This window comes from Arachis hypogaea, chromosome 6, assembly GCF_003086295.3.
Source record: "Arachis hypogaea cultivar Tifrunner chromosome 6, arahy.Tifrunner.gnm2.J5K5, whole genome shotgun sequence".
Classification (NCBI taxonomy): Eukaryota; Viridiplantae; Streptophyta; class Magnoliopsida; order Fabales; family Fabaceae; genus Arachis; species Arachis hypogaea.
This window is the reverse complement of record NC_092041.1, coordinates 13,449,568-13,521,656: the sequence shown is the minus strand read 5'-3', so window position 1 is coordinate 13,521,656 and position 72,089 is coordinate 13,449,568. Positions and strand designations below refer to the sequence as shown.

Sequence of the window (72,089 nt, the reverse complement as noted above, 5' to 3'; positions counted from 1 at the left end):
ACAAAACTCCTATTATAGAAAATGACTAAAATATTCTTATTATATATATTAATTTTAAAAATTCTAAATTTTAGCCGTTTTCTTCTTTGTTGTCGTAGGGTTAGGATTTAGAGTTTTTAAAATTATATATATAATAAGAGTATTTTAGTTATTTTTTTATAATAGGAATATTGTAGTTATTTTTTATAAAAAAATATTACTTTAGACTTATTCAAAATTTAATTTATTAATTTTTTTGTTAAACTGATTTGTCTAGTCTAATTTTAATAAAAATAACACAGTTTAATTGATTATATATGTTAAATTTTAATTTTTAAAAAACATCTTTAAAAAAACAGACATTTTTGACATCTTTATCTAAGTGGCACCCAAAGAAAATATGAGAAAAAAATTATTCAATGGTGAAAGATCATATTTTATCCTCTCAAGTGAAAATTCAAAATTTAGAGGATTCAAATTCTTCTAAATTATTCATGATTTTCTTTTTACAAAAATACTTATAGATTTTTTACCAAAAAAGTTTCTTAGGTAAAAATAATTAACTTAAGTTCAGGACCTTTTAAAACATGTTTCGAATTTTCCCTACCTGTATCTACTTATATCAACTTTCATAGGGAAGTATTAGTATTACTGATACCCAATTATATTTAATTTGACTTAGTAGAAGTGTGTGTTGAGTTATAGATGAGCGTTATTGGCAATACAGAGATTTTGCATATTTATATTTTAGAATAAATTATTATTTGTCCTCATGAATGATCTAAAAGTAGTTAATAAATTTATAGAAAAAAAAAACAAATAATTTACATTATAATGATGAAAAATAGACTCCCATCGATATATTATCCAAACATTAACAAAAATATTCAAAATTTTCAAACTATTTCTTCTAATTTAATTTAACTCAAAATTTTCAACCACAATTCTAATTTCCATCCAACCTATTTTAAATCTCTAATCTTTGATCACTATCCCGCCCCACCTATAGTGACTACAAAAAAAATATTTGTTTGTGGGAGATTTTTAGTTTTATTTGTGACAATCTATAAAGTCTCATTAAATATCTAACAAAAATTCAACTATTAAAAAATCCAAACAAAAAGAGCTAATGAGAAAACTATCTTTTGGCTCAAATTAATGAGATGAGAGAGATAGTCATGGTAATAAAAAAAAAGAAAACAAGAGAAGTTCGAAACCCTAAAGTTTTTTGTCATTATTGTTGCTATTGCTGTTATCACTGTTGTCGTCGAGGTTCATTTCTTTTTCACCACAACTATAAAGCTTCTGTGATAAAGTGAACATATCTTTTCTATTAACGTATCTCCAGTTCTGCTCGACACTCAGGTTACTGAGATCGAATAAAAAATTTACTCTCTCAATAATACATCTTTTGTTGATTCTTTTGTCAATATTTTTTGCATTTTTTTTTTCTTCATTCCACTCATTCTCAAATTCTCTTTACCTTGTGTTTTTATACACTTTTTATTTGTTTTCCATTCTCAAATTCTTAATACTTTGCTATATAATTTAACATTCAATGTATAAATTTTATTTTCTCAAATCTGTAGAGCTTGAAAATCATGTTGCACAATGCAATTTAGGAATTTTGTACTTACAAGGTATTTTTTTTCTAAAGTAATTTTAAGGTTGAATTTCTAATTGTGGATACTGGATGAAGCATGTGTATGTTGTTCATAGTTTGTTGACTTCACTTGGCATACATACATTATGTATAAAAATTTATTTATTTACTAGTTCTAAAAACTTGTTAATTGTCAGCGAGTTGTTTCTTTATATTAAATCGACTAATTCATCACCTTTATTTTCTCTCGAAATCGAATGCACTATTTTGTTTTATTGATCTCTCTCCTTATCTCTATACGTTTCGATTTTGAAGTTTATTAGCTTTGAATTTTGTTTTATATATTGTGTTTAATTATATATTGTGGAAATTGACTGGATTGAATACAAGAGGCAAGTGAAGAAAGTCAAGCAATGGAATGATGAAGTATATTGATCAAGTTTAGTTGAAGATATATATCAACTCATGCTTTATGCTGAAGCAAAACTGTCATTACCCTTTCTCTGTATTCCGTAAATAAATTACCACCACCCTGTAGTTTTTCTTTCATGATTTGTTTTACCATGTTATGTAACAATTTCATTAGGAAAAGAAGCCTTAATTTTTTAGGGATGATGCAGTATAGACAAAATCCACACCTTCATATTTGTACCAATTTTATTTATTTAATAATTTAATTTGTTTTAATCCATATCATATAATTTCTTATGTATTTTTTTTAATGTTGGAATCTAGAGCAGTGAAATCTGAAGTTTTGAACCATACTTTTCTAAAAAAAATTGAAAATGTTATTGGCGAGGATTTAAAACCATCATAAAAATCGATAAAAAAAATTGTCACACAAAGGCAACACAAAATTTTTTAGAAAATTATTTAAAAACTGCCATTAAATGATATTTTGGAGGTTTTATAAAACCGTCACAAATAAACTTATAAAACTTTTAATCTTCAAAGTTTCTAAAATTATTACAATCTTTTTTGTAGAATTTTAAACTGCTACAATCTAAAAAAAACTCACAAAATAACATGAATTTTGTAGTGATTTACAATCCAAGAGAGATAATAAATGAGTCACTAGTGACTCACCAAAGGAAAAAAAATAGAGAACGATGCAAAGAGAAATAGAAATGAAAATTGCAGAGGAAGAGAAAGGTGGCACGAGGGAGAAAGATAGCTCGCTAATGATGCAAATTCATCGAAGGCTGATGATAATAAAGCTAGTTTGTTGAGTAAATTGTCAAATTGGTCTGTGAAAGATCACATCTTTTATAAATTGATCTCCAAAAGATTAAATTATCAAAATCCTCATCAAAAGATTTAAAATTAATCACATTAGTCTCTCCGTTCATTCTATCACTAACGACGCTAATGTTTGCTGAGATGTCACGTTAGCTTGACATGTGAGCATTACACATGGCTAAACAATGGTTGCTCACAATATGTAAAGAAAACTATGTCAAATTAGTCCCAATAAACATAAACCCTAAATCCTTCTCCTCCATAAATGTCATTCTTGTTACAGCAACAAATTAGTTTCACTTCAAGAAATTCATCGAATACTGTTGAATTTACGAAAAAAAATCTATCGGTAATATGTTTATCGTCGAAATAAATCTGTTGGTATAATTTTGCTGATAATCGTTTACCGGCGAATTTTTTTTCTGTCACTAATTACCGGCCGATATTAATTTTTATCCCAATAAATCCGATGGTAATCTTAAATTTTATTTTTTTAAAATCTGTTTGAAAATTTAATATATAATTTTAAATATTCAATTTCAATAATTTTTCATAATAATTTGTCTATAATTTTTTCTTAAAAGTTCACAAATCAAAGTTTAAGAATAAAGAAGAAAAATAATAATTACTCGTGTATGGAAAAAAATAGTATTATAAACTTATACTCTAAATTCAAAAAGATGAACTTACATAAAGTTCGATATGAAAAATAAGATATCTCATAGTAGCTAAGTAAATTACATAGTTGAAACTCTTTAGACAATAAAATATTAAAAAAAAATTATACAAATGGTATATTTATTTAATATTTCAAGTAATCTACTAACATGCATATGTACGTCTCTCAAATGGTATATCTATTTAAACTTATACAATTTTAGCAACTTACAAATTTAGTTGGAGATTTTGCATCATAAACCTACTGTCAATAGGCACATTTTCTGGACCTTCAATTACAATCTATAAACATAATCAACACACAAATTATAATTAAACAAACAAATTAAAGTTTATATATTCAAATGAGTAAATTGCAATAAATTTAGTAAAATTAACAACAATCAACTTAGCAAAATTAATTCAGATAATAATAAACTAAAAAAAATTAACAATAATCAACAATAAGTCAACAATTAACTTAAAAAATTAACAAGCTAAAATTAACTTAGAGAATTAACAACAATCAATATTAATTAACTCAAAAAATAATTAATTTAGACAACAATAAACTCAGAAAATTACCAATCATCCAAAACACCATCGACTCAAAACAAACCCTAAATTGCACCATACATAACCTAACATTATTTAATTTCTAATTACACTAAATTAATATAACAAATCTTGATCACACACTTCATTAAAAAATTTAATCAATAATTTAATAAAAAACCTAACAAAATCCCAAATAGACAAACAAAAAATCTGAAAAAATACAAAAATTATAGAAAAATTACCTCTAATGGTGGCTGTAGAATGGTGGAAGTATGGTGGTGATAGGCATGCAACAATGAAACCTACAATGGTGGAGTTAGGGTATAGTAACATAACAAACAACCAAAAGGAAAAATGGACAACAACCTTACATTGGCACACGTGCGGTGGACCTCAGCCGCAGTGATAGCGACAAGACGATGACCTCCAATCATAGAATGTGTTTTTTTGTTTGTGGTAAGTTCCTCCTCTCTCTCTCTCTCTCTCTCCCTCCCTCATTATGAATGTGTGAATCTGTCCTTTACTGAATGTTTGAATCTGAATCTGCAATTTGTGAATTTTCGAATTTGTGCTTCAATTTTGTTTATATATGCACAATTTATGTCTCAATCTTACATCTGAATCTGCATTTTACTTATGTGCATGTCCTTATTGCATAATGTTTTGAATCTCCACTTTATTTATATGCATGTCCTTATTGCAAAATATTCATTTTTTATGTTTTATTTTAAATCGTTATCGGCTTTGGATTCTAATTGATGATGTTGGCATGTTGCAAAAGTTTATATATGTTGATTGAAAATTAGGGCCTTTGTGATTTTACTTGGTTTATATATGTGTAATGGGTTTGTAACAGTACAAACCATCCGCTAGCACGATATTGTCCACTTTGGCACATAAGGCCTCACGGTTTTGCCTTTGACGATAGGGGTGATAGCCGAAGTCCCCCCACACTCACTCGTCAAAATGCGTCATGCTAGGGAGATGTATCCACACCCTTATAAGGCATGCTTCGTTCCTCTCTCCAATCGATGTGGGACCTTACAATCCACCCTCCTAAGGGAGGCCAGCGCCCTCACTGGCACATCAATCCGGACTCCGACTCTGATACCATCTGTAACAGTCCAGACCACCTGCTAGCACAATATTGTCCGCTTTGGCACACAAGGCATCACGGTTTTGCCTTTGACGATAGGGATGATAGCCGAAGCCCCCCACACTCACTCGTCAAAACACGTCATGTTAAGGAGAGGTATCCACACCCTTATAAGGCATGCTTTGTTCCCCTCCCTAATTGATGTGAGACCTTACAGGGTCTAATTGCTATATTGTAATAGTTCATTCAGATTTTTCAATAGGTACTTTATGGTGTGCTTAGTTTTTTCAATTTTTCAATGTATTATTTTATGGCTAGTAATGTTAGAAAAGAACACAAAATAACTATGTTGCTTCTAATTAATTTATTAATTATTATTTCTTTTGATTTTCAGGTTTAAATCTTGACTTTCAGACTATTAATGATGATGAAGAGTTCGAAAGTGATCAAGAATTAGATTGAAGACTTATTTATATTTAATGTTGTAATTTTTTATTATAGTACTAAATTAATAGTGATCAAACATTAGTTTTTATTTTAATTTTATGTTATTAGACATTATATGTATGTTTGGATTTTAATTTATGTATGAATTTAAGTTTTTATTTTAATTTATGTATGAATATGTAAATTTAAAATTGTTATTTAATTGTTACAAAAACAGGTACCACAAAACGCGTTAGGGTATAGGATTTTATTACTCGCGGGTAGTATAGGAATTGAAGGAGAGTGGGACTAAGGATGACAAAAAAATCCAAATTTACAGAAACCTACAGAAAAAATTTACGACGGAAAATAAAATAGGGACTTGCGAAATTTTCACGGGGACGGAACCCGTTCCCACGAATAAATGAGAAAAGAGACAGGATATTGAGGTACCCACTACATAGAGACCAACTAAATCCCCGCTAGTATGAAATTATTAATATATATATATATATATATATATATATATATATATATAGAAATAAATCAATGATGTGCATAACATCTAAATTTGCACCAATTAATTATTAAAATTTGTATTATTATAGAAAGTATGATCGTTGATTAAGATTTTTTATATTACTGTATTAAAAACTTTTTTATCTTGTTTTATTTTAATTTGTATATAAAAAATTCTGAGTTCATATTATTATATTGAATATGTTTAAATTACCTTTAATTTGATACATTTTAGTTGAATTATATAAAATTTTATTGTAATTTTATTTTTTTATTTTTAAAATTTAATATCTATAGATATCTGTAAATATTTGTCTTTTTTATAAAGTAAAATAAATAGAGACTTGTGATAGAAATAAAACAGAGATGGAGGACAATTTTTTAACGAGAATGAATAATAAAAAAAGTCTCCATCTACAAGAATATTCATTATTATTTTTAAATAAGACGAGATCGAATAAGACAAAAATCAACCCTATCGACTTTTCTGCCAACCCTAATTCTTGTTACTCTTATTCTTTCTACCTTGCTCCATCCACTGTTTAGTTCTGTTTTGGAGTTATGTCCTACTCCGCCCTTTGTATTCCAATTCTAGTTTCACTACTAATCTTGTTCAATTAATTAATAGTGATCAGATAAATGTTAGCTATGATAGTGGCTGCAGGGGAGGTGGTAAGGTGCGATGGTGATGGCACCTATAGAAGAGGTAAGGGGACGGTGAAAGTAACGTAAAAAATTAATAACTTACAATTATTTTATTTAATTAATTTAATATCTATAATATTATATAGAGGCTTGTTATATATACAAATTTTTTTTGATTTACAAGTCTTACAAGTCTAATAAAATACACACATTACACACTTCCATATTCAAGAGTAAATAAAACGCACGTTATTCAACAACTTTTTATTTCCAGAGCGCGCTAATCACCATGCATTATGAACGACTCTTCTTCTTCCTCCATGAAAACAATTTTCTTGCCAAATTTGAAAATAATGGAACTTTAGAAATACACTCAAACGATTACAGAAATACACCCTAACGATTACAGAAATACACCTAAAGGATTACAGAAATATACCCAAACGGTTACAGGAATTCATCCAAACGATTATAGAAATACACCCAAAGGATTACAAAAATACACCCAAAGGATTACAAAAATACACCCAAAGAATTTAAGAAATACACCCAAAATTCGTTGAAGTACACCTTATGCATATTTCAGAATTCTTTCTCTTTCTCCTCCTCATCTTCGGCTGCTTCTTCTTCTTCAAAAACGATTTCAGAGCTTGATGTAAAAAAAAATGGAAATCGAGAATAACGAAGAAAGAAAACAGAGAAAAAAGCACGTAAATGAAGAAGAAGAACAGAAAGAGGAAGAAAAAGAAGAACATGCAGCAAGAAGAAGAAGAAGGAGAAAGAGAAGGCAAGAAACGAAAGAAAAGAAGAAGAAGAGGAAGAGGAAGAAGAACGTACAAGAAGAAGAAGAACGAGAAAGAGAAAGCAAGAAACGAAAGAAAAGAAGAAGAAGAACGTGCAACAAGAAAAAGAAGAAAGAGAAAGAGAAGGCAAGAAACGAAAGAAAAGAAGAAGAAGAGGAAGAGGAAGAAGAAGAAGAAGAACGTAGACCTTGTATCGCGTTTTTGGGGTTTATTCGTTAATTAACTTGTAAAGCATACAAGCCCTAATGACTTGTATGCAGAGCTTTTCTCTATTATATATAATATTTATAATTATATATTTATTATATCTACAATTATTTAAATAATATGAAATATAAAATAAAATAATTTTAGAATAATTTTTATATTATCTCCTAAATATTTTCTTTGTAAAAACGGCATCTTAGAATACTATTTTTAATCATTGACATCAATAAGAAATATTAAGAATAAAATCGAAATTTTAAAAAATAATAGAGATTGACATGAACTTAATTTAAAGCCATACACTAAATTTGGATTTATCAAGAATAAATGGATTGATAGCAGCAATTCAATTTCTAAAGAACGATAAGTACAGTGACCCCTAACTCCACTATCTCTATATACAGTACATATATGCATTGAATTGAATAGCCAACCGCAAAACTTGATTAATTAAAGATGCAAGACCAGGCTTAGCTGGAAAATATTTTGTTCCGTTCTTTTCACTTCCTATCATCTGATACATAAAATACAGGAGAGACTGAGAGAGTAATTTAATAAAATTGTTTAATCAATGACGACACAGTAATCGTCAATTTCGTCGTATTTATTAATATTTATTATACGTGTTTAGATATTATATTACACACGTACCATAATATGTATCTAAAATGATCATTTTACCATATGAATAGTAACAACATTATCAAGAGTAATAACAAATCATAGTGCTTCCTTGGCGATTCCAAATAATTTATAATTTTGAAATCTAATAAAAAAATTTATTTAAGATATAATTATTTATATAAATTTAAAATAGTATCATGACAAAAATATGTTTTTTGGTTTAAATTTTGTAAATATCTTTTATTTTTTTAGCTGGTTTAATTATTTTGTACGATTTTATAATTTTATTAAATTTTTAATTAAGTTTCTAAAATTTAAAAATTTACATTTAGATTCATATAATAATTTACAAGAAAATAGTGTTATTTTGACACTTTATTTTTTAACACCATAATTAAATGTCAAAATTAATATATATTTTTGACAAATATCACAAATGTCAAATTTTCTATATTTTCTTGACGAAAAATTTGACCGTAGAAAATTACTCCTCAATTTTGATACTCATTTGTTTTCAATTTACTCTACTATTTTTTTCTTCTTTGGGCTCTGTTAATTTTGACATCACACTGCTCTCAATTTAGGATTATACTACTCATTCTTTATCTTCAAAATCTCAATTTATTCTTTAGTTTCAAGATCACATCTCATTCTTTGTTAAAATTTTTTGTTGAAAATATTTTATAGTCAATAAGTGTCAAAATAAATAGTATTTTTGACAATTAATGAGTATCACAGAAAATATGTTCTCTAAATTTTTTAACAAATTATTTTTGACAGCCAATATTTATCAAAATAAGATTTAAATTTTTTTCACAATCGCTTATATGTTAAAAATACTATTTTTGACAAAACTTTTATTAACATATTTTCATAGTTAAAATAGTGTCAAAATTTATTTTTTTGGCAAATTTTAATTTTCTTTTACACATTATAACCCTAAAAAATAATCTATATTGTTGTAGTGTAAATAAAAATTTTCAATTAATTTGTTATTAATAATTACAATTAAAAGGCTGAATTATTTTTAGAATATTTCATTCTAAATCCAAACAACCGAATATTTTATTTTGTTTTTAACTGTTATTGAGAATTTAATTAATTTTTAAAAATTATAAAGATATAATTGAAATTTTCAAAAATTATTACAAATTACAGAGTAACTAATTTTTTTTAATATTTTATTAAAGAACAAAAGAGTAAGAATAATAGAATTATATTTACATTATTATTGATAAAATTTCTTTCACAAAATTATAAAGATATAAATAAAATAAATACTGAAAAATAAAAAATATATTATGAACTAAATAGACTCCAAATTGAGAGAGAGAAAATGTGTGAAATTCACAGTACAATTGTTTTTAACTTTTTTAAATACCTTTATGTTGTACAAATCATATCACGATTTACCGATCCTAGCTACAATCACTTGTCAAATTAAATAAATAACCACCCACCTCTGAGACTCTGATAACTTGTACTTGATCCATTTTACAACTTGGCTAGATTCCTCCGATCCATGTTTAGAATAAGGATGAAGTTTTTCAAATCTTTTCAATTTTAAATATGGATGTAAATATTTTGGATAGGCTTTTTCTATTCTCTTTTTATTGGTTTTATATTAATTTTTTTAATTAAAAAGGACTGAATTTGAGGTTTTAAAATTATAAAAGTTTTGTTCATATTCTGGCCAACACTAAGGTCTAGATCCAAATAAATAAAAAAAGTCCAATTCAAATATTGGGTTTCACCACTCACCCGATCTCATCTTAAGAGGTCGGGCTAGACATAGGCTACTCTCTAAAGAGGTCGGGCTCGACATGAGTTGGCAGATAACACTTATTCTAATAAATAACTTAAGTAACTGCTCCTGAAATATCTCAACTCCAGGAGTGTCCATGAATCGGATCGTATCCGTGGTAAATATCCGCATCCGATCCAAAAATTATGGATACGATCCGATCCGCAAATTGATCGAATCGGATATGATCCGATCCGCACCCTTGGAAGATCGGATCGCGAATATCTGCTCTACATCCATGTATCCGATCCGCAGATCCGCAGATCCGCATAATAATAATTAAAAATAAATAAATATATATGTTTGGTATTATATTTACTTGTTTGTATGTTTTAGTTAGTAATTATTATTCATATATTGTATTATTTTATTTTTTTTATTTAGAAAGAGTTTGATTAAAAATATTTTAGGAATAAATAAATTTAAAACTATAAAAGAAATGTTTTTATTGAATTTTTTTACATAAAAATATGATTAAAAAGAGAAGGTTTAATTATGCGGATATATCCGATATCCGATCCGATCCGATCCACACATTTGCGGATCGGATCGGATCTGGCACTAAAAAGCGCGGATATCATATCCGATCCGATCCGATGAAAATTGTGCGGATCAGATCGAATTTTCGGCCATATCCGATCTGCGGATACCCCTACTCAACCCACTTCCAGAAGCAATATCCCAACAACCTAAGATAAAGGGACGATTATCCATCTTCAGAAGTGTAACTACTCCAACGGTGGTTATTAGATCACAACTACAAATACACTGACATATTCCGGTAACACTAAGTTCTAATACTCTTAAACCTATTTACCCCTTGCTAACTTAGGTATCGAAATGTCTTTGCAAATATCACTTCCCATTCTTTCACATATATAATTCGGACAGACAGTGGCGGAGCCACGTTATAAGAAAAGGGGGCAATAGCCTCCCTCAAAATTAATAATTTGTACGTATAAATTTTTAATTTTTCAGTTTGGCTCTTTTTAATTTTTTAATTTTTCTCTCTTATTAATTTATATTTTTTATGTTAGTCCCTCCTAAAAAAATTTTTAGCTCCGCCTCTGCGGACAGAGACACTCAGACGCACACTAAGTCGAAGATCCCATTCGATTGACGCTTGGCTCTTTCTTTCAAATCCAATCCAACTGTTTAAGGTTACCACGTAACAGTTTTGATATTAAATCATGTTATGAAATTATTTTTTTTATTTTAAATTAATAAAAAAATTGTTATATTTTCAATAATACGTGATCAATGAAAAAATGTTCATCCACTTAAATTATTTAATTTGTTATATTATTGAGATCATTTGTTGTTTTTCTTCATTCATGTGCTAATATTGATTTAAAAATTATTTATGGAAGAAAAAAATTAAAATTTACACCAATCATAAAAAAATTGGGGTTTCTGTATTTCGATAACTGCTTTTTATTCCTTTTCAGTTTAAATTTTTGCATAACAACACATATATATGTTAGCTGAAAATATTTTTGAAAAATTAAGAATATTATTCGTAGACAAAATTAGTTACTAAAATTAGTCGTTATATATTTATGTCTAAATAATATATAATTTAATTTATTTTTAGTATATATTTTATATTTTAATGTGTATTTTATACTGATAGTTAATTTTAGTGACTGATTTTAATATATACTTAACATGATTATTTAAAAATATCCACATTATTTTTAAAAATATTTAGGATTTAAAGTTATTATTATTATTATTATTATTATTATTATTATTATTATTATTATTATTATTTATGTTTCACAATTTTTAAGAACAAATGGTATCATTTTAAACACATGATCCAACAAAAGTGTTTCCGTGAATGTACATGCGAGGAAATAATCTAGTATAGGTGTCTTAAATGGAAGTATACTCCACCTTGTTACGTTGGTTTTAATTATATTTCTTTTTAATACTACCATTTAGAGGTACCATCAAAAAGAGCGCTATGAACAATGCTACAATATTTTTTTGTTAGTTTTTAAAATTATTTTATTTAACTTAAATTATAAATCCAAAATCATAAATTATTAATCCCAAATCTTAAATTTTAACATCATTTAATATTAGCTAATTAGAAATTAGTCTTATAACCATATATAACTACCTCGTACAATATTTTCAAGCTTCTCCAATTTCTACTTTGGAACCAATCGTCAGCACTACTATGCAAATCTACAATGTTGCCAAACCTTGTATCAAACTTCACATTATTGTTTTCCTTTTGGTAAACCATTATATTCATTTTTACCAAGATATATATTTGCCTTTCAATTTTTCTTTTAAAAAAGAATATTATTTTAAAAAGGTGGCCCCGAAGAGATTTCATTATAATACCAAACCCTCTTTATTTCTACCGTACCCCATTGGGTTCTCTTCCTTCCCAAAAAATAAAAAATAATAATAAGAAAAAAGATGTGTAGTAGACTAATTAGACTAGTAGTAGATGTTAGAAAGGAGTGGGAAAACTGGAAGAGAGTTAAAAGATTATTTGGTCACGTGCAAATAATTTTTTGTAAGTAAGACGAAAATTAGGCTCTTGCAAATTTCGACTTCGAATCGATTAGCTTTTGAAAAAAAAAAATATTAATATCATCTTCTAAAATAATAAACAATAAATAAATATATTATGTTCTTTTATTAATTTATTACGTAAAATTTAAAAATAGTGCTTATATATATTATTAACTACTGTGATATATCTATTTATAAAATATCATCACGTAAATAATAATTTTTAGAGTAAAATTTTTATTTATTTTAGTAGAATTCATGGTAAATAAATAACCGTTGATAAATATTATATGAAAATTCAAAAGATAATGAACGTTTTATTATCCGAAATTATATCATCGTTTTATATTCATGTAATAATAATGGGATATGCACTACTGTGGATAAACAAAATATATAGACAACTCTATTTTGTTTTGTACTATCTATTGACAGAATGATCTAATTTAAAAACATACCCACAATTTACTATCGTAGATGATCTAATTAATATTTTTTTATTGACTAATTAGTCTGAAATCAAAATCCTTAAAATATAATTATCATTTTATTCTATTTTTTTTTGTTCTCCTTTAAAATTTTATTTTATTTTTATAAATAAATATTTACTTAATAAATCAATATACTATTATAATTATATCTTCTAAATATCATTCTAATCAATTTTGTAATAAATAACGAGGGAAAATAAATGTATACAATACTTAAAGATAGATATTGTGCTAGTGTAAAGATGATAATTTTGTAAAATTTAACACAGTCTAATAATTTTCTTAATCCAAAAGAAATTTGAAAATGAATATTTACTTATATTAAGAACGAAAAGAGTAATGCTTTTAATTTTTTTAGTTTAACTAACTTTGATAAATTAACAGTAGTATAATTTTTTTATACAATTATACAATTACATCTATTTTTTAAAATGACTATTTATAATGTTACGTAATTTGATGTATGTGTAAAATTATTTTATATTAATATTGTATTAAAATTAAATTCTTTAATTTTATATAGACATTGATGTTGATGATTTGAAATTTGAACCATTGAGATAGAGTAAGATCTAAGGATGAAAATTAGAAGATTAAATGAAGTATGGCATGATCCAGAGTGGGTGAGAGAGCACCTTATCCGGCACCCTAATTATATCCATACGTGTACTACTGCCTATAAAAATTACTAGTAAGTTGCTTTATTAAATGTTGTGTACCATTAACTGCTGCTAACTTATTTGTTGCAAGTTATGTTTTCGTGCGTGACAAGAGTTCAGGACGCATAATTAATTAGCGTAGGGCAAGAACATGAGGTAGGGTTGCACGATCATGTTTTGTCTCCATTATCTTCAACTTAATCGAATTGAAGTAGTGGAATATCATCCCCCAAAATTATTTTAATTTATGTATTCTCTCAAATATTAAATAAAAAAAAAAGTAATAAGAACTTTTAACATCTAAATTAAAGAACTTAATAGTTATTTACTTATTAACTTAGAAAACATTTAAGAAGATCTATTATGAGAATAAGTCATTTTTCTTTGCTGGCAATTTCTTTCTCTTTCTCAATTTTCAACATTTTATAGTGAGTTATAAATTATTTTATCATTCTTTTAATTTGTTGCTGTTTTTTCAACAAGATCAATTCTAAATTTGTACATTTATGTGTATGGACAATATTTTTTGTGGCAATTATTCTAGTAATAATAACAATTCTAAATAAGAGAGTAAATTATCATATGTTATTGTATAATATGTCTATTTTGTACACTTTTAATACAAAAAATAATCATACATTTAACCAATTCAATAAATAATAGTTAAAATTTGGATAAAAATAAGTTTTTGAAACACGCATTAAATTTATTCTAGAATTATTTAAGTATTTTCCAAGCCTTATAGCCTTATAGGAAAAAATGATACAATAAATTAATTATTTAAAATTTAATTCAAGTAAAAAATATATAAATTTTATTTTATATATTAAATGCATATAAAATTGAACTCATTATGTAATAACATGTAAAAAGGGACTATTTGTCCTCTAATATTTGAATACCAAAGTAATTTTTTTTCCATTATAAGAAAGTTTATGGAATCAACTTTTAGTTATATTAATTAATTTTTTAATTTTAATTTTTTTTAATTTATATTTTATAATTTAGAATCTAAAATTTAAGATAAATAAAATAATTTAAAAAATTAATTAATTATATCTGAAAAAAATTTACTCCTAAAATATTATATATTATTTTGTTATATATATATATATAACTAGGGCTGGCAATGGGTAGGGTAGGATAGACTACAAGAGAAGCGTAGAATACTGGTGGTTTTCTTCTTGATTAGCGGCTGTTTTAAATCGCCGCAAAATCAAAGGCCGGTGTCTAACTGGACCGCGTGGCGTTGGGATTGGGTTTGGCAGCGATTTCTAGCAACTGCTGGTATAACTGCCGCTAAATCAAAATTTCGCGGCACACGTTTAGAAAACCGCAGCCAAATGAGACTGACACGATTTGCTTCATGTTTACCGGTGGTTTTCAAACTGCCGCGATGTATCTTGATATGTCCAAGTTGGCGCATGTTTAGCGTCGGTAGTACTATAGTTTCGGGCACAGTTACCGACAGATATGAATCGCCGCTAGATGTAACAGATTTTTTTATCTTTGAACCACGTTTCGGCGGTTTAAAACTGTCGCTAATTTAAGGGAAAAAAAGCAAATTTGGATTTTTCAAAGAAACACATAAATTTTTTAAGATATTATAGAGTTATTTTTTTCTTTTTAGATTTTATTATTTTAAGAGTGAATATTTTCAACCTTAGAATTTATATTTGTGACAAAAACAAAAAATTATCTGCAAAACAAAATAACATATTCATTAAAATACAAAGAAAACAAACCTCTTGCAAAGAGTTGCATAGTTTAATTCAACAAAATGTTTACTTCAATCCAAAATATCTCCAATCCTAATATACTATTTATCACTCTATCATTCTACGAAACTCATCCCTACAGCAATGTCTGGAGGCACCTCCTCACCTTGCCGTTGAAATAGATAAATCAGAGCACTCTCCATCGCCTTCATCCTTTTCTTCTCTGCTGCTGCCTCATCCTCCATCGCCTTCCTCTTTAACTTTTCACCTTTCAGCTCTGCCTGCAGTTCAATCAGCTTCTTCTGGGTCTTCTCTAGTTGGACTCCATTGCCAGGCGCATGTGAATTCGGACCGAAGAGTTGAGTAGGAGTCGGTCCGAAACCCACACCACGTACTCTACCCGGTTTCTCTTTTCCGAAAACCTAAGCAATGGAATTACTTTGAGACAACACCCTAGAAGACTCATTCTGTTGCTCAATCTCCTCAATTCTTTCCTACAAACACAAATTAGCAAATACAATCATTTTGTTGATAGGTCCATCGCATGTCAATAACACACCAAACAGGTTGATTAACTGTATCACTTTCATCACAGTAAAAAACACACAAATATGTTCGAAAAAAATTGGTCTTAGGAGATAACAACATAAAACAACCAAAATAGAGCATTTGTTTCATAGGATGCCAACCATTGTAAAAAGAAATAAGAGATAAGTGAAACTGAATTATTTCGAACATAACAAACAAAGAATTTTCCTAAGAAATGTGAAACTCTAACCTTACCCACGGGTTGAGAATCTCTCAACCCTAACTCTACCCACACCCTAAAGTGCTAAATCCTACCCTACCCTATTCTACCCGCAGAAATATCAAATTTTTTTAAAGTAAATATAAAATTCAATAATTTCGAATTTCATACATATTAATAAAATAAAAACTAAAAAACTAATGCTCTAAATTACTAAATTAACTAACTAGTTTAGTGGTTGCTCATTTATTATAAGTCATTACATGAAGGAGGTTATAAGTTCAACTCTCACCTCCTTTATTATATACCTAATTTTTATAAAATATGTGTTATATATGGGGTGTGGGTAATAGGGGTGTTCAAAACCGATCCGGGCCGAACTAAACCGACGAACCGAATCGAAATAACCGAACTTTGAAAAAATCAAAAACCGAAAAAAAATTATTTTGCTGTTTTTTCTGTGGTTCGGTTCGATTTTTGGTTCTTACCATAAAAATTCCAACTGAACCGAACCGAATCGGTTTGGCAAAAACCCTAAAAAATACCAACCCCACCCCCCCCAAACGAGTGCTACTGCTACACGTCCCTCCCCTAATCGAAACCTAACCTAACTCTCTCTTTTCCAAATCTCTCCCTCTGCGCACTCAGTCACGAAGCCGCCCACGTCCTTGAGTCTCGAGGCTGGCGGCACCCACGTTCCTCCCATCACCTCGAAGCCTTCCTCCCAAGTCCCAAAGCCGAAGCCTTCCTCTTCGCGGATAGAGCATAGATCCCCACTGCCGGTGCACCACAAACACGAAGCCCTATCCAGGCAACCACAGCCACGCCACCACCCACTGACCAAACAAGCCAGTACATCAACACACCAGTGAGACGCCACCACCCAGCAGCGTTACTGGGTTCTGGCCACGATCAACAGTTCAACAAAGCACCTCCCAGTCTACCACCCAGCCACCGATTCAGGTAATGTTTACCTATTGCTGTTTATTGATGCATTATTGCTATTTGCTGTTTGTCAGGTAATATTGGTAACTTGGTATTGATGAATTATTTTATTGTTGGTATTGTTGTTGTTTGCTGTTTATTGTTCAGTTTATTGAAATCAATGTATTATTCATTTTATTGTTCATATTATTGTTCAGTTTATTGTTGGTAATTTGGTGTTGCTGGTTATTGATTTATTATTCAGTTTATTGAGATCAGTTTATTGTTCAGTGTATTCTTGGTAATTTGGTATTGCTGGTTATTGATTTATTGTTCAGTTTATTGCTGGTCAGTTTATTGTTGGTAATTTAGTATTGCTGGTTATTGATTTATTGTTCAGTTTTATTTCTAGTTTTTAATTTATTTGTTATTGTGTTTCTGTCCTTGATTTATTGTATTTGTTTATGTAGTTTGACATCAATCAAGTGAGAATATGGGCGACACCGGATTGCCGCCAGTTCCTCTTCTGAATGAATCAACAAGCATCATATCTCTGAATGCATTGCCTACTGTGCCAGCTCCTCATCGAAACACAAGGAAGCTTGTTAGTAGAGACCGAGAGAAAAGGCGGGTTGTTGAAGAAGCTCCCGTTGATGACTCCGCTGAAACTGAGACCGACGAAGGTAAGAGAAAACCTTGTAAATCTAGGTCTTGGACATGGGATCACTTTACTAAAAATGAAACTAGTAGTCCACAGTATCCTAGAGCTAAATGTAATTGGTGTTGAGCTAGTTATGCAAGCGCTTGCTAGAATGATTATTGTGGATGAATTGCCTTTTTCGCATGTTGAGGGGGAGTGTTTTCGTTATTATACGAGTTGTTTGCAACCCAAGTTTCCAATTCCTGGAAGGCTCACAGTTGCTAGGGATTGTTGGAAGCTTTATTTGAATGAAAAAATTAAGTTGAAGTCTGTTTTCTCTCAATCAAATCAAAATGTTTGTTTGACAACTGATTATTGGTCATCTGTGCAAAACTTGAACTATCTTTGTCTTAGTTCTCATTATATTGATGCTAATTGAAAACTACAAAAAAGAATCTTGAATTTTTGTGCTATCAAGAATCACAATGGAGAAACAATTGGTAGGAAGATTGAGAGATGTTTGATGAGCTGGGGAATATCCCGGGTTTTTTCTATCCCTGTTGATAATGCTAGTTCAAATGATGTTGCACTTTCTTATTTGAAAAATAGAATGGAGGATTGGATGTTGTGCTCATATTTTAAATCTCGTTGTGAATGATGGGTTGAGAAAAATGCATGAGTCAATTTTAAAAATTAGAAATGCAGTTCGGCATGTGCATGCATCACCGGGTCGTACTGAGAGGTTTAAAATTATGATTAAGGAAGCTAGAATTCTGGAAAAAGATACTGTCCATTTAGATATTCCTACAAGGTGGAACTCTACCTTTTTAATGCTTGAAAATGCTTTGAAGATTTAAAAGGCATTTAAACGATTGGGGGAGAGAGATTCTGAATATGCTATGATGGCTGGTGGAATCCCTAAGTCTGAGGATTGGGAGAATGCAAGGCATTTTGTCAAGTTTTTAAAAATATTTTATGATGTAACTAACAAAGTTTCTAGTTTAACGTTTGTGACATCTTCTCAACACTTTAATGACTTTTGTAAAATATTGTCTACACTTAAGCATTGGATGGGAAGCTTAGATACGGTGCTTTCAGGCATGGCTAAGAAAATGATTAAGTGGTTCTTGATATAAAAAATACAAACATGATAATTTTCATTGCAGTGGTTCTTGATCCTAGGTATAAGCTTCAATTGATTAAGTGGAATTTTGAAAAGTTGTATAAAAAAGAATATGCTGAATTCTTGATTTCAAAGGTGAAGGAGACGTTTTTCAAGGTGTTTGATAGCTATAGGTTGTTTGGTGGTAACTATCAAAGATCTACTCGGCAAGATCCTTCTGAAGTTGGCATACAAGAGCTTGAGGCACATGAAACTTCTTTTGCTATGCAATTTGAGAAGAAAATGCAATTCAACGAGAGTGTTAACAAGAATGAGGTGGAGTTATATCTTATGGAGGCATTAGAGAAGAGTGTCGTGCAATTTGACATTCTAAATTGGTGGAAAGTAAATTCCACTAAATATCCAATTCTTGGGCAGATTGCAAGAGAAGTCTTAGCCATGTCCGTTTTCAGAGTTGCTTCAGAATCGGCATTTAGTACTGAAAGAAGGGTGTTGAATAATTATAGGAGTTCTCTAACTCTGATGACACTTGAAGCGTTAATTTGTACACAAAATTGGCTCCGAAACCCTCCAAAACTTGTCCTTGAGGAACTCATCGAGGAATTGGAGAAGTCGAAATTAGGTATGGTTAAGTTTCGACTTATAATTTTCTTTATTTTAATCTAGTTTATATTAATATATATTTTTTGTTATGATTGTTTCTTGTCTTATATATTTTGTAGAAGTTACACCCACTCCTGATCCTAATGAAGAAGATTTTAGTGTTGAGTCTGATTGAGTACATCTTGTTATGGTATGAATTGTTCTCTTTATATTATTGTTGTTGTTGTAACTATTTTTTTTTTTATTTCAGGTTGGTTTGCATTAAGAAGTTTAGCTGTTTTGTTGGAGAAGACACCGTAACTTTGCTATTCTTTAATGACAATTTATTTTTATTTTCAATTGTGTTGACTGTTGAACTATTAAACTTTTTTAATTGTCGTATTTGAATTCATTTTGTCGTTAAATTTCATTAGATCAAGACTTTGTTAGCTATTGTGTATTTGTGTTTGTCGATTTCAATGTTATGACTTTGTGAAATAGTATGGTAGTATTTTTTTAAATTAATTGAACAAATCGAACAAACCGAACCAAACTAAACTAATTTTAATTGGTTTGATTTGGTTCGGATGGTCTTGATAAAAAACCGAACCAAACCGAACCGCAGTTTAATTAGACGATTGGATCAGATGACTTTTCTCTATAAAACTTAACCAAACCACACCCCGAATACCCCTAGTTGGTAGGGTAGGGTAGAGTAGGGTACATCCTAAACTCGTACCCTATCCTACCCGCAAGCATACTCGAACCGATATCTGTCCTACCCTAACGGGTCAGTAGCCTACCCTACTCAAACAAATTGGGCAATTAAAATCAACTACCAAGATTAATTATCAGTATAAAATACATGTTGAAATATAAATACACATTAAAAATAAATTAAACTATATATATTTATACATAAATATGTTTTTAATTGATTTTAGTGGATAATTTTAGTGTACCATGATATTCCTAATATAGGTATAGTTAACAAGAAAGAGAGAGTTGTCTTGAAACACCATAGAAGTGAAGAACTAGAAATTCAGAGGGAACCGTTGGAGTTGGGATGGGATGCAGTGGTAATGATGCCACAGGTGGCTACGGGAGGCTGAGCATGACAAGGATAGAAAGGTATTTGCTGTTGAGGATTTGGATGAGTGACATGAGAGTTTTTTGAAAACACGAACGGATAATCTTTAGTGTATCCGGCAGTTATGGTGAGTGCAAAATCTATGGAATCTCAAACAATCAGTAACAAAGCAATCTTTGAAAGAACGGAGACTTAGAAATATGGGAATAAACGGAAATAAGAGGTTGATATAGTGTTGAACAAAAATTCAGTTGGGGCTGGGTTGAAGCATATAAGGCCCAATATGTTAGTAGGGTGTGGCGGCGAAGTGGCTGTGTGGTGCAACAGAGAGTACGTCATTGTGCGTTTTAAAAGGGCCTCCTTAATTGTTGGCTGCTGCGGGCGACAGTGAAGAGAGGGGCGTGGCTGGTCATGTAGTTCACGAAGGGATTGATGCCACGGTGAACAGCGCCGACAAGGCAGATCTTAGAGCAGTGCGGAAGTTAGCTGCTAGTGGTGGAAGTGATAATGTCCGCGCTGAACTTGATGACATAGAGGGCATGTAGGAGCGTGAAGCCCCTGATGCACCCGACGAGCAGAATCAAGCCAGAAAAGAGATTGGCGGAGGTGCAGAGAATTGTTCAAACAACACAGTGGAGAAAAACATTCCACCAAGTGTAGTTAATGATATCGACGCTAGTTTGGACGAGAGTGGTAAGCAGCATATTGGCATATGTCTGATGAGGGGTGATGCAGTGCAAGATTCAGATTTAGAGGATGAGAATATAGTGGTGCAGGAAACTGGGTTGGATGATGAAGGGACTGTAAAAAATTTGGAAGATTCGGAAGACTTAGAGCAGGATGTAGACGGTGAAACTAATCAAGATGAACACGAAAAAAGTTGCAATAAATATATGGCTGAAAATAGGGTTGCTTGGGATCTGGCTGTCGAATCAGGAGCTGTTTTATATAACGAGGATGAGGACATTATGGCTATTCTCCAAGCTCAGAATGAAGTATTGGCACAAAAAAGAAAGCAAGCAAAACATAAAGAGAAAGCAAGAAGGTGCCGCCCCAAAAATCGAAATAAGGTGTGTAATAAAATTTTTAAATGTTTTTAGTTCGTGGAATATGAGTGGTTTAGGGGGTGTTGGAAAGTGAAAAATGGTAAAAAATTTAAGCGTAAAAATAATGTGAATATGTTAGGATTGATAGAGACAAAAAATGAGGTGATTTCTAAGTTTGATGTAGTACAATTTTGGGGTAATGATGCGGTGAGTTTGGAATTTGTAGGATCGGAAGGTGCTTCTGGAGGTTTATTAATAATGTGGGATGTTATGATATTTAGGTTGAGTAATTGTTACAAATGGGAGAGATAGTTGTGTATTGAAAGGGAATTGACAAACAATAATTTTTATTTGTGCCGTTTGCTTGGTGTATGGTGCGCATACAAGGGAAGAGAAGCTTGCTGTGTAGGAAGAGTTGAGTTTTTTATCGAAAATATGTCAAGTTCCTCTTTGCTACATGGGTGTCTTCAATGAGGTTGTGCAGTTGAAAGAAAGAAAAGACGCTAGTGTGTTAACAGCATTATCGAACAGGCGGATATAGAGCTGAATGACTGTAAATTTACGTAGTTCAGGGGGTCAATCGTGTAGTCAAATTAATAGAATATTGGTGAGTTTAGTTTCATTGTTATCATTTGGAAGTTGAAAAGAAATAACAAAATTTTCAGGAATCAAGAATCGGGTATTGCAAGAGTAGTTAACAGGTTGATTAAGAATTACAAAGAGTGGAGTGATTTTTTATCTTTTAGGTTGTTGATGGCTTTTGTCAAAGATGATTAGGAATTAGTTTATTTTATCTGTTTAGTATTTTTCTGTTAAAACGTTGATGTTCTACCTTGTTGTGTTTGAACTTTTTATTTAAAAAAAAAAAGGTATAGTTAACAAGAATGGGATATGAGCAAAACTTCCATATATATAATTCGGTCGCCTCTAATCTTTTTGGTACCTTGAAGTTTATTCTGTTGTTAGTGCTGCAAGTGCTACAATATGCGATGAGACAAATAAATAAATAAAAAATAAGGCATTCTACTTATGCTGCTGACCTGTAACAAACTTATTGATTCATAGATTTGGCATTATATTCAAATGACACAACAATGTACTTTACTTCTTGACGCAACTGTATATGCATGATGATAAATTTATAACGCTTAATGAAAATTAATCCAAGATTATTTAATTCATTCAACTTTGGATCGGCGTACATTTTGCTCTTCTGATTTGCGTGGCACAAAAGGTGTTGAAAGGGCATATTTGTAATAAGCTAGTTCAAAGTTGATGAATCTTTTCGAGATCATAGTAGCACAATTTATTAATGGTTCTTCCAAACTGTACAAAAGAGTCTTAAAAAAACAAATAAATCAATACATAATGAACTCGTAACCATTTTAATTCAATGACAAAACCGTAACTTCCAATTCATTAGTAGAAGTAATCATTGTTGCCACTCGTTGAGATTCTAATATCTTATAAATAGTCAAGTAAGTCAACTACATTTATAGGTCATATACTCATATACGACAGAGACTTGAATTATCACATAACATAAAGTACCTATTCTAATTTAGTATTTTATGAGACCCATATATACTAAACAAAATCTGTGTAGTGTACATTTTTGTTAGTTAATATTAATATATTTTAGTATTTAAATTTATAATTTAAAATTTAAAATTAAAATTAAAAAATTTATGAGAAATAATATTTCCGATAGATAAGAGATTCATTCTGACAAACTTTTTTGGTAGATTGAAATGAAGATATGATATTTGTTTAAATAGTTTGATTTTGATGTACTGTAAAATATTTTATACAATCGTGTAATTACAATTGTTCGTTTGAATGATCATTCACGCAATCAATATAAAAAATAATTGTTTTTGCTAATATAATATTATATAATTAAATACACGTATAAAATAATTCTTATTTTTTAGATCTTCATTGACTTGGTCGAATCTTTGTAAGTACCATCCGGCTCATAGGCTCTCCATTGAGTTGAAAGTTTACTCTCTCTACCAAAAACCAAACTAAGTTTATGATCATAATTAACACTTCCTCAACAACTCGGGACATAAATAATAAATTTAGAACAAGAAGATCAAAACAATCTTACTAGAATTGAGAGAATTTAATTCATAAAAAGTTGATGAATTAAACCTACTCAATACCAATATAATATCATAGCATATTCGATTCAGTCAAATTAAAATATCTCACAACTATTTATATCAGCAATTAAATTTCACACTTTAGAAATTTTCACATATCTTAAGAATATAATATTTAAAAAAATTGAAAATAAATAATATTCCTCACTTCTTAACAAACTTCTAGAATGAATTATTAGACCTATTTAATTTTAATATAATTCAAATTCCATACATTCATGTTATAAAGCCAAAAATCAGATACTTGAAACATAATTTCCTACTATTTAAAAGCACATAATAGATAAGAAGAGATGTAGAGGTTTTATGTTCCTTGGAAAAAGACCTAAAGAGTAAGAATATGATAGATTTACCCGCACTGGTCACCACAGTATTCGTACTTGGTTTCTCTGCACGCACACGTCTTTTCCTCCTCACGGTTTATTGCCGGTACGTGTTTGTTTTATTAATTTCATCAGAACACCACGTTGTCCTTAATGAATCCGTATAAACCCCCCTTCAGAAATGACCCAACTTCTTTGGTAATGTCCATGTCTCTCTTCTACTATCTTCTTCTCTTTCCAGGACCATGTATATGCCATTGCTGCGTGCTACTCATACTTGCTCTCTCTTCTTTATTTTTCTTTCTTCCACCGCTCTCACTACACACAACTCAACTGTGGTCCAAACATAATCATAATCTCATTTATTATCTTAATATACATATAATTCGACAGATAATTAAATATTATGTACTAAAAATGTAATTATTTATGTATTTATTTGGTTCAATTATTTTGTCGGTATTTATAGTTTTACTAAATTTTTAATTAGATCTCTGTATTTTTTTTATTGAATCTCTACACCGTATTAAATTTTGTAATTAAGTCCTTACCGTGACAAAAATGTTAGAACTAACAGAATATTCCATTAAACAAAATGAATATGTCTAACACTTCTGAATATTCTGTTAATTCCAATATTTTTGTTACAGTAGGGACTTAGTTACAAATCTAATATAATATAGAGACTTAATTAAAAAAACATAATGACCTAATTGAAAATTTGATAAAATTATAAAGACTGATAGGGTAATTAAATCATTTATATATATATATATATATATATATATATATTAAATTTTTTATTTATTATAAGATTTACATCTACAAAAATTAATATCGCTAAACGTACTTCATGAGTTAATTTTTTGAGAATGAAATACATGATTATTTAGATATTTAAATGTTGATAAAACATTATTATTGTATAGATTGAAATCAGACTACACGAGTTGGTCCACCGGTGGAGTGAAGAGCAAGTCATCATCTGGCTTTTGGAAAATTAAATCTTGTGCGTTATTTACTTCTCTCCCTCTCTAATTGGTCAGATAGGTATCTAGTATTTATGAGTTTAATTTCTTTGCCCTAACAAGATATAAGCATAGCCGTTATATATATAGCGAAACTCAAACGCTTAGGTAGCGTTTGTTTTGCAGTATTGGGATAGAAATTGAGAGAATGAGACACAGTATTATATTTGTTGGTTCAGAGACTGGTATTAAAATTTCTGTCTCTGTCTCTAAAATTTCAGTATTTCAGTACCTCCAAAATGTAGGGACACAGGAGACTGATATTTTTAGAAACAGAGACTGAAACTTTAATAACATTTTATACCTAAAATATTTTCATTTTAATTAATTAATTTCAATTTTATTCTTTGTGCAAATTAAATTAGAGTTTTATTCTTGTTTCAATTTTTGTCTCTCACTTGACACCAAATAGAATACTAAAACTTATTTCAGTCTCTGTCTCTTAGTCTTTGTCTCTCAATCTCAATCTTTCAGTATATGTCTTTCCACCAAACGCTACCTTAGTGTCATCTAAAAATTTGTATAAAATGGTCATTTAAAATAAAAATTATAAGTGCACATAAAAAATAAACTATTAAATCAGTTATTATTTATTTATATATGAATATATATGTATATTATTTAACTTATTTTTAATATATTTTTTATATTTTAATATATATTTTATATAAATAATTAAGTCAGTAGCTGATTTTTAGTGCATATGTAATATGATAAATAATTTAATTAGACATTTTAATATTTAGAACTCAGTTAGGGAATCAAATGTCAAATTTTAAAATTAATTTTATATTTTAAATTTTAAATTCTAAACCTTAAATTTTATTTTATGTTTTAAATTTTATTTTGATATACAATTAGTGTAAGATTATTTTATTTTTATATGCATATTTAATTACATAAAATTACGTTAGTAAAAATAACTATTTTTTGTATAAAATCTTCATGAAAAGCTTTCAGTGTTGCAACAAGTCAACAGCCGGTTCGCATCCACTCCTGCCACTTGTTCAAGATGCATGTTGAAGGTTGAATCAATTTCTCATGCTTTGTTCCAATGCCCCCTATCTTCGATAATATAGAGACTAAGCTTAATAACCCCTGACCTATGGATGATAGAAGAAGAGACATTTTTCAATTGGTGGCAATGAGTCTTATCCTGGGCAGCGACTCAATTAGACGGTAGACAAAAGACCCTCCTCATAGCGGCGCTGTATTGGAGCACTTGGAAAGCGATGAATCAGTGTGTTTTTGAGAAGGTAATAAGCCCGGCACCAGAGATAGTGAAAGAAGCCAGCAATTTAGTCCGTGAACTCGTGAGCCATACCTGATAGATGTTGTTAATTTTCTTTACTCTTACTTTACTCTTCTTTAAGCTCTTAGTCTTTCAATCGCAGTTGATGATAAATGAGAATATCCAATTCTTTTGTACTTTCTTATGGAAACACTTTTATTTTATATTAATAAAATAGCATTTATCTTTAAAAAAAAACATAGAAATCATCTAATAAAATAGATATAATTAGATGACTATATAAAATATTTTATATTATTAATATATCAAAGTTAAACTCATTTTCAAACCCTAAATTTTAACCGTAAAAGATAAATTTATAATAAAAAAGAATTAATATTAATTAATTAAAAAATAATTTTCTATACTTACTTATAAGGTAAATCCCTTTTAGATCTGTTTGTTTTTAGGATAAGTTATACTGGTTGGTGGAGATAAGTGAGATATCTTATGTACACTCCTTTCTCATGGTTTCATAATAGACATGCTCTAATCATATCAATAAATTATCACATATATAAAATAATATTTGAATCTCCAATTCTCCATACTTAAGTAAACTAATAAATTAACTACTTCTTAATCTAGTTCATTAGCACCAAATTAACAAGTTATAGCCTTCTCCTCATGTATTCCGCAAATTGAGCCGCTGTTCAATGCGCTTTTATCTTGTTTGTTGTTTTATTCCATTCCTCCTCTTTATTCTCTTTTGATTTTACTTTTATCAGTCAATATAAAAATTACAAAACAAGGATTTATCACTTTTTTTTTCTTTTCCTTCTTGAGGAGATTGAAGAATCCCAATCGTCTCCAAATTTAAATTAAAAAAATAAATACATTGTGTTCGATATCCAAAATTGAAAAAATAGATCATCAAATTAGATTTTGAAATTCTCTTTTATGTTTATAATATATAAAATTTAGTGAATTATAAACCACTACAACTAAAACAATTTAGTGGCTATCAATGAAAAGTTGGAGATAAAGTTGTAAGTTTAAACTCTTTCTTTTTTGGTCTTCACTTCTTTGAGTTCTTTCAATGTTCACATTGCCAAATGTGACTCGCATTTTATCTATGAGAAATATTATATACACAATTTGTGGATGCACTATTTTTATATTTTTAGTTTTGTCATATATATGATTATTTTTCAAAACCATAAATTGATAAAAAGAGACATAAATATTATATTTTTAATACGTCTTTTTAAATATATTTTTTAAGAATAATAAGGATCTAATTCTAGACTTTTAAATCATAAATGTTGTAATACTATATTATGATATTACTTTTTTTTAAAAACTTAAATTAATAAAAAATATATGAATAATAATTATATTTTATTATATAAAAAATAATATGAATATTATTTTTTATTCATTCATTTATTTATATTTGGTTTATTTTTTTGAAAAGAGTCACTCTTATTATATTCTGTTGACCAATGATAAAGAGAATGAAGGCAATATATATATAAATCACTTTTTAGTACTTTTTTTATTTTAACAATAATAAAAGTAGTCTCTAATATATTTATTATTAATTAGATATTAGCTGTTCTAATTATGCTTTTATCGTTAAAATAATGTTTCAATAACTATATAAGTAACGGAAAAAAAAATTTAATTGGCTGCAAAAAATATATAGTTATCATTATAATATATAATATTAATAACAAATATATAATTATTATAGTAATAATTATTATATTATTGTGACTAAACATTTATCTGTAAAAGTGATTTTTGTTATATATATATATATATATATATACACTTATGTATAAAAGTTCTGTGGCTGCAGTAGTCAGTGAAATTTTTCATGAAATTTATCTGAAATGGTACTGGTTTCATGTTTTTGTATTTTTAGTGACGTTTTTCCTTTATGAAACAGCCCACTTTATTCATGCATGCCGCTTGACTCGTTTTTCTATATATGTATAATGTAATTTAATTATATAAACCCCCAATAATAGTAACCGCTTTAATTTTCACTCTTTCTTAATGCTATACGCCTTTCTTGGCCAAGGAAATGTCACTGTTCCCACTTTAATTTCTTTCACTCTCTCTCACAGTCGGACAATTATTTTCCTCATCCTGAACTATGTCATCAAAGATAATGAGCTTCCAATTAAAGTAGCATTATTCGAGTGGTAAATTAAATTAAATATCTATATCTCATATATATATATATATGAAGGAAAACTATATATAGTTTGCATGGACCTCATAAGTGGTCCTTCTTAATCTCTTTCTTCAACATGCCATTGGGATTGAACACCACTCTTAATAATAATATATAGTAACAACAACCAATCTTATTCATGCAAACTTCTTTGATTGCCAAAAATAAGGTCACAGTCATATACGAGAGGCTTTAATGGGGGACCATGTACCATGTACCTTGGTGTCATTGAAGTTGCACCACTTTATTATTAGTAGTATTTATTAATTTGCCATAATAGTTAGAGAAATTTCTCTGATCTATCTGACTTGAACATGAACACTAGCTTGCCCATTTGCTTTGGCAACATATTGGGCGACATTTCATTGATCCATCTTGTTATTACTAATGATCATGACGTTCAATTACGTCATTTATTTCTCAATTATGTAGCCAACGCAGACCAAACACATTAACATTATGTGTTGTGACTGTATATTAAGTTCGCAACTTGTTAGGTGAGTATAGAAAGACTATATCGTTTAAATTATAATTTATTGGTATTAATTTGTTTTATGTTGAACCAATTATAAAATAATTATTTAATTTTTTTAAATTTTTAACATATTAAATTATTTAAACGGGTGTTGATCTTAAAGATATTTGTTAGTAAAAATCTTTATTTTAATATTTATTATCATATTAAATAACTAATCATTATATATATATATATATATATATATATTGAAATTTATTTTTTCTAATCATAATATATATCCAAAAATAATCAACAACTAAATCAGTTATTCATTTAAAATATATATTAAAATATAAAATTTATATTAAAAAATACAATAAAATATATATTTATACACAAAATATAATAATTAATTTTTTGTTTGCACGTAATAAATTTATTATTTGTCTATCCATACAGTTATTATCTATCAATCATTTATAGAAGACGGCGGTGTGCAGGCTTAGTTGATGCGCTTTTGTAGTCATATCATAATTGAATATATCTAGTTTCTTAATTAACAAGAATACCTTTTCGTTACACATACAATAGATTTATGGTTATGTTTAGGATTTTTTTCATAGACTAAAAAAGTAACTGAAATATTTTGAAATTGTAAAAAAAAAAATTAGTTAACAAAATATCGTTAACATAATTGTAATTAATTTTTTATTAACTTGTTAAATTGAATGATTAAGAATTTATTTAGTAAGAATAAAGAAACAATAAAGCTCTACATCTAAGCGTGTGTTTGGATTTCAGTTTATAAACGAGAGTTTGTATAAAATTAATTTTGTAAATCTGATTTTGATGAAAAGTAAGTTTGTGTTAAAGTGATTTATGTTTGGTAATCTTTATATCAAAATAGATTATAATAAAGTAAATATAGTTTGGATTACACTACTCAAAATTACTTTTAGATAAAAAATTACTAAAATAGACATCAACTTAAATAAATTTTTTATATTATTTTATTATTTTAATTTAAATATTTAAATAGATATTATTAATTAATTTTATAATAAAATTAATATTTATTTACTAAAATAAAAATAATATATAAAAATTGACAAAATATATTTTTATATTAAAAACAAAAATAATATATGAAAAATATATCAAAATATATTTTATTAAATTATATTACTTATAATTCTTTTAATATTCTTGGTACTCTTTTATTTAATACTATTTTAAACTATAAATTTTAATTATTTATGACTTTATTCTTACTTATAATTAATTTTTTATTTACTTTGTTCTTTTTAATGGAACCAATAATTTATATTATAACAAAATTATAATAATAAATTATATACAAGAATTACACTTACAAATTTTAACAAAGCCAAACAAAAATATGTTTTTATACAAAATCAAAAGTAAAAATTTAATAAAAAATATAATTATATATTTAAAATATTTGAATACTAAAGAGACTACAAGTAAGGAAGTAAAGGGTAGAATTGGTAAAAGAAAATAAATTCAATCTTAACGTGATTTTCTAAACGTAGAAGCTACAATTTTCAGCTTCTTATAAACGTACGTTACAAACCTAAAATCCGTTGGCGTTTAGAAATAAAAAAGCATCCAAACAAAAAGAGGAAGCATTCAATGCACTCAAACGTGCTTCTCTTCTTTGTAACGCAAAACCAAACACACCCTAAGTCATAACCTCTTTTCCTCCTCCATCATCGTCATCATGATCGTCATCGTTATCGTTATCATCATCTTCTTTTTAATTATACGTATCATCGTTATCATTACCGTCGTTATTATTATTGTTAAATTTTTACCATGTTGATGATATTGTCTGATCCAAAATTGATTTTGGATATGTTTTCTTTTCACAATTAAGTCTCGTTTGTATATTTATTTTCGAACTGAGTTTATGTGTCACAATCATAATATAATTTTAGTTCATTTCTGAGTTAATTATGTCGCAATTATTATATAATTTCAGTTCATTTTTTAGTTAATTGTGTCGCAATCATTATATAAGTTTAGTTCATTTCTGAGTAAATTAAGGTGCATTTGGACTCGTTGTCCTACACAATTCAAAACTCTTTCGCCTCTTCCTCCTCATCTTTTACTGCTATTTCTTCTTCTTTTTCATCTTTTTCTTCTTCATCTTCTCATTTTTTTTTATTTTTTTATAATTTTTCTTGTTTTATTCTCTCAAGAGGAATAAAACTAAGAAAAAGAGAAGAAAATAGCAAACAAAAAAGAAGATGAAACATATTAATGACGTTGTTTGATCCAAAATTAATTTTGGATGTGTTTTTATTCATGATTCAGTCTTGTTTATGTGCTTATTTTCGAATTGAGTTTATGTGTCGCAATCATTATGTAATTTCGGTTCATTTTTGAGTTAATAATGTCACAATCTATTATGTAATTTTGGTTCATATATGAGTTAATTGTGTCGTAATCTATTATGTAATTTCGGTTCATTTCTAAGTGAATTAAGGTGCACTCGAATTCGTTATCCTACACAATTCAAAACTATTTCTCCTCCTCTTCGTGATCTCCTAATGCTTCTTCTTCTTCATTCTCATCCTTTTTTTCTTCATCTTTTCCTTTTTATTTTATTTTCTCAAAATTCTTCTTGATTTACTCTTTTGAGAGGAATGAAACCAAGAAAAAAGAAGAAAATATCAAATAAAAAAGAAGAAGAAACATATTAATGACATCGTCTCATCTAAAATTGATTTTGGATGTGTTTTTAATTTGTTCATGATTTAGTCTTATTTGTGCACTTGTTTTCTAACTGAGTTTATGTGTCGCAATCATTATGTAATTTCGATTTATTTCTGAGTTAATTGTGTCGCAATTCATTATATAATTTTATTTTATTTCTGAGTAAATTAAAGTGCATGGACTCGTTATCCTGTATAATTCAAAACTCTTTTTATTGTAATAACAACAATAATAGTAGCAACAAAAGAATGACAATGAAAAAAAATACGCAAAAAAAAAAGAAAAAATATAAAGAAAAAAAATAACGATGATAACGTAAAATTCCATAAATAAACGTAAATAATTTAGTTCAAAGAATAAATGAATGGTATATGTATATATAATCACACTTTCTTATTGAAAGTAAATTTTGTTGATATTAAATCTACTTAATTAAATTTAAATGCCAATATTATTTGAATCCGTAGCAGATCTGACAAAAAAAAATATGGTTTTGTAAGAATGAATTAGAGCATTAATTGATGCGATAACTTTTTTAGGTGTCTTTGATAATGGAAGATATTTTGAAAATGATGTGTCGGCGTAGGCGTAGATATTTAGTGATATGATATTACGGGTTTACAGTTAAAGACACTGGATTAAAAAACTGAATATATGTAGTGTTTGATTTTTATGGTACATTTTTGTTATATGTTGTGTGTGATTTAAGTACTGCTAAATATTACTGGTAACAAAACAAAGGTTTAAATTTTATTAGTGATTTTGTTTTTTATATTAATGATTTTGTTTTTTATATTAAATAACAAATAAATGTCTAGTGGTGTATAAATAATTAAATTTTAACTTTTAAAATAAAATAATACGCACTTAAAATATATTAAAAAATAATTATATAGAAATTTTTTGGTAAATAATGAAATTGGAGAAAGAATGAAAAATATAATTACATTTCTGAAAAAAAAAATAGACATTACATATTATTATAAAACTATTTCTTTCAAAAATTAATAGGAGAAAATATATAAATTATTATATCTCTAATATATTTTTTTTCTGAAGAATTATTTATTTTGATTTATGTAAATTTTACATATATTTTTTTATTTGTCTTATGTTAAAATTTTTTTTAGATCAATAAAAATCAAATATTAAATTTTTAGGTTATAAAATTTTAATGTTATGTTATAAAATATTTTAAAAAAAAGACTGAAATTGATAAAAAAAAATCACATAAATATATAATTATATCTCTAATACATATGATGTTTATTTTAATTTTTCTTCTGTATTGTAAAAAGAGAAAATGGAAGTCTTGATTAAAAAATATTTTTGATTGTAGTATATATATAATCCATGTTATATACTTATATATGCATTCTCTTTGTTGAATAGAATTGTTTATGAATGAGGGAGAGAAGAAGAAAAAGGCAGAAGAGTGTACCTAACAGAATGTATGAATGTGTTGGTGGCATTTGAAGAAGGCCGTCGTTTTGGGCCAGCTACCATCCAACTCTCATTAACTCTCTGACGTGATGGGAATTTACTCACTGCCATGTGACCATCTACACATACATCCATCCATTTACTCATTCATATCAGTTTCCTATTTTTCACATCCACTTGCTATTGCTAGCCATATATTCCTACAAAAATATTTGGTAATCAAAATAAATTATTCAAAAACAGGTAAAATTTATTTTCCTTATTTTTTATTAATTATTTTATTTTTTTAATATTATTTATATTTAAATTTAATTTTAATTTTAATATATTCACAATGTAAAACGTTTTATACAGTCGTGTAATTATATTTATTTTTTTAAATCAGATGATCATACAGGTAGTTAATGTAAAAGATAATTATTTTTACTGATATGACGTTATGTAATTAGATGTACGTATAAAATTATTTTGCATTTAGTGCATTAAATTAAATTCTTTAAATATTTATTAAAATTTTTAGAATAATAATAATAATAATAATAATAATAATAATAATAATAATAATAATATTATTATTATTATTATTATTATTATTATTATTATTATTATTTGACAATTTTTTAAAGCATAGATTTTATTCGGTTAAATTTATTTGATTTTAATAAATATTCTTTTAATAATTAAAAAGTATATATTTAACAATACAATACAATAAAGATGAAATAAATAAAGTCAGAAACACGAAATTAATATATAATATAATTTTTTGAAAGAAAATAAAGAAAAAAAGAGCGATGATGATTTAATTTGTCTAGACCAAATAATCATGGGTTCAAATTTCATTTATCGAATAAAAGAAATAATTGATGATGATGAGGACGAAAGTGAAAACCCTAATAGCTAGGTCTAGTATCCTTTCATCAGGTATATTATTGAAGGAATTGAACCCCTTCATCCCTGGCATGCATGTTCATTGGTCTGGTTAGGTTCAGATTTTGTGTGTCTTGTTCGTCGTTGTTATATATAGATATCAAGATCTATATAGTATGTATGTATATATGTTAATTGAATTCATCATTCTCTATATATTCCCCTAGCTAGCTAAAGAACAGAAGATTGGGTTGAATAATATATATGTCTTGTTATTAATTTGGCGTAGCTTAGGGAATGGAACAAGATGGGTCACTGTCCATTTGTTCCTCCTTATCTTTATTTTCATTAGGTGTCATGACTGTGACTTTGCCTCTTATAACTAGAGCTTTCCATCAACCTCCTAATTTACATGCTCCATAGCTTTCATTCTTATATGTTAGGTATTCATTCATATACACATACATCTAATGTATGTAATACTTGGATAATGTTTGCACTACTACTTTTATATATATACCATGAACTTCTATATACTATATTTCATGTTCGGAATGATTGTCGTTTGGTTTCAAAAGTTTAAAAGCGTAGCTATAACATTAAAGACTCTACATCTAACGTTGTAATTCAAATTTATTAAATTATTAAAGGCAACTCTTCGATCTTGGACAATTAAATGTTTGTCGCTTATGGTGTGGTAATATTTAGATAAAATGTGGTGATAAATACGATGAAAACTCAAGTGCAATCGACTTTACGTGAAGTTGATAGTTGAGAACAGTTAGATGAAAATTTAGTCAAATCATTCGAATAATCTAACGGCTCTCACTTATCAACTTTACATGAAACTGACTGCACTTGAGATAACATTGTATAACATTTTTATTTTTATACTATGTATGAAAATTGGCACCAATAATGAATTAAAGTTTCACATTTTTATGCTATACTCATCATCTAAAGATTAACTAATAATACTTAAAAGATAAAAAAAATTATACATTGATCTCTAAGATTTTTATGAGCAAAAATATATTATTTCATATTATTAGGTCATTATTGAATAGTATTTTTAAATGTGAGTTTGATAATAAATTTAATACGATTAATTTATTATTTTTTTAAATTTAACTTATGTAGTCATATATTAACAAATATTTTAATATTTATTAGAATATTATTTAATTATTAGTTTAATTTAATCAATGATTATCTTAATTAAGATGGAATAATGTATAGTTATATTATTTGCGAGTACTAAGAACATAATAATAATATGACAATAATTGAGATTACTAAATATTAATTAGGAATAATGAGTTAGTATACAATAAGTTTCAATTTTGAATTTAGAAAAGATCTTATTAAATGAGTTCGTTTCAAATTAAAATATGATCCAATTCAATTTAAAAGACGATGAGATTAGAAAACTAAAATTGATACCATACATACATATAAATTAGTAATGGGAAAAGAAAATTATGCTACTTCTCATTTCTATAAATAACTATGTGATTTCTAATTCTTAAAGGAAATTTTCAGCGTGAAAACTTCTTGATCATGAAGCATAATTTGCTGAATTCGCAAAATCGAAAAAGAAATAACAGAAAAAAAAGAGAAATAATTTGGAAAAGAAATAAACTGAATGAAGTGTATTTCATTGATTGAATCTAAAGTAATTAAATATTTTATCTAATTATTAATAAAAATATTTTTATTAATAACAAAAATATTTATATCTTATTTATGTTATATAAATAAAATTTATAACATAAAATAACTTATTACTAATTACTTTATTACTTCTGTGGTATATATATTATAAACACTTAATAATCTTACACTTAAACTAGCTTCATCTTGTAAGAGGCTCATCATTAATACACATCAAAATACATTTGGCAAAATACACATGTATGCGTAGGCTTATTAAAAATGTTCGATAACAAAAAAAAATTAATATTTATTAATTATTAAATATTAAATAAAATAAATTTAAATTTTTTTTATTTTTCTAATATTTCCGTACATTCATACTCATAACACTTTTAAGAGTTTTTATCCATTATTTAGTTTTAACCAAATTTTGCTTACGATGCAATCAAATTGCCATTAAGCCAAAATTAAACCTCGATCATAGTAATTTATTGGTGAAAATTCAGGTGCAGTCGACTTCACGTAAAATTAATAACTGAGAGCTGTTAGATGATTTGACTGATTTAACTAAATTTTTATCTAACGATTCTCGACTATCAACTTCACGTGAAATCGACTGCACCTGAGTTTTCACCAAATTTATTTTTTTAAAGAGTTAAGTATCGTTTTTGTCCCCAATATTTGGGATAAATCTTATTTGTGTCCCTAACGATTAGATCGTCCTATTTGTATCCCTAACGTTTGTAAAAGTGATTCAATTTTATCCTTCCATCAATTACATATCATAAACACTTTAGTAACGTTTGTAAAAGTGATTCAATGTTATCCTTCCATCAATTACATATCATGAACACTTTAGTTTGAGTTTTAAAAATCTCTTCTTGAAGTTATAATACAAATGTCTGAGATAGAATCGATAATCCACTTCGAAAAATAGCTCATTAAAAGTTGAAACTAATTCTTACAACATTTACATAATTCACTTTTCTAATGGCATAATTGAATCTAAACACAAATAGTGGGTATAATATTAAAATCAAACGCATTTAAGTGATACCTAATTCAGAATGAATACATCAAAGTAAAAATAATTGAAAAATATAATATGATTTTTTAGTATAATTGATAGTATGATAACATTGAATCACTTTTATAAATGTTAGGAATACAAATAAGACGATTTAAAAGTTAGAGATACAAATAAGACTTATCCCAAATATTAAGGACAAAACGATACTTTACTCTTCTTTAAATTGTCGGCTAGCTGAACCAAATATTAGAAAAGGAGAAAGTTTTCCTTCGGAAAAAAGAAAAAGCAAGAATAATAATGTAGAAAAAAACGAGAAGGCAGCATTTGTGCACATAAAAAGCATTAAAAAATTTGGCTGGAGAGAGGAATGATGAAGGAGACAAACAAGTTAACAAGATGCATATACAAATATGGATGGACCTAACACAATGACCGTGATGGATATGGTCTGCTTTTTTTCTACATGTATGTAATGTATAAGACCCTTAATTGTCAAATATAAGGATCGTTTCTTTGAACTCTTATTAACTTCAAAACCCTTTGATGCCCACGATATCATTGTTTTCTGAAACTACAGCCTTGGACCACAAAGAGCCATCTTTTTCAGATATTCAATTACCACTGTGTTGGGCCCACACCCCCTAAATTATGTGATATCCTTTCCTCTCTATATTTTCTTTCTATTAATCATTATTATCTTTATTTCATACACACAAACAGCTGAACAAAAGAAAAAATAAGTTTCTATCCCTATCTTGTCTTTATATTCTTTTTAAATTATTTATTCTTTAATATTATTTATATCATGCATATATAAAATTTAATTTTAATGTACGATAATAATAATAATTATTCAAAAAATAAATAAGATATACAATTGATTGGTTATGCAAAAAATTTTGTAATATAATGCTAATACACAATATCAAAATTAAATTAAATTTAATATGTGTGTGTGCGTGTGATGTTTATAGGGAAATATCCGACATCATATATATACACTCCCAAAGTTCAAATATCATCTAATGTTGTGTGGGATTTAGTGTATATTTTTGTAATTCATAAAAGAATTGTGTATAATCTCACATAATTTTAACAAGTTTCATTGTAATAATGAACTAGTAAATTACCTATGTATTGCAAAGGTTTTTTTTTTCATTCTTTATTTATATTAGTTTTCATATGTGTCACTATTTTTAATAAATTGAATTGATTCCGTTAACTGACTTGAGATATAGATAATTAGTTGAAAAATATGTTAGTTACATAAAAAAAATAAAACAATTTTTTACTATTTTTATTTTCTAAAATTTTAAAAATAAAAATAAAAAAATTAATTGAGTTGATTTATATTATAGTTGGTTCCTTAAAATTTTTTCATAATTTATTTATTATAGTATTAGTAATAGTAGTTCATATCTATGTAAATTCAAATGGATTCTTTATTAGTAGTTTATTTATTAGGAGAAATAGTAGTTTATTTTTTAAAAAAATTAATTATATACTAAAATTAATGATTATATATTTTTATATAAATATATATAATTTAATTTATTTTTAATATATATTTTATACTGATAATTATTAAAACGTAATTAAACCCCTCACACTATCTAATCTTAAAAGTGGCAATTTTTCATCTCGGTGTCTTCATCAAGAATAATGCTTATTATATGTTGAATTTCAATCATATCAGAACTTAATTAAAAAAATTGAGACCTAGCATAGCTAGCCAATCAACAATGCAACTTAGTGAAAATGATTCCATTTCAAGCAATTTTATTTAATAAACTTGTTCAACAAATTCCCTTTCATAAATGAAAAAAATGGACATTTATTTACATTTTTTTTCCAAAAAAATATTAAAAAAAAATGTATGTCCATTATGTATTGTTCTGGTTGACTACTATCAGTTCTAATCTTCCAGAGATGCTTCTATCGTTCAATCGTTTTCTAAGGATTTTAATGGATTCGCATTGATGGATAACGAGTGGCCGTTCATCTATCATTTTGATAGATTTATGGTTCTCTGTGCCTTGATTTCATACACATGATTACAATTCATTAATTACATCTTCATCTTCCATTAATTCTATGATTGAGCTAACTTAATTATTCCAATGAAATGCCTCCGATAATTAATATAAGTCACTTTTCATATTAGAGTTTTTCTATCAAGTCTTTTTGACATAATAATTCAAAGCACTTGTTAATTAAAGTTATTATATGGGGCTTTTATATAGACACTTGTTAACGTATAATAATTTAAAAAAAATAATTATCCTATCGATTCCTATAATTTTATCAAATTTTTAATTATGTTTCTATATTTTTTAATTGGGTCCTTATACTATATCAAATTTTGTAATTAAGTCTCTACAATAACAAAAACATTAAAATTAATGGAATATTTTGTTAAACTATACAAAATATTCGGTCAAGTGTTAGGCATATTCGTTTTGTTTAATGGAATATTTCGTTAATTCTAACGTTTTTGTCACGACACGGACTTAATTATAAAATTTGATACGCACGGTACAGGAACTCGAGCGAAAAAAAAAGTATAATGACCTAATTAAAAATTTAGTAAAACTATAGGGATCGATATAGTAATTAAACCTAAAAAATTAGGCAATTGTTAACGTTATATATAATAAAAAAAATTTAATTTATTTGAAAATAAATTGTAAAAGCAATAAATTATATATGCAGAAAATAAATTTTCAAGGTCCTCTGATCTTTTTTATTTTTAAATGATCTATAATTAACATTTTAACACAACAGTGTCACTTATTTTCCAAGTTCTAAAGATTAATATATGCATACTAAAAGAAGGTTAAATTATTTTGATCAAATTATTAACTTCGTAAACATTAATTAATTTTTGGATAATCACAAAATTATATTGTAATTAATGAATGACTATGACTAAGGAAAATATTAAAAAAAAGGAATAATAATGCTATTGTTTTAAATTTTTTAATTGAAAATTTAATTTTTAAAAAATGAATTATTTCCGGAGGGATTGAGCAGTACTAATCAATCGTGTTAATTAAGAGTAGCAGCTAGGAAGAAGAATGATGCCTACTATGATTGAAAATGTAATGATGAATAGTGATAAATTGACTATTGCGTGTTTATTAAACCACATAGATGCTAAATAAATTAAATGGGATCCACTAATTGAAGACAAAATTTTTATCCAGTGTAGTAAAATTAATTACTGACTTAAATTATTTCCACAAAGTAACTTTATTTGTTGGAGTTGTCACTGTTAACTACAGACAGTCATGTGTGTGGGAGAAAATTCATTCAAAGTTGTACGTTGGTTTGAGTTTGACATTGAAGAGAGTACAGAATAGTATCTGAATTTGGTAGTTGTAAGTTAACGACGTTCACATGAATAATGTTCCCTTCATTTACTTCAATCACTCAGAATTGGTCCACATCCATAAATCATAGATGTTGACACTAGAACCTGTTCAATGGCATCTTTCTATTTTCTATGAATTTTTTTATCTCCTAACTATGTAGTCGGCATCATTATTATTCTCTTATATATAATTATTAACTAATCACATATATTACACTGCAAAATATAAAAAATAAAAACATGTACTATTACATTAGTCTCATGTATAAAATAATATATCTAAATAATTAATTTAGTAAATTATTTTTAATATTATTTAATATTTTTATTTAATTTTTTGTCCATATTTACGGTCTTCTCAATCATAGTCATAGGCCACCTCATAATTTTTGTTAGATTATTTCGTTGTTTACAACACTCTTTTGATGCACCTTTCTGTACACTTTTTTACTTTTAGATATATAACAAAAAGAATTAAAAGAAATAATCGTACATTATTTTCAGAAAACAAAGGTGTATAATTTAAAGTGTATTAAAAACGGTGCAAGCCAAGTAACAAAATTTTTTTTCTTAACATCATCTTTGAAAATAAACTAGTGTTATTTCAGAAATGTGTATATATAAGAAAGCTTAACATCGTCTCTGGGTTTAGGATTTTGAGTAATTAAATTACAAATAAAATGTCTCATAAAATTAATTTTATTATTATTTAACGATTTTTTTAACAAAAAAATCATATTATCCTAAAATAAAAAAAATTGATAATAAGAGTGTCTTATTTAATTTTTTAACACGAATTGGGTTAGATACTTACTGTAATTAACTGGGTGATTGTATAATTTTGAATGGTCCACCATACCAAAAAAGATCATCATATCCTTGCTTGTGTCCAGTAGCAAACGTTGTCAGCTTCTTTCTTGGTTTTCTTAGCCATTACCTCTTCTGAGCAATATCTATTTATATCTGTCTATGGTTTCCATAATTTCTTTCCTCTAACATACATGTAACATTTATATATTCAAGTTGAAATTTAATTGCTTTCTGTGCCTCCGCATCAGTTGCACTGTCTCCTCCTGTGCTTGCTACATTTGTTCATGTATCTGATGAGATTGAAAATGGTGTGATAAATATGTATTTACTTGGTATGCCCACCAAATAATGCAGATGCTGCAGCATACTTGCCAGTCTTCGTTTAAAAATATATATATATTTTGTGTACTTGCTCTTTTTACACTGCTAATTGACATTATAAAATGTTTTGTATAAATCTATGCAATCACATCTGTTCTTTTGGATGACTATTTATATAATTAATATGAAAGATAATTATTTTTTTTGATATGATATTATAAAATTGAATACACGTGTAAAATTATTTTACATTGACAATGTATTAAAATTAAATTCTTGTTCTCATTTACATTATTTTATGTGAAAAAAAGTTTGGAACAATAGTTGAGTTGTCTCTGTATTGTCATAATTCATGATATTATTTCTATTAAAAATTTAAACCAATAAACGAAGATAATATGAATGTTTTTGTATCTACACATGATCTCAAAATAATGGATTCAAGTCAGTAAAAAATAGGCACTAGTGTAATTATATATTTTGAGTATAATCTTTCTTTAGATCATGTATTGATTCCGAATATTTATGCATCGAACCATTCTTTTTTAAATTATTTTATGTTTTTAGAATTTTATTAAAAAAAGGTAAAATAAGAAAACACGATTTTATTATTTTTTTGTTGTTTATAAAATTTAAAAAATAGAAAATTAGTAAAAATAAAAAGAGAATTTAAGGGTTAGAAGAGATGAAACTAACATAAGTTATTGTGCTGTTAATGTATGTGATGTGTGAGGTGTTGCCTTGTGTGGCATTCTAAAGTGGTCCAAAGAGAGAAAAAGCTAAAAACAGCCTCTAATGCTCTGTGCTTGTATCTTGTGTTACATGGCTTTCATCCACACATCAAGTTACTGGACATTTTCTAAAATGTTTAATAATGTAGGGCCCTTGATGGAAAGTGGGTGAAAACAAACGTCTCCATCATCCACACACTACCCTCCTCAAAAAGACAACACATCCACCATAATGCTTAGTTTAAAACCATAAAGCTAATTAAAGTACAAACTAGGAAAAGATGTATATATTCTTTTTCATACTTTCATTATCTCTATATGTACAAAAAATGCATGCCTTCTTTTTCCAACAAAAATAAAGTATTTTATTATTTTCATTAAACTTTGTGAATTATGTTTATCTAAGATTAATTCCACTTCCATTTTTCTATGTTTGGATTTGATAATTCCTTAATAAATTAGACATACATTTTTGTAGTTTTGTGTATGGATGTATTTATTCAGCGTATATGGTTATGAGAAGCTAAGTGCAAGTTGCTAAACGTTCTTGTGTCACAATCATAATCTCCTTTTGGACCAATTCCAGTGCACCACGTTTAGTTACAAGTCAATAGCTACCAATGTAGCTAGGTCTTTGAAACTGATGGCTTATGTTCCTTCCATAATTATTATTCAGTTAAGCACGAAATAGCTTTTTTTAAGGTATCCAAATATGGGTTTTAAATTTGGTTGGAAGTTTCTAACCAATCAATGAAACAATATAGTATATGGATTAAAACAGCAGTAGCACAAAACCCCACCAGGCCAATACATAATATTCCTTCATGCCCCAAATAATTAATTCCCATTAGGATAAGGGATTTCCAAGTATTATTTACATTGGAAGAAACTAAAATCAGAAATGCCTTTCAGATTATGATGTATTTTCCTCTAAGAGTTATTGTTAACAGCTGGATTGGTATAACCAAGTGTAGCAATAAAGGCAAAGTAATTTATTGAACAGCATCTATAAGTCATAACCATAAAGTTTATTAAGAAGCAAATACCATGAATAATTAATGAGATGTGTCTTCGTGTGCTGCCAGTGAATCATATTTGTTTTCTTTGTAACATTAGCAATTAATTATTCCTTTAGAAACAATGCGAATTTGCTAGCTGGCTTTCCAAGTAAACAGAAAACGTTTCATGAGCCTATCTTTTTGTAATTTTCCCTGCAATTCAAAATGCCAGAATTCAGTTCTAACTACATTAATAATCTAAAATTGGTATTTGGACCATGATTGTTTTATTATAGGTATTTTTTATTTTTTTTTCAATTTTTATTATGTTATGTATTCAGTTTTCGTTATGCACTGAATTAATATACACCTTTTTTTTTTTTATTGGATGAATGTAAAACTTATCTCATGTAGATTGCATATTTAATCCAATTGTGAGGAATTTATGTTGGTTCAATCAACATGACAAAAGTTAACATAAATAATACATGTTTATTTTATTTAATTTTTTCTTTCGTTCATTCTTTTTCTATTTTATCGCCATTTCTTTAATTATTATGTTTTTTTGTAAACTAGTTATATTGTTTTATTTTTGGGTTAGGAAACAAAAACTTGGCCCAATAATATGGTCTTTTTGTTGGGCGTAGTCCATTATTTAATTGGGCTTACTGAATAGCATGGAGGCCCATAAGGCCCAGAGATGGAGAGTAGGAATTTGCAGCAGAGGCAGAGAGAGAAGAAGCAGCGAAGAAGGAAGGAACAATGTTCTAAAAACCGGACCGGATCGGCCGGTTGAACCGGTTCAACCGGAGACCGGTGTGTAAAACGGTCCAATCCCCTCTTAAAACCGCTTATACAAAAACCGTTCAGAAACCGATGAACCGGACGGTAACCGGCCGGTTGGATCGGATCGGAAACCGACCGGTTCGCATAAAACAACGTCGTTTTCCCTTTTTTTTAAAAAACAAAAAAAAACAAAAAAGTTAAAACCCAACCCCCCTCCCCAACACACACCAAACACCCCTTCCTTCGAACATCGAAGCAGCTAGCCCTAAGGTTCCCCAGACGGCCAGACCCAAAACCCAACTTCGTCGCCGGAACCGCCGCCGCCGTCCGTGGTTGTCTGCGTCTTCGCGGCCTCCTCCTTCCCCTGTCCCAAAGGCATACGGCCAGAGTTTCTCTTCTAGCTCGGCGCGTCATCCATTCTGCCGGTGAAGTTGCTGTTCGAGGCTTCCAGCTGCTGCGCCGTCGTCTCGCCGTTGACGTCCTGCTGTGGTGGAAGGTTAGTGGCACTGTGATTTCTGTTGAATACTTTGGATTATTGAATTTGAATGTCTCTGAAGTTTGAAGTAGTGATTTGTGATTTTGAATGTCTCTGATTACTTGATTATTTATTTGTGTTTTGAATATGAAATTTGTGATAAATGATAACTGATTTATTCTGCTGCTGTTACCATTTTTTTCTCAGTAAACTCATAAGCATTGAACTGTGCTGTTTTCCCTCAAATTAATTTTGGTTCATGTGATTTAATTGGTGTTTAGGGTACAAAGTGAAAAGCTATTTTTAATTGGATTTGCAAGGTGATTTTTGGTTGATTTTTTATTTAATTTGGTAATAGTGTTTATGATTGGGTTTATCTGGTTTTCATTCTTTTTGAATTTGGTAATAGTGTGATTATTTGTTGGTGTTTTGTAATATTTGTTGCTGAATGATGGTTGTTCGTTCTTGCCTCTGTTTAGTAATATTTATTGAAATTTTGTACATTTTCATTGCTACACTCTTCAACTATGGATTGTATTATATGCTGCTAGATTTGAACTCATCAAAGTTCCCTGAATTTAAGTTCTCCTTTGGAGACACATATTCAATTACCAGTGAAATGATAAACAATCCTGCATCACTTGGTAACCATGCATCTGCCTCTAGCTAATTCAATATAAATAGTGAATTTATTTATTTTTTTAATTCTTTACAAATTATTAAAGGGGGAATTGGAATACAATTAATAATGTCGGTACAAAGTTTTGGGCTGACAAAATTACCTTTGTTTCAAGGGTTTTATGTGTCACGGAATTTGCTAAGATTATTGTTATAATGGAAATTGTTAAAGTTTCAAAGGGTCATTCACAATTCCTTTGTGCTTGCAGCCTCTTAGCAACTTATGCCATAGTTAAGCATTACTTGCCTAGTCCAGTATGTATGCTCTTTGGTTCCCTAGAGCAAACATTGTGTGAATTCATGAATATTATAATGTTTCTTGGAGACATCTCATGTTAACAACAGAGACAAAAATTCACCTCACTGCATTATATAATCATGCATCCAAGCTCATATCTATTTCCAGTTAGTTTGTAGTTGTGTACTATAAGTGATTTGTACATATCATCGTAAAAAAAATAACTGGTTACAATTGTTTATTGAAAATGTGCAAATTACTGGTTACAATTGTTTATTGAAAATGTGCAAATTTAAGTCATGAAAGTTGTTTGTATAATGTGAGATCTCAATGAATAAGTAGCTTTGCATTGTATTCCATGATTATTTGAACCTTCAGTGTTGTCTTCTTATCTATTTTTATGCTATTAATTCATCTCTACATGTTGCTTGACATATTCTAAAATCAATCAAAAGGCACCGTTGTATCATGTCTTACCTATTTGTCAAGTATATTAATATATTTTGTAATATTAATGTATTTTTGTGATTAATTCCTATTATTTGTAATATTAAGGAGATGGATTCACCATTAGTAGTACAAGGTTTGTTCAATTTGTTTGATCTTTTTTAATTCTTTAAATTAGGAAAGAGATGAAAGAGATATTGTTGGCTGAATGACAGTGTTGTTATGAGACAAAAAGTGGGTTGAGTTATAGTTTAGGAAGTTTATTTATAATTTATTTATTATTTTATTCTAAAACGGTTTTTTTGGTTGAACCACGATTGAATCGGTTGGACCAATAAATCAGTAAATCAGTAACTAGAGCGGTTTAATAATCGGTCCGATTCTCAGACCTTGGGAAGGAACACTCGCTGGTAGTTAAGACTCTTAACTCTGAAAACCGGGAACCGGTCATCTAGCCGGTCCGGTTGATACTCAAAACCGTTTTGCAAAAAACCGGCTAAAAAAGCGGCCGAACCGGCCGAGTTTTTTTAATGTCCGGTTTTGTTTTCTTTCTGAAAACGGCGTCGTTTTGACGCCAAAAAGAAAAAAAGAACAAAACCCACTTGCAGTCCCAAATCAACCCTAACGCGTAACCCACTAACCCTCTCCCTTCTGAAATCGTTTTCTTCCTCTCCCAGCCGTCTCCTACCCAGCACCGCAATCTCTCTCTCCGTCGTCTTCCCCTTCCCTTCACCTGCGCAAGCTTGTCGCCCCACCCCCACCCCACCCCTTTCTCTCTGACACTCTGTGTGACTCCAACCCAACCCTAAATCTCTTTCCACCCGCCGCCTGCTTCGGTCGCCGAAAACCCACTATCAGAGGAGCACCCAGCCACGCCCCCACCATCAGCCCCCGGCGTCAGCGCGGTTGTTGCCATCCTCGTCTTCTCCTCTCAAAGGTCTATTCTTCTCCTCGCGTTGCCTTGTTCTCCTCGCCGTTGCGGGCGTGTCTACTTGGCTGTCTTCTCTTCGCAAGTCACCTCCGTTTCACTGCTCGGTCATCATCTCCGATAAGCACTCATCTACTCTCCTTGAGTTGCGTTTATTTTTTCTTTTTAATTTTTTAGATTGTTGTTGTATATATTCTGATTTCTGAGTTAATTACATGGATTGAGTTAATTGTATGGACATTGAATTCTGAATTAATTTTATGGATATTGGAATTTAAGATTCTCTTCTCAGGTCTTTATCATTTCAAGTTGGTTAATTGGATTTCTTAGTCCCTTTTGAGTTTTGAACCTCTTGACTACTTAACAATTTAGCAATTTGATCTTTGTTTATTTAATTTTTTCAGTGATTTCTTGAAATTGTAAGATTGATTTTTTTTTCTGAGTTGTTGATTCTGGATTATGGTGCAATGTTTCGATCATTGTTTATGCTGGTGTTATAGTTTTATTATTATTTTTATGAAATTGGAATACCTATTGTGGTATTATATGCATTTTGATTTTTGTTAGTTATGAATATTGATTTTTAAAATTGTTTTTGAATTTTTAATGGATAATTTATTATATAAAATTATAAAATTTTGAATTTTATCCATTTAAAAAGTATTAAATTTAAATATTTAAAAGTATATATTAAATTTTTAATAATTTAATTTTATATTTAGTTAAATCGGTTAAATCTCGGTTGAGTTCCGGTTAAATTTCTAACCATTGAACCAGTTATTTTACTAGATTATTGACCGGTCCGGTTCTTGCCACCTCAAGGAACACTCGCTGGTAGTTAAGAGTCGCAAGTTTGAAACATTAACGCGAGACTGTTAGGTAGTTTCACTGTTGAAAATGAATCGTATATAAACATAATCAAGCTTGCCTCGTGATCTGCGATTCGTTATTCTGTTGCAGAAGCAGATATGCATATTTCACATTCTTAATGGTGAACTAACTTATGCTCTCTTCTTTTTCTTTGATTTGAGTTGTTTCGTTTGCAATTCTCGGATTAATATGCATATACTCCGTTTTCTATATATTCTTTTTCTTTTTAATTTAGATATTCAATTATAATTGTGTGCTATGATTTAACAATTTCTAATCTTCTGTGAAAGCGAATTGGGGCGAAAAGGGTCATTTGGGGGCTTAATATTTGTTTGATGCTAGAAATTCGATTTGAACTATAGTTGTTCTGGTGATTTGAAGTTTTTAAGGAGAAATTAAAATTTTATCAATGGTCTTTGAAAATTCAGAATATTCGATATTAAGATTGTTAGCTATGTTGTAATTGTAGTTTTTTGTAAATTTTGCAGTGTTTTCGACATGAAGGAAAAGACGAAAACTACTTCTACTCTCAAGCGCATTTTAGTGAATTGTACATCTCAGGTTTGTTTCTATCTTAGAGTGAGCCACTACTGTGATTTGATTTTGAGTTACATAATGAAATTGCATGCAGAAGTAGAACATCATGTTGGCCTTAAGATTTACATAATAACTTTGGTAGCTTCTTAGTAATAGGTGACATGAATTTATCATTTTTCACTTTGAAGTATGTTTGTGGTTGTGATTAAACATCTTGTTGCTGCAAAGGGAGGTAATGAGTTGCATTGTATAAATTAAGTGCTTGTCTTTTCTCTTATATTCTTTCCGTCCTTTCATAGTCATCGGTTGGTACTTGGTGGTTGATTATAAAAATTTATTTGGTTAATCTCATCTAATAGGCAAAAGCATATGGGAGCTGTGTTGCATCCAAGGTTCCAGAGATTGAACGTGATGTCTGTGCAAAGGAGTTTCTGGCATTAAAAAGTTGTATGCAGAATACGGTATTGTATTCTACAATTGGCTTGCCTTGAAACTTTTGCTACTACCGTGGCTTGTCAGTTCAGCTATAAAGTTGTTTGTTTCAATTTAAGGAAAAAGCAAAAGATACCTTCTATGTTTTTCATTCTGAGCAAAAGCATTCAAGAAAGACTGAACAGAAACCTTTCCGAAAGCTTCATTTAATTACTTCTGTGGGCTACAAACTACTTCTAATTTTAAGAACTGTTGGTTTTTCTTCCTATTTTTTGTAGTTATTATGTTGTACAGCTGAATAGTTGCTATATTTTTTGCATTTCTGATATATCTTATTTAAATCAGTTGAAAAAGAAGGTTTAAGCTCGCACTAAATAGCTTAGTGTTTATGAAGAGAAGCATTTAGAGAATAATTTTGCTGCCATCAGTCTAAGAGGAAGGTCCAATACTTGGACATAGCACAGGTTCAACTTTTAGTCCTTGTATCACCTGTTAATTAAGATGCATTACTTAAATCTGCTGTCTAGTATATTTAATTTAGAGAGGTTTGCTGCAGTGAAAGAGGACTCAGCAACATGGCTGGAAAAGCATCAACATCAAAACCTAATATAGGTCTCAGCGGCACTGGTGGCCTTTCACATGCTTACATTCAGTATCCACCATTTCGGTGCAATGTTCCTGGATCAAAGGGATTGTTTTATGATGATGGAAACAAATTGCTACTCTCTCCAACAGCTGATCAAGTAATATGACGTACCTTATAAAATTTTCCTATTTAGAGAAACATGATGTCGACCTTGTTACATTACTTTGAAATGATTTGTTATTAATCTATTTCCATACTCCCTTATTCAAATGTTGAATCCAGAATGATTGTTTTATTGTTCAGGTGTTTTCATGGAAAGTTGTTCCCTTTGATCCTCTTATTGATCCCACCACTGATTCAATAAGTGAGGGGCCTATTTTAGCTATTCGATACTCTTTAAACACAAAGGTTATCGCGATCCAACGATCGAATCATGAGATACAATTTCAGATCAGAGAGACAAGGGAAACTTTTAGCCATAAGTGCAGGCCAGAATCAGAAAGCATACTTGGTTTTTTTTGGACTGATAGCCAACAATGTGATATTGTAATTGTTAAGACCAGGTATTGTTGACTTTTCCACCCCTCTTTGGTGATAAAATTCACATTTTTTAATGATGCAGCTTTTTAATACATTCTGATGTTAAATTCATTGAAGACAACAAAAGATAGAGAAAATATTTATTAGCTGGAAATGTACAGTTTTTCTTCTTTTATATATATAAACATAAAATAAATGAAGAACTGAATTACAATCTATTTCAACAGTGGTCTAGACTTGTATGCATATAATTCAGCCTCTAAATCAGTTCAATTGGTCGAAACAAAGAAAATCAATGTGAGTTGGTACGTTTACACACATGAAAGTCGGTTGGTTCTTCTTGCTTCTGGAATGCAGTGCAAGACATTCCATGGATTTCAGGTAAAACTTGCATATTATACTTCCTCTTTCATGCTAATTATTATGTTAGAAATACATTTATTTGGTTTGTCAAATAATAATAAGATTCATCATGAAATTACCTTGTGACAGGACAAGTTATTTGCTTGATATGAACTAGGATTTGTAATTAGTGTATGTGCAAAGATGAATCCTTTATAATATCAAGCTGTAGCTAAATTTCAATACTGCTGACCTGCTTTGTAGCTCATGGAAGAATTGTAATTTATTGTTAGTCAAAATAGGATTTGAGATCATTATTGTTCAGAAAAAAAGACATGTATCAGTTCAGCTTCGTCATGTTGCTTAAGAGTATCAGTGTAGAATGTCAACTGACGAACTTCATGTTATTTCATGTGGCTAACACAGCAACGCATTTCTTGTTAGATTTCATCTGCAGATATTGTTCGCTTGCCAAGGTTTGACATGGTTATGGCCAAATCTGAGGCCAATAGTAAGCCTGTTTTAGCAGCTGAAGACATCTTTATTATCACTGTGTATGTATATCAGTATTTGATTTCTTTAAGCATTCAAGCTTAAGTCGTCATAATTTACACAGCTCACTTTGTTTTTTGTTTTTTGGTTTTCTGTTTTTGATTTTTTGGCCTTTTCTTTTTACAGTTATGGTAGGATATATTGCTTGCAAGTTGATAGAGTTGCTATGCTACTCCATTCATATAGGCTATATCGTGATGCTGTGATTCAGCAGGTTGGTTTACTCAAATTTCTTTGAGAGTTACTGTTTTGAATTTACCCTAAACTGTCTTTTCTTTAAAAGAAAATTAGAAATCTCCTCAGAACTATTATGCACAAATACTTCAATTTTGGTGATTTACCTATATTAATACCCATTCTGTATCAATACTCATATTATACTTTTGTATTTGTATTTTTTTTTTCTTTTGCATAATTCTAAAAGTTTTCCTTTTGGTGAATGTTTACTATGTTAAAATTTTATTACTTGAAAAGTTCAATATATAAATCTAAATTTGGCCCATATAAAGAATTTTTCTTCAATTATATTATAAATGTTGATAAATGTTTTACTAATATTTATTTTTATTATATATATAATCATGATATTTTTTGTTTAATATATATTACCATACCCATATTTTGTTATTGTATTTACATATGGTATCACACTGAATTCAATACTCATACCTAGGTTAGCTTAACATATCTTCTGAAAAAATGTCAATTTTCTGTGGAGGATGTTGTCCTACCTTGGTGGTACAGGCACGTCAATTTTATTATGTTAAACAGATACAGTTTTGCGTGGGGTGGGAGTTCACGTGACGTTTTTAGGTTTATTGTTTCATATATAGAACAATTAATTCACATAATGGGTTGGTCAAGAAAACTGCTTTTTAATAACAATTGATGTTCCCTTTTATACTCTTACTCATTTTGCTCAAATCTGTTAAACTAAAATGGTTTTGGTTTTACTCCATTATCAATTTTGATACTATGTTTTTATTTTAAAACTAAAGAAATCAAATCACTAGGCACGAAGTGCCTATCAATTTACTTACTAGAATAAAAGAAATTTGTTATTAATTGACCATGGATAAGCAATCAGACTGCTATAATTCAATAAGAAATATCAGGACAGGAATTAGATTCTCATACTTTAAGAGATTTCTAATTTGACCTTGTAAGATTCATTATGTTAAAGTCAATACAATTCTGTTTCTTCTGATTGACCAAATTAACGTTTGCTTAAATTTTGTAGTAGAAGTTTGAAAAACAAAATATGTACGTCTAGGATAAGTAATTTCATTCTTTTATCTTGTGTGGTTTTGCATTGAACTATAGACAATATGAAACGAGAGTTGTGTTCATGATATTTGCAGGGTTCTCTACCAATATATTCCAGCAGGGTTGCTGTGAGTGTGGTTGACAATGTACTTCTTATCCATCAAATTGAAGCAAAGGTTGTCATACTTTATGATCTCTTTGCAGATTCTCGAGCTCCAATATCTGCACCCCTTCCTTTATTGCTAAGAGGTTTTCCTAGGTCCAGTACTACTACGTCTCAATCTAGTGGTAGAGAAAGTCAGAGTTCATACAGTAACGTGAGTAATCATGAAGCAGTTACCTATGCCGATTCATGGACTTTTCTAGTGCCTGACCTTGTATGTGATGTGACCAACAAGTTATTATGGAAGTTTCATTTAGACTTAGAGGTAAGTAATTTCTTCTTGAGTATCAATATCATGTTTAGTGTGCTTGCTTTTCACGAGTAGTCTTATATTGCAGGCAATTTCTGCCAGTATCTCAGAGGCCCCATCAATATTAGAGTTCCTGCAGCGGAGGAAGTTGGAAGCTAACAAGGTATCTTTCCCCCACACCCTACCTCACCGGAGCAATACTTTAGGTTTGATTAGTGCTTCAGATACAATAATGAAGCAGTAGTATCCCGTCGTGTACAAGGAGAAAATTTGTGATTGTTAGCTAGGGTTGAGCAACAAGGCACGTAAGAATAGTGTTAGACAAGACAGTTACCATCTGCCATATATATACAAAAAGCATGATTTCGTGTTCATTGCCTGGAAAAGTTACACATGTATGTGTGTTTTCAAGATTTTACATATACAAACAAACAACAACAACAACAAAGCTTTGTTCCACTAGGTGGGGTCGGTTACATGAATCAAACGACGCCATTGAGCTCTGTCATGTATCATGTTTACAGCGAGACCATATATTGATTTATTTTTTTTTAGCTTTTGGGATACCAATTCTTTAGCAGTCTTGCTAAACCTAAGAATGCTAAATTTGCTTGTATACTTTATCAAGACATTGCACTGGAATCCAGAATGTGATTCTGGAAAAATCCCTTATATAAATGGGCCCTTAAGGCCATGCTTTTATTTTACATTTTTTTTCCCTAGAAAAAGACTACATATGTTAATGGTATTCTCACCTATATAAGTTTAGGGATGGCTTTCTTTTGCTCCGTGATCCTCCTGCAGACCTTCTTTCTTTGTTAGAGCATGTATGTTACTGGTGTGGGATTATAGTTATGCCTGCTGTCTGTATTCTTTTTCTTTTTTCTTTTTCTTTCAGATATTTAAAAAAAAAACATATACTAGTTTGGTTTGTAACTTCAAGTTAGTTATTTGATTATATTGGAATACATAACCTCATTTCTGCTCTTTCAGGCAAAACAATTGTGCCTAGGTATAATTCGAACACTTATTCTGGAGCATAGGCCTGTACCTGTAGTTGCCAAAGCTATACACGTAGTGGTTACCTCATACTCTCATTCAATTAAGACCGGTAGCTATCTTAAGGGCCTGAAGCCAGAGAAGCCATCGGCATCTAGTGTACAAAATGCTGGTGCTGATGTATCTGCTGTAGGAACAAATGCAATTGGAAAATCAATTGCACATGAATCCGATGCAAGGGTGGACAGAGGATCTTCTAGTAAAGCTTTAAGTCTGGATTCTGAGGATGAGTCCCGTACTGCAAATCCAAAACGCAATTCAAAGGAGACCCAAGTTGGGGATGAAGTGAATGATGAGAACTCCTCTGGAACTGAAGTTCATAATGCTCATGTTACGCAATCATCTCTGCAGCTTGGGCAAGAGGAATCCCAACTCGCCTCCGCAGCAATTTCACCAGATGAGATGTACAGCTTTGTCTTTTCTCCCATTGATGAAGAGATGGTTGGAGACCCTTCTTACTTGGTTGCCATCATTATTGAATTCCTTCACAGGTATGCTATCACTCAATAGTCTAGAAGCTGTTTTACAGTTTTAGCTCCAAAAAGCTTACCATAGATTTTCCACTTTCTGTGTACAACAGAGAATATTAATTTTGCCCATTTAAAAAGATGTTGAAGTCTGCAACTTAAATTCCTTAACTACATAACGCAATTCCACATTCACATCATTTTGCCATAGGTTATGTGCACTACTGCTAGTATTTTTTTTATTTTTGGACCAGATCCTCAATGTTCTCTATTTATTATTGCAGTGCAAATGTGGAAAAGATTCGAGCACTCCCAAATCTGTATGTATTGATAATTCAATTGCTGGTCCGCAATGAACGATATGCAGAACTTGGGTTGTTTGTCATAAACAAGGTTACTGAAATTTCTCTATTATTATTTTGGAGGTGCAAGGCCTTTATACTAAATTATTGTTAAGTTTTATTTTGAAACTAGACTCTCTTTGTAACAGATTTTGGAGCCCTCTAAGGAAGTTGCACTACAGCTCCTAGAGTCTGGTCGTCAGAATACGCAAACTAGGAAGCTTGGACTGGACATGCTGAGACAGCTTGGTTTACATCATGATTATGTGATGCTGCTACTGCAAGATGGATACCACATGCAAGCATTACGATATGCACGGAAATTCAAGGTAATTATCGACTATGCTGGTGTTATTGCTTGCAAAAACTCCATTATTCACTGCATAGTAACTTAACTGGTAATTTTTTATAATCCAAATTGAGCAATGCTTTTGGCATTATGGTTGGGGAGATTGTGTTACTGGTAGTTAGTAGTTACTTCAGAGATGAGCAACGTGGTTATTGATTCATGAAATTGTCAAAGATGAAAAGCAACTGTTTTAAAGAGAGAGTATTAGAGCTAGTATTTACAGACAGATCAATGACTAATAAATGTATAGGGAAAAACAAGAAATGGTCATTGGGTCTTGGTTAATGATTTTTCGCCCTCTAAAATTGCAAAACTCTGAAGTAAACCAATGTCGGAATTATTTTCAGGTGGATAGCATCCGGCCGGCATTGTTCTTGGAAGCAGCATTTGTTTCCAATGACAGTCAACGTCTTGCTGCAGTTCTAAGGTTCTTTGTAGATTTCCTTCCTGGCTTCAAGAACACCTTAGACCATAATAGATACCTCCGCATACTGAATGAGATGAACACATCCATGACTGCTTGAGAAGTCTTTATAGAAACTAATAAAAACTGTATTTAGGGAAAATTTTGGGCCGGATTCTCATTTGGTACCTTTTTTAAGTGTGGGGTTATCTCGTTAAAGTTGATGTTGATATCTAGAAGATATGTGATGGATTCTAGCAATAGATTCATGTTGTATGTTAAGCTGCGTTTGCAACTGAGATTGAGAAATAGAGACTAAGAGACAAATACTAAATTAAGTCTGTGTTTGGTGTAAAATGTATAGGAATGAGTTATGTCTAAGTATCATGATTAGTTTAAGATAAATATAGAAATTGAGGGGTGGATTTGAAATTTGAAAAGTTAAATAAGAGTATTTTTGAAAAGAAATATTAAAATTTCAATTTCTGTCCCTAGAAATTTTAGTTTCAGTCTCTAATGACCAAGTCTCTAATGACCAAGCACTATACTCAGACTTAGTTTCAATCTCAGGAAACAAATGTAGTCTTAATGTCTCAAAGAGGACCAGTTTTGATTTAAATGAAGTACTCTCTTTTCTTTTATTCTTTTATTTTTTTATTTTTATTTTTGGTCTTGTATTCTTTTCGTCTCATGAAATTTCAGATTGGTTCGGCTTGGGCCTAATGCAATTCTGTTAAAAGTTGTAATTCTTTGTAGGGATGATATGTGGTGGGTGTGTGGGAGATGTATGAAAATTTGATTTGATTTTTTATATTTTCTTTAACTCAACTCGATTCAGTATAAAATTTATATCAATGTAAAAATAAAAAAGTTATATTAATGTATTTTTATAATTTGAGAGTAGTTGATTATTTTTCTTAATTAAAAAATCTCTTAATAGTCTTTTATATTAATTTATCACAACAACAAAAAAAACGAAATGTATAGTATAGATTGAATTATATTTTCTTTAATATTGTATGGATATTAAATATTTTTTTAATAAATATTATATAAAAATATGAAAATTGAAAAAGTACTACCCAAAAGTTTCACAGCTTATAGTGCTAAACAATACGATGGCAGGTGGACAAAAAATAATATGCATTAATGGAGCAGCAACCGATTAAATGAAAAAGTAGCTCAAATTTTATATTCTAGCTTTTGTTATGTTGTAAATTGAAACCTCCTAGAAAAGAAGGAATAATTAATCATAAGTTCATATCATTATTATTTTATTATTACATTATCTTATATAGAAAGTGGCACGCATGATGAAGCATATTATTATAGGTAAAAGAATAACGTACGTATGAACAACAGAGAATATGTCCTGATGTGCATCAAAACAAGCACATTAAGCCAAACCAACTGGGATTCTTCATGCGCAAGGTCTTGAATATATGAGTTAATTAAATAAATAATTGTTGAGACTGTACTATTCATTAAAAGTTGTTGCTAATTTGTTTTTTAATTTGATATTTTACAGTGTTTCATTTTTTGTGGAAACTCAGGTGCAGTCGACTTCACGTGAAATTGATAATTGAGAGCCGTTAGATGATTTGACTTATTTGACTAAATTTTTATCTAACGGCTCTCAGCTATCAACTTCACGTGAAGTCGACTGCACCTGAGTTTTCACCTTCATTTTTTTAGGTTATTTTTAAGTAATACTAATGTCTGTATAATTTTTTAATAAAGAGGGGGTATAATGGAATTATTGAACCGCAAGGTATGGAAATTATTTTAATTTATTATTTGAATGATAAATATAATGACCCTACAATCAAATTGAAGAGGCAGAAGCAAGATTCTTTTTGTTATGCATGCATGGCATATATTTATCATTTTTTAACATCAATAAAGTGTGACTAATGCATTTAAAAGTGTGGCTGAATGTATTTAACCACATTTTTTGTTGGAAACATAAACGCATGTAATGTATATATGAGATAAGCACTACAATAAAAAGGTTTCTGCTGAACCCATGAATTGGTTGGCAACAAACTATATAACAATAATCCTTTTGATAGATTTTCAGGTGTAATTTGGATATATGAAATTATGAATTAATAATATTATGAGTTTAATTAATCATGCATGCCACATATTAATTTGTTCTGTGCTAAATTTTGAATTTATTGTTGATAGGAATAGGATTTAGACAATTGCATGCATGCACTCTGCGTACATGTCTGGCTATAATTTGTTGATCAGACAAGACTTTAATTTCTGTCCGTTTCTCATGCCATTGTTTTCGTCATCATGGGAAGCTAAATACTAAAATGACAGTTCACTTAATATGTCACAATCATTAAATCCTAAGTTTATTACTTAATTAAATATGAAAAAATTGTTTAAATAAACAAATTAAATCAGCCAAGCGCAACTCTCTTCAAAATGAGACACAGAATAAGAAAGAAACAAATTCCAATAGAGACCATATATGTGATCTAAAATAAAAGAGAGAATACAAAGGGGAAAATTTTTTAAATTTAAAAATAATGGATATAACAAGATTTCATGATCAACCACCCACAGAAAGATGAAATCATATATGACCAAGGATCAGTCGGTAGTTTTCGACTGACGGATATCCGAAATATTTTTCCTATTGATCTAAAAAATAATAGACTGTAATAGTAATACTTACAACTATAGTAATATATTATTTTTCAGAAAATTCCATTTGTTAATTAAAATAAAGATGGGACAAAAAATCACATTATATTGCATTTCCACGTATTTATAATTAAGTAGAAACTTAACTACAATTAATTTTATATAAAGTTGATGGTTGAAAGTCCATAGATAATTTGATATATTTGACTAAATTATCACATCTAACAACTCTCAACTATTAATTTTACATAAAAATAATTGCATATATGTGAGTTTTCACCTTATAATTAAGGCTTTTTTCTTTTGTTGTGATAATCAATTTCATGAAATAGTAATATTAGAAAGATAAAAAAATAATCAGAATTTATTTTATTTAATATTATTTAATTGTTGTTCCAACAATTAATAATAATTAATAAATACTAAATAAAATAAATTTTAACTATTTTTTATTTTTTTTATTATCAAATATTTTTTATCATAAAATTAGTTCTTTTGGTATATTTATTAGCATTGCCCCCTTAGTTTGATATTTAAGTTAGGTCGATTGGTAATAATTTGCAAGAAGAAAAGTGACAAGAAAGTCAAAATCAAACTAGAACAAACTAAAGGTGTGGGGATTTCCAGTCTTTTCAGGCCAAACACAACTTTTATCATTACATTATTATCATTTATTTTGAATAAAAATGAAACATATATAGGCAAAGCATCCAATACAAAAAAAGAATATATTTTCTTTTGCAATTTGCATAGAATGATTGATTGGTTGGTTGGTACGTGGAGGATGACCCCTCCTCAAAACTAGGTTTTACATTAAAGCACCTATTCAAACGAAAATGTTAAAATATTTTCTTATAAAAAATACTTGTATTAAAAGTGTGATTTATTTATTTAACTATATTTAAAAAAAATATTTTATAATATATTAAAATCAAATTTTATAATTTATCATCTAATAATAAAAAAAAAATATTTTCATATAAAGACAATTATAAAATTTTTTATCCACCTTATATTAATATATATAAATATTCATTCCATTTTACTTTCAATAATTATATATAATCTATGTTCGTTAACTAATTAAAAGGTGCAACTAATCAATAGTTATAGGCCAAGTTCAAGTTCCATCCCTTCCATGCGTTCTACGTCTCCCCCAAATTTTTGAAGTGGAGCATATAATGAGATTTAATTTTCTCAATTTAGGTTCAGATTTAGTAAATTCATGTCAAACTCGGAAATACAATTTTAACTATTAGTATTCTATTTAAAATTTTCGTAATTAAAATAATTTTATACATATTGTGATGAACATCGAAGATTTTGAAGATTGAAGAACCATAACCTATTTTGTATTGATGTGATCGAATAATAAAGGATAATCTGCTATACAAAAATTGCTACCATTTATATTCAAAGTTAAAATTAAAAAAAGATGCACTATCATATATTATATATCCCTAGCTACAATATAATCGACCACTTTTAATTGTTTAGTTTGGAGCATCTTTCATCGTTCTTCAGTCGATCACTCACAAAACAATCACCGGCCAATAATGTGGCAAAAAGTTTAAATTAAAAGTTATATATGCATAATAAACTTTTTCATTTTGTATTCGATTCTCATAATCTAAAAATTCCATAGATAGTGTGACATGAATAACACAACCAAGATTTAGTTTATATAAATATAATATAAATGTATATAAATTGGACGAAAGAGCTTATCAGTCTTTTTGGCCAAATTTTTTGTTTCACATCTTGGTTTAATACTATCGTAAAATACCTTAACAATTATTTTAGATAAATACTTTGTAGTTTATAATATCCTATTTAAAATTGGTTTATAGCCTTAATTAAATAAACACCAATTAAATTACGTGAACTAATTTCAAATTTCATATTGATCAAACTTTGAAAAATATCAGTATCAACTAATTACTATAATGTTATGATAATATTTAACAATTTACATTATACTAACAGGGTCAGTTGTGAAACGAAAATTTATCGAACAACTAATTGGAGTCAAAATGAAAAATTTAATAAAATAATTTAATAATTAATCATGACACCCACTTATTTTAGACGAACTGACTTGTATAAATGCAGGTAAAGGGAAAAGGACTGTGATGAAGGAAAAAACAAACGGAGGCCAAATGAAATCAAAATACAAAATAGTAAAAGAAGTGTTCACTAGTTCCACTAAAATTGCAAAAGAAACAAAAATAGTAAGTTCTTGAAATATTAAACTACCCCCCATTTGTAGTTGGGCATATGACTATTGGAATAACTACCCCCAATTATGAACCCTTATATCATATCATAGTCACACAAGGTATTAAGATCAACAATAATGTCATAACGGATCATCAGCATTAACTTCGATGTCTTCAGAAGTGTTATCTAGTGTCAAAAAAAAATAAGTTGTTCTCATTTTAAAAAGAATAAAAAATTTCTTAAAAAAATATTTGTTGAATTATTTCTCTTTGTAATTATGTATTCTTTATGTACTCCTACTATATAAAAAAATTACAAATAAAAAAAATCTAAGTAACAAGAAGAATAAAAAAGGTATGCGTGTGGAAGCTGTACGTCTCTGAAAAATAAATAATGCTACTCATATATAGACATCAATCATTTTCAGAAAAAACAATTCTTTATTCATATAACATGTAAACCCTAGAATAATTACTAACAATTTCTAAAACGATTAACATGAAGCCTTTATGTATTTTTTTTCCTTTTCTTTACTATTCTATATTTTTTATTTTTCTTTCTAACTCGTGGTGTTTTTGATTTATGATGCAGAATAATGGCTAGGCTACTAGTGATCACTCCTGATGAGTACTCCTTCGAGTATGAGGTCACGGACACTACTGATGTAACTGAAATAAAATTTATCGTAGCTACGATACGCAGTTATGAAGAACAAAATTTAAGAGGATGTCTCGTGGATAGAAAGACTTTGGATTTGAATGACCGTGAACGAACACGAGATAGTATGGAACTACATGAGACTGCATTGGACGGTGAATATGCATTGTATTTCAATCTGTAGACTAGATCCCCTCCTCCCCGTCCGAGACCCGAGTTAGGAGTGATCACTCCAATTGAAAGACTTCTGACTCGGGATATGCAACAGTAATATCCTCCAATTGGCCATAACTCGGTCCAACGGCTATACAAGTATAAGCGTTGGAGAAAGAGGTTGAGTGAATCACTCGTCAGAAGCTAGGATCCATGGAGATGGCATGCCACTCATGGCACACATACTGAGCATTCTCCAAAACGTCTTTCATTCCCACCATGTGGAAAATCTTGCTAGTCAAGTCCAGAGGAAGATCAAGCCAATTTGGTCAAGAACATTAGACATTACTTTATCATATATATATATATATATATATTCGTGGGAGTATGTACTCCTCATCTAACGCCCGAAGGGTTTCACTGCGCCACCTCCATGGTTACACCTTTCTTTGTCTTTTCTTCGTCAAACTCTTTTCCATTTTCTTCTATTTTTTATTTTTTCTTAATTTCTTTTTCACTTAGTTCCCTAATTTTTGTTTCTCTCCCAATTCATTGCTCTTTTAATTCATTCCATTTTCTAATTCACTCATTCCATATATCTTATGTCTCTTTGAAATCATTGAATACCAATTCTGATTTTCTCTACACCATGAACAACAAATCAGAGACTCAGAACCCTCATATAATTGCTATGACGGTGGAGGGTGCCAGCCTTCAAGTGGCTGAAACTGCTCTTGTGGAATTGTCGGGGTTTGGGAGATCCTGACAATCCACAATCTTAAAGGAATTTGCAAATCCTACTCCCCCGAGGTTGGTTTTATCTGTGAAACAAAAAATCAATCTCGACAAGTTGAAGAAAAACTAAGATCTTGTGATTTCAAGGAATGGTTTATTGTAGATCCGGATGGATTATCAGGGGGTTTGGCAATGACATGGAGGGATGGTTGCACTGTTCAGATTTTACAGCATGGTAGATTTTTTATTGCGGCATCAGCTGGTTCTAATGATCCCTATGGTGTTCTAGGTGTTTATCTCAGTTCAAATGATCAACATAGAATGGCTCAATTTGCTGAATTAACTTCAGTCACCCAACAGTTCGATGGTAAGATTGTGTTAATGGGGGATTTTAATGCCATTTCTAATCAATTGGAGAAAGAAGGTGGGGGTGCTAAATCTCCTTCTTCTATTGAAACCTTTAATAGTTTTATTGATGATAATTCCCTGATTGATATTGGTATGGTCGGAAGACCATTCACTTGGTCAAATAGACGGAGGGGTGATGAGTTGATACAGGAAAGACTGGACCGATTCCTGGTAGGAGTTGATTGGCAGCAACTCTATCCCAATGCAACGGTTCTTAGACTGTCAGAATTAGGCTCGGATCATGCCCCTCTTATCCTAGACTCTAATCCAAGAACTGAGAGATCTAAACGCCGATTCAAATTCCAAGAAAGATGGTGTTCCAATGATGAAATACGGCAGATTGTTAGAGAGGTTTGGCATGAACAGATTGATGGTTCAGCCATGTATATCCTAGCTCAAAAAATAAAGCATTGTCGGCATAAGATTGTCAAATGGCAGCAAGAACACAGATCTAATTCGAAGGTGGAGATTGATTTACTACAGTCGGAATTAGAGGAACTTCGTTTAGCAGGAATTCATGGAGGCGACATCATTTCAGAAATAGAGGACAAACTTGAAAAAGCATTGCAAAATGAGGAATCTTATTGGAAAGATAAGTCTAGAGTCAAATGGCTCAAATCTGGTGATCAGAATATAGCTTTCTTCCATCAGAAATGTAGAAATCGAACTCGAAGGAATAGAATTTGGCAACTAACTGGCAATGATGGTGAAGTGGCTACTTCAAATGCTGGTATTGCTTCTGTGGCTGAATCTTATTTCAAGGACATCTTTTCCTCCACTTGTCATGAGAACCCTGAACCTCTGTTTACTGATTTTGAACCTAAGGTTACAGCTCACATGAACCGTAGGCTTCAAAGACCAGTGACTATGGAGGAAGTGAAACGCGCAACATTTAGCATTCATCCTCAAAGTGCCCCAGGAGATGATGGTATGACAGCAAAATTTTTTCAAAGCTTTTGGAACATACTTAGTGGTGATGTGTTTCGAGCAGTTAAGAGCTTCTTTTCTGGTGGCAGAATCTTGAAGGGTTTTAACCACACTCAGATCTGTCTTATTCCCAAGATTTCTGATGCTAAAGATATGACTCAGGTAAGACCAATAAGCCTATCTTCAGTCTTTTACAAGATTATCTCCAAAGTATTTGTACATAGGCTTCAGAGTATGATGAATAGACTAATTAGCCTTACGCAAAGTGCTTTTATTAAAGGCAGATTAATCTCTGATAATATCCTAATTGCTCACGAGTGTATGCATTACTTGAAGAACAAAAAAAGAGGTCTCGAAAATGAAATGGCACTAAAATTAGATATGAGTAAGGCATAATGGCACTTTCTTTGGTTTATATTGGAGAAGTTTGGTTTTGACTCTCGATGGATCATATGGATTCGAGAATTAGTGACAACTGTTTCTTATTCTGTTATTGTGGAAGGACAACCTTATGGTTTCTTCAAACCAAATAGAGGTATTCGACAAGGAGATCCTCTATCCCCCTATCTTTTTCTTTTTTGTACAGAAGGTCTCTCCTTCTTGCTACATAAGGCAGAACAAAACAGACTAATTCAGGGTCTTCAGATACATAGGCGATGTCCCAAGGTCAACCACCTCCTGTTTGCTGATGATTCCATTTTATTCTGTAAGGCTAATCCTGAAGCATGTTCAAATATCCTGCATTTATTGAATTCTTATGAAAGCATCAGTGGCCAGAGGGTAAATCTTAATAAATCTGCTGTATTCTTTAGCCACAACACTCCGTCCACTACTCGTACACTACTGGCTAACTCTATGAATATTAATCATATTGGGGCTCAGGATAAATACCTTGGTTTGCCTTCTACAGTCTCTAAATCGAAAAAGGCTTCTTTTAGTATGATCAAAGAAAAGGTTCGGAAAATAATCCAAGGGTGGAAGCGCAATCTTCTTTCGTCAGGTGGTAGACACGTATTGCTTAAGGCAGTGGGAGAAGCTATTCCTATTTATACATTGTCTTGCTTCAAGTTGCCTGATGGTTTAATTTCAGAAATTCACTCTCTACTTTCTCAGTTCTGGTGGGGACAAAAAGGTTCTGAAAGGAGGATGGCTTGGATTAGCTGGGACACTATGACTCGCTCACGAAAAGAAGGAGGCCTTGGATTTAAAGATCTCAGAATCCAAAATCTGGCGCTTTTAGGCAAACAGTTTTGGCGACTTGTAACACAGCCTACTTCCTTATTATCCAAAATCTTAAGAGGTAAATACTTTAGCAATGGTAATGCTATAACGGCAGAAATTGGAGTCTACCTTCTTGGGGATGGAGGAGCATACTGGAAGGCCGAAAGATTGTTGAAAAAGGTCTTAATTGGGCTGTGGGTACTGGTGAGGATATCCGAACCTTTGAGGATCATTGGCTACCTCCTCCGTATCCTTTAATGATTTCTGACATGCCAAATAGACAGGTTATTTCTGAGTTATTTCCAAGAGTTAAAGATCTAATTACTGAAGATAGAAATTGGAATCAGAATCTCATTCAAGAACTATTTCCCCAAGACGTTGCAAACAGGATTTTGTCAGTTAAAATTCAGCAGAGTAGGGACAAATTGCAATGGGATTTGAACAAATCCAAGCAATATGATACAGCTTCAGGTTACAGAATTGGCTATTTATTTTACCATCCGCCTCTGGAGCTTTGCCCTAATTATATGCAACAGAAAAAGCCGTGGATTGATCTATGGAAGTTGAACTTGCCTCACAAAATTAAGCTATTTATCTGGAAAGCTATCCATGGCCGACTTCTAGTGCTTGCTCAGATTCATCACCGCATCTCATCTATATCACCAATATGCCCTTGCTGTCATGAAGCAACGGAAACAGTCACTCATTGTTTGATCGATTGCTCTAGAATTAAAGACGTATGGTCTCAGAGTTATCTTCGTGACTGTCTTCTCCCTCAGAGTTCTAACGACTTTTGGACATGGTGGACTGCATCAACAGAGATACTTAACCCATTGAAGAATGCTGACCGTAATCCTCAATTGCTTGCCATCATTTGCTGGAACTGCTGGAAAGCTCGCAACCAGTTGATTTTTGATGGTTCTACTTCTATGCTGTCTGCCATTCTAGCAAGCTCTGTCAAGTTGCTCCGTGAAATCCAAAGAACTCCCAGTTTAAGTCGTCATCTCCATGAGGCAAGCTCTTAGATGCATTCAATTTGATTTATCATTATTTCTTCTTTAAGATTTTTCTTCGTTTTTCGACCATGCACCGTTGGATGAATACCTTCAGTGTAGTGTTTTTGGGAAATTCCCACCTTTTATTATGCTGTCCTGCTTTTGGACATCTTTGTATTTCATTTTTTAATAATTAATGGAATATAACCTATTATCTTTAGAAATATATATATATATATATATATATATATATATATATATATATATATATATATATATATATAAGAACATTAGACACCCTAACCCTAATAAACATATTCTATCTAACATTTATATACACCAGACTACTTCAGAAGTACTTAATTAACAAGATAAAATACTATTTAATATATAACTTTAATTACATCCTCCTCTGATTAGGTTTATGAGTAAAAGAAGGGTTTTCAAACAACACGATCTTGATCTTGAGTTCAATTATCTTGATTATCTTGATTCTGAGTTATACAATTATCTTGATCCATTCGTCTATGAATAATGCTATTTAAACAAAAAAAATTTAAATATTAAAAAATTATTTTATTCTTTTTAAATAAAATATAATTCACTTTTTAAATTTTTTTTTTTATAAAAGTATTCTTTTTACTCAAATAAATCAATTAAAACTAACAGTTAAGCTAAATTTGGTTAAGTCTATTACCATTTTACAACTATAATTAACAGTTATCTTTTTGCCTTTATATCTCTCTTAAACATTAATATTAGGTGGACTTTTTAAATTTTATATTTTTATCCAATATTTTATTATCCAATATTTTTAAAATGTATTCTGAAGAAAGGAAAGAATGTAATACTCTTTTGTACAGTACGATTAATTTCTTATATTTTTATATTCTAAAATAAATATTTAAATTAAATTTTAAATTTAAACTTAGATTTTACTATTATAAAATATTAGAAAAAAATTATTTTTTCATTCTTCTTTTACTTTTTTTAGTAACTTTTCTTAATTTTTTTAATTAATTCATAACATCTTTTTTTGGATTTAAGTGATTTTTTTAAATTCTACTTTATCATTGATTCTTTATTTCTTTTAGTATGTTTGTTTTAATGATTAAATTGTGATTTTAATTATTAATAGTAAAATATAAAAAAATTGTTAACAAAAATTTTGGTAAAATTATAATTTAATAATTAAAAAATTATTGAAGGGTATTTTAAAAAAAATAATATAATTATTAAATTTCTGATACAAAGAGAAAAAAAGGGCTTAAAAAGGGAGAAAAGGCCCTGATGGTGCATGCGTGTAATGTGAGTCTTCTCTTCTAGTTTGATAACTTTTCTCTGTGCACTCTCTCTGAAAACTCCACATTCTAATTCAGATCCCCCTTGCAAGTGAACCTGGACTACATTCATTGATTCCTTCATTCCTTCCATCTAATTCTCTCATACTCTGATTACTTGGACTCTTCTCTAATACTGCTATATTATACTTGTGCTGTTATACTACACTTGTACCACTTTCAATTCTTCATCAGAATCCTCTATCGCTTGCAATTGTTAACATTTGGTGCTTCCATTAAGTTCCAATGACAGAGAATACGTGTCTCCAAACATTGCAAGCTGCAAGTTCTCGTTTAACCGAGCAATCGGATGGCTACATCGAGCAATTCGCCTCTCTCACACAAAGACTTGGTTCGTTACAGGATCAGTTCGCCCAGCACTTGGCAGAATCCCCGAGACGCGGACTGTCCTCCCCTGTCTTTGGCCACCTTCGGCAGATGAAAGTGGATTTTCTTCGTTTCTCTGGCGCGGAGGATGTCTCCCAATGAATCTATCGCGTGGAACGCTTCTTCTGGATCTATGATATCCCGGAGGACCAACAATTGGATCTGGTGGCCGTCAATTTGGAGGGTCGGGCCCTTGCTTGGTTTCAGATGTGGGAGAGACTAGAATCTATGGCTGATTGGCTTGCCATCTCCACTGCCTTGCAAATGCAATTCGGGCCGTCCCATTTTGAAAACTCCCGGGAGGAGCTACTGAAATTGAAACAATCCACCACGGTGAATGCTTACTTTGAATCCTTTAACGACCTAGCCGCCCGTGCATATGGCTTAGATAATGCTCTGCTTCTGGATTGCTTTGTGGGTGGTCTTCATCCGGAACTGAAATGGGAGGTGAAAGCTCGTTTTCCGATCTCTTTGTTGCAAGCGGTTTCTCTTGCCAAATTGTTTGAGGAAAAGTTTCTGCCTCACACGCAACGCTGGCGTTCCGCCGTTGCTCAGACAGCTCGACCTACCACCGCCCCAGCCCTAAAATCACTCACTATCGTTTTCCCTGCACAACCGACGCCTCAAAACCCTCAACTGCTCCACACCCCTCTAAAACCTAACACAATGCGCAAATTAACCCCAATGGAGATATAGTTTCAGAGGGAAAAGGGCATCTGTTTTACCTGTGACGAGCATTATTCCCCTTCCCACAAATGTGCTTCCAAGCACTATTTTCTAATCCAAACTGTAGAGGAAGTCCCTACTGACCAGGACTCTGCAATTGAGATTTCTGAAGTGGACCAAACCCTGCCGATACTAGCTGAGGACAGGGTCGAGCCCCTCCACCTTTCGTACAATGCCATGGCCGGCATCCCTGCCCGACGGTCGATTAGGTTCCGAGGTCTGGTGCACGGCAGGGACATCCGCGTACTCATGGATGGCGGCAGCTCGGATAACTTCATCCACCCAGCTTTGGTTCGACACCTGGCAGTGCCCGTTCATCATTCCCCAAGATTCAAGGTTGAGGTGGGTAACGGTGCTTTGCTCCAATGCGAGGGTGAGGTTCGTGATTTACCTGTTTTCATTCAGGATCATTTGCTCCTTATATCGGCTTTCGTACTTCCTATTGCTAGTGAGGAGCTGGTTTTAGGGGATATTTGGCTTGAGACACTAGACACCCATTTGGTAAATTACAGGAAAAAATTCATTACCTTCATGGTTGGGGCTGAAATGATTACTTTGCAGGGTGAAAAAGATGCCAACCCAGCTCCGGCACAATTTCATCAGTTGCGGCATTTGCACATAACAGATGAGATTATGAAAATGTATACACTCCAGCTCCAAGAACCGGTTACAGACACCCCTCCTCTTTTGGAATTACCTTCTGATTTGGCGCCCGACTTGGCTACTATATTGCGGGATTACACAGTTGTTTTTCAGGTTCCAAAAGGCTTGCCCCCCGCCGAGAGTACATGATCACACCATTACCTTGTTGCCCGGAACGACGCCTATTAAGGTCCGCCCTTATCGATATCCTCATAGCCAAAGGCTGAGATTGAGCAGATCGTCGCTGAGATGCTAGCCAAGGGCATCATACAGCCAAGCACTAGCCCTTTCTCTTTGCCCGTGCTTTTGGTGAAAAAGAAAGACGGTTCATGGCGATTTTGCACTGATTATCGAGCCCTCGATCATGCCACCATCAAGGATTCCTTTCTATGCCGACGGTGGACGAATTACTCGATGAATTGTTCGGTGCTTGGTTCTTCTCTAAACTCGACCTCCGCTCGGGGTACCATCAGATTCGTGTCAGACTGGAGGATTGTTTTAAGACGGCTTTCAGGACACACCAGGGCTTATACGAATGGCTCGTATGCCATTTGGTCTGACTAATGCCCCTACTACCTTCCAGTGTTTGATGAATTCTATCTTTTCTGAGGTCTTATGAAAATTTGTCCTCGTCTTCTTTGATGATATCCTGGTTTATAGTGATGATTGGCAGTCTCATCTACATCATCTGGTGTATGTCTTACGCGTGCTCAAGCACCATTCCCTATTTGCCAAACTCTCTAAATTCTCCTTCGGAAAAACACAAGTTGAGTACCTGGGCTATGTGGTTTCACTTGAGGGAGTGAGAGTGGATGACTCAAAAATTAAAGCAATTCGTTGTTGGCCGACTCCAACCTCAGTAAAGCAACTTCGGGCGTATTTAGGATTGATGAGTTACTATCAAAAGTTCATATGCAATTTTGCCACTCTGGCAGCGCCACTCACTGACTTGTTGCACAAAGAGGGGTTTGTGTGGTCGCCTTCAGCCTCGGATGCTTTTGTGACATTGAAAGAGGCTCTAACTCATGCACCAGTCCTGGCACTTCCCGACTTCTCCAAACCTTTTGTGCTTGAGATGGATGCTTCGGGTACCGGTATTGGGGGGATTCTTAGCCAAGCTGGACATCCCATCGCTTATTTTCGAAGAAAATTTCCTGCACGGCTCAGAAGCAATCCGTCTATGCCCGGGAAATGCAGGCAATCTTAGCAGCGGTGGCTAAGTTCCGCCACTACTTGCTTGATCACAGGTTCGTGATACGAACGGATCACAAGAGCCTCAAGGAACTCCAGCTCAAACCATTCAAACGCCAGAGCAGCAGACTTGGTTGGCCAAACTCGTAGGTTATGACTTTGAGATAGAATACAAAAAGGGCTCGGATAATCAAGGTGCCGATGGGCTGTCTCGCCAATTTCTTGCTGTCACCTCGCTCACTTACGACATTCTCACGCAGCTACGGTCCAATCTCCAGCACTTCGATCCCTCGGATTTATTTTCTGAGGTGGATCTTTGGTCTGACAATTTACAGCACCGGTAGGGTCTTTGGTTTTGGAAGGACCGACTGATAATCCCTTCTACTTCGTTCCTCATCCCGAAGCTTCTTTATGAGTGCCATGACTCAGCCATTGGTGGACATGGTGGTTATCAAAAGACATTGTGCCGATTAACTCCCCAATTTTTCCGGAAGGATATGGCTCGTATGGTCAAGGATTATGTGTGCCAGTGCTCTATCTGCCAACAGGCGAAGTACTCTACACCTGCCGGTCTCCTCAACCTCTTCCACTTCCTACCAATGTTTGGCAGGATATTTCTATGGATTTTGTGACTGGGTTACCGCTGACACAAAGGTATTCGGTCATCTTCGTGGTAGTGGACCGACTATCAAAGTTTGCCCATTTTCTACCACTAGCAGCTACTTTTACAGCCTCCCAAGTTGTTGAAACATTTATCAAACATGTAGTGAGTATTCATGGCATGCCACAGTCTATTGTGTCTGATCGCGATAAAGTATTCACAAGCAAGTATTGGGAGCAATGTTGTATGCGCCAAGGTATCACGCTAGCGCGGAGCTCGGCTTACCACCCTCAGTCCGACAGCCAGACCGAGGTGCTTAACAGGTGTCTAGAGATGTACCTTCGTTGTTATACTCAAGACAATCCCAGGACTTGGTGTGAGATGCTTTCATGGGCGCAGTTTAGTTATAATACTTCCTTTCATTTGGCAATCGGCATGTCTCCCTTTAAGGCCTCGTTTGGGCGGGATCCTCCGCCTCTACTCCGATATGTCGCTACCTCTATAGACGCTCCAGCTGTCCAGGAACAATTGCAACAGCGAGACTCCCTGATAACAGCCTTGAAATTCCACCTGAGGAGAGCTCAGGCCCAGATGTTTCAGATTGGCGACCTTGTTTATGTCAAGCTCCAACCATACCATCAACGCTCCGTGGCCTTTCGAAAAACCCAGAAGCTGTTTATGCGCTACTTCGGACCTTTTCCTGTGGTGCAGCCTGTGGGTAAAGTCGCATACAAGCTGGAGCTTCCTTCCACTGTCAAAATACACCCCGTTTTCCATATTTCTCCCCTTAAGAAGTGTGTGGGCAGACCACTTTCGATGACCCTACCGGAATCGCTAACCGTGGATGAGAACGGTTGCAAATTGCTTCCAGGTGTTAGGCCATCGTATGATCAAAGTGAACGATACTTGGCAGGAGCAGGTGTTAATTCAATGGCAACATCTGTCGCCGGAGGAAGCGACATGGGAAGGGTATGAGGACATGCAACGGCTTCATCCCTCCTTCGACCTTGAGGACAAGGTCAATCTCCGGGGCGACGGTGTTGATACAAAGAGGAAAAAAAAGGGGAGAAAAGACCCTGATGGTGCATGCGTGTAATGTGAGTCTTCTCTTCTGGCTTGATAACTTTTCTCTGTGCACTCTCTCTGAAAACTCCACATTCTAATTCAGATCCCCTCCCCCTTCAGGTGAACCTGGACTACATTCATTGATTCTTTCATTCCTTCCATCTAATTCTCTCATACTCTGATTACTTGGACTCTTCTCTAATACTGCTATAGTATACTTATGCTGTTATATTACACTTGTACCACTTTCAATTCTTCATCAGAATCCTCTATAGCTTGCAATTGTTAACAATTTCTTAAAAAATACAATTTAGTCAATAAAAGAATAATTTATTAAAAGATATTTTGGTAAGCAAAATTTAATGATAAAAAATAAAATTTTTGTTAATGGGTATTTTTTTAAAAAATAATTTATTTTTTCTTAAAAAATAAATAAAGTTAACATTAGTTAATACAAAAAATTTAAAATGGATTAAAGAAAAAAAATTTTAAAAGTTAAAAAAAATGTACATTTATAAAATAGAAAAAAGAAAAATATTATTTTAACATCTCCTAAGAAATGAGAGTAAAATTTTTTTTTAATCTTTTTAGCATTATCGGAATGAAGATATCATTCCATTTTACTTTCACCATTAAATACTATGATATTCCATATATATTATCAAAGTTTGGGATAATATACATGTAGTGCTACTATAGTTCAAAAGTAATTGTAAAAATGGTTATGCAACTATCATTTCATTCATAATTATTAGTGATTATGTACATTTCATTATCATTATTCTTTGATCAGACGCAAAGTATATCCCTAATTGTTAGTTGTACTATTGCATCTTCATAATTAAGGGAGAAGGCAATCCATATATATAAATAGTATATTAGTACTATAGTGGCCCGTTTCATATCATGAATATCTCGCTGTGATTATTTGTCTTCTTCTAGTTTGAGTACATTTCCTAAAATAATTGATCCAACCAATATACGAGAGCTTAAGTTAGGTGATATCAATATGACAAAATAAGATTGCAATATGTTGTATGTAGGACTTTTTTTATTGCAAAATATATATATATTGCAATAAAAAAATATATATGATCCGTTACTAAAACTAACTTAACAGAATTAAATTTCCGCAAATTTCTCTTAATCGCACTATCACAAATCCTAACCACTAAAATACTAAATGAAGATCCGTCAAAATAGCAGCAAAGATACGAATAACAAATAACAAACTTCACAACAAATCAATATATATACTAGCAAGTCACTAAGTTAGAGGTACGCAATACATTCAGTTTTATTCTGAATCATT

General features: G+C 30.6%; 2 protein-coding genes across 3 annotated transcripts; both read left to right on the top strand.

Annotated features, from left to right (window-relative positions):
- The first annotated feature begins 43,816 nt into the window (after window positions 1-43,816).
- LOC114924146 (uncharacterized) lies at window positions 43,817-48,559 on the top strand. The gene is made up of 4 exons (XM_072198099.1): window positions 43,817-43,955; window positions 44,123-44,421; window positions 48,050-48,122; window positions 48,458-48,559. The coding sequence occupies exons 1-4, from the start codon at window positions 43,817-43,819 to the stop codon at window positions 48,502-48,504; spliced, it is 558 nt and encodes a 185-aa protein (XP_072054200.1). The 3' UTR covers window positions 48,505-48,559.
- Window positions 48,458-55,489, top strand: LOC112696141 (uncharacterized). Of its 2 annotated transcripts, none has more exons than XR_011862181.1 (13): window positions 48,458-48,559; window positions 48,876-48,994; window positions 49,087-49,273; window positions 49,420-49,679; window positions 49,884-50,037; window positions 50,443-50,552; window positions 50,677-50,764; window positions 51,912-52,244; window positions 52,318-52,392; window positions 53,223-53,779; window positions 54,040-54,148; window positions 54,230-54,425; window positions 54,793-55,489. XR_011862181.1 is itself a non-coding variant. In XM_025748753.3 (13 exons), exons 3-13 carry the CDS (start codon window positions 49,106-49,108, stop codon window positions 54,967-54,969), a joined length of 2,211 nt encoding a protein of 736 aa, XP_025604538.1. In that variant the 5' UTR covers window positions 48,458-48,559; window positions 48,876-48,994; window positions 49,087-49,105; the 3' UTR covers window positions 54,970-55,489. The 2 variants fall into 2 exon arrangements, 1 of the variants encoding a protein (XP_025604538.1); XM_025748753.3 differs by having other exon boundaries at window positions 54,246-54,425.
- The last annotated feature ends 16,600 nt before the right edge of the window (window positions 55,490-72,089 follow it).

Bases quoted from the DNA above. Each gene is read 5' to 3' on its own strand.
- LOC114924146 (XM_072198099.1), top strand. From the start codon at position 43,817: ATGGAGGCCCATAAGGCCCAGAGATGGAGAGTAGGAATTTGCAGCAGA. The intron at 44,422-48,049 runs GTTAGTGGCACT...TAAATTTTGCAG, and splicing joins ACGTCCTGCTGTGGTGGAAG to TGTTTTCGACATGAAGGAAA. The intron at 48,123-48,457 runs GTTTGTTTCTAT...CTCATCTAATAG, and splicing joins TAGTGAATTGTACATCTCAG to GCAAAAGCATATGGGAGCTG.
- LOC112696141 (XM_025748753.3), top strand. From the start codon at position 49,106: ATGGCTGGAAAAGCATCAACATCAAAACCTAATATAGGTCTCAGCGGC. The intron at 50,765-51,911 runs GTTGGTTTACTC...TGATATTTGCAG, and splicing joins GTGATGCTGTGATTCAGCAG to GGTTCTCTACCAATATATTC. The intron at 54,426-54,792 runs GTAATTATCGAC...AATTATTTTCAG, and splicing joins GATATGCACGGAAATTCAAG to GTGGATAGCATCCGGCCGGC.